This window comes from Carassius carassius, chromosome 10, assembly GCF_963082965.1.
Source record: "Carassius carassius chromosome 10, fCarCar2.1, whole genome shotgun sequence".
Lineage (NCBI taxonomy): Eukaryota > Metazoa > Chordata > Actinopteri > Cypriniformes > Cyprinidae > Carassius > Carassius carassius.
Genome location: NC_081764.1, coordinates 12,493,593 through 12,565,681, shown reverse-complemented (window position 1 = coordinate 12,565,681; position 72,089 = coordinate 12,493,593). Strand labels below are relative to the sequence as shown.

The following is a 72,089-nucleotide window of genomic DNA, read 5'->3' as shown; positions in this document are numbered from 1 at the left end:
CTATTTGTGAGTAAAACATGGTGAACAGCTATCAGCTAACAACTATAAAAAAGACCAAATATATAGCAGGGACTATAGTAATACACCCTGAAGAAGGCTGGACATGTTGAAATGTGCTTGGCAAACAACATTAAGATGCTCTATGGCCTGTGGAACATATGCCTTTTTGTGAAACAAAGCATCTGAGGATGACTGTATAAAAACATCAAACAATCTGTCTGATTTCCTCCTTTAAACTTCATAGTGGATGATTTCCACCTGAAAACACCCCCAAACCCCCTGAAATGATTTGCACGCTTAAACATCATGGTTATTGACTTCCCCCATTTTAAGTGGATGATTTCCACCTGAAAACATACAACAATCATCCAGAAATTTCCACCTTTAAGTGCAAACACAATATTTCAAAAGGTCATTTCAGCTTTATTCATTTATTATTTTAAATAACAGTGTTTAAACCAGTAGTGACTTATGTTTAAAGGGACTCCATGTATACACAGACCTTTTGGTCTTAAATGAGTATGTGAGGCATGTGAGGAGACTGAAGAGCTGAAGTCTCCATCAGCAAGGAAAAGAAAAAGAGAGAGGAAGATAAAACATTAGAGGGAAAGTGAACAGAGCCAACAGGAACTCACTTCTGAAGCTTCTCTGGTTTCTTCTCAGGCTTTTCTTGGTAGGGGATAATAAGGTCGATGGAATTCTCTGGCTTCTGAAGCAGAATTCCCAATTTAGTCTTGATCTCCTTAGCCCTGAAGACAGCACAAACACAAATCCATACAGATCTCCATTAGTGCGTTTATCATACACTAATAAATGATTTGTGTGATGTTAAGGACATTTCCATACCTGTCAACAGATTATAAAATATTCTACATCTATTGTAGCATCTAAGATATTCATCTATTTTTTTTTTCTCAAAGTACACATATTGTTTTTCAGAGAATGAATGTTCCATGTAGTTTTTGTCCTCTTGCACGTCAGCTATAGAAACCTTTATTGACCTGTACAGCTGTCATCAGTACAGTAATTACTACAGTATGACAGATGACACAATAAAACAACACGTGTTGAAGGTGTTCCATTCACACCTATTCAGGTCTTTTTCACACTCTCTGTAGATTTAAAAACAGATTCAATATACTAATTTTTTTTTTTTTTTTTACATATTCCTCCTCCCAGATGTCTGTGGATGAAGTGACGTCAACAAACTTGGTGATTTGTTGAGGTTTCATGATCATCTTGCTGCCACAGATCTAAAATACTGACATCAGTGCAAACATTTCACAGCTTAAAAAGCACATTTATTAAAATGATGGCTCAGTTATCTAATGCAACATTATAAACCGCTTCATGTTGCCATCTTAAAACTGTCTTTCTGATAGACTTTTCAGAATTACTCCAGGCCCCGGGCCAGGCATTAAGAGTAAAGCCAAGAACAGTGATAAACGTATGTTTACACAATAAATGAGCCAAAAGCACAAATTGTTTGATCAGAGTTTGGGCCAGTAGTCACAATAAATATCCTCATTGTTATACTTCTATGCTAGTCTGTTCTCAGGAATTCTGATCCAAATCTTGTTATGAACAGAGAACTAAACAAAGTTGAGGGTGTCTTGGTTTTTGGTAACATTGGGGAACTTTGATGTTTTCAGTAACAAAACTAGGAAGAAGAAGAAAAAAAAAGTATATGTGGAAAATATGATTTACTTAAAATGTACAATACAATACATATGCACAATACCACATGTACAATACTTCAGACTCTATACAATTTATATTGAATCATTGAAATTATTTAACCAAAAGACTCTGAGGCCAAATAATGAATAACATTTTCATATATACAGTGATCAATACTAACTACCTAAACCTCATACAAAACACCATACAGACAGACTTTTTGTTTTATTTAGAGAATTCCCAGCTGCTCCAGAATACACAGATATTGCGAAATACACAAGCACTGTTTCCCAAAGGAGCCTGCCAACCGTCTTACGTAGTTAATGTAGCATGGAGTGAATTTTAAGTTAATCCATGGTGCTAAAATGTTTTAAAGATCTTACCTTTCCAGGCATGTCTGGGGAAGGGCAGCTAATCCTTTACACATTTTCTGATCTGTTCACTTTAGGTATTCAGAGTTATTCCACCACCATATGAGTTGTTGTCTGCTCTCCTTTTAGAAGCTGTCGTCCTGCTTCCCGCTATTATATGGAGAAAGTCTGCTGGCCCAAAGCCAACAACTCAAGAGCCAATCAAGTCTTGGCTTGCAATTACAATCTGAGTTTAGAGAGCTCTGGAGATAATCAACACAAGAGAGGAAATTTTAAACTTGCCAAAACACTGAAACATGAGTACATATTACATTAGATAAATATCTATGCTTATCAACAGACAATTGAACCATTATTACTAGAAACACAAAAAGCTGTTTTAATATTTAAATACATACATTAATAAAAATACATTAGCCAACTATATTTTAAAAACTGTATCATAATTTGCTGTCCACTGGATTTTTTGAAGGTCTTTTCTGAAATGCAGTATTTACATTATTATATACTGTATATATATATATATATATATATATATATATATATATATATATATATATATATATATATATATATTTAAATGTTCTTTCTGAGGAATGATAATGGAAAATTTGGACACAGTAAATTTAACTGAAAATTTAGACAACTAAACAAACTCTCAATTACCGTACATGGATCTGCTAGAATATTGCACCGTAAAAAAATAAAAAAAATCAAATAAAATTACGGTGGCTGAAAAAAGAAAATCAATCCCAATCAAAGGTAAATAAATAAATCAACTGCGTCCAACTATAATTTAAGTCAGTGTTTTACTAAAATTTCATAATTGCATTTCACCAGAATGGCACTGCATTTGTCTTAACATACAATGTAAATGTCTTTTTATTTTATTTTTTATGATTGACCAAACCACCTGATTTACGCATTTAATGTAAACTTGTTTACATTTAATGTAAAATGTTGTTTTTAGCAGAATTAAACCATACAGCAATTTTTCATGCTACAATAAATGGGTCATCAATAAAACAGAGGCAAATTTGTTTTTTGTTTTTTTCTTTCTGGCTAGCATATGGCCTGCATGTACTTTCATAACATCCCCACACAATCTATTCTCATGAAATATAAACAAAGTGTGAGAATAGGAGTGTCACGCTACAGCAATGTTTAAATGTTTTCTCTTTGTTTCCAGATATATTTAGTGTGGAATAAATGTTATTATTCATTTATGCTTTGCTAAATAATGTAAACATGGCTGATGGTAATGTTCATGGATTGGACAAACACAGAGCAGCTGGTAGGCGAAGGGTTTGTATGCTTAAGTTAAGCTACTTTCATTGCAGAACTTGTGATATTATTATCCACCTTATTCTTGACAAGTCTACTGCGTCTTGAATTATGGGTGCCACTTCCGGTTTAGGGAACTTCCATAAAAAAAGACTGAAATAATAATATTGGCTCCATCCATTAGGCACATATTACATTCACCCCTCCTCGCTGGAAATCTTGCGAGGGGGAGCTACACATCGTCTCCCCACATTTGCTCTGCAGTGAGCAGCTTACTTGCTTGTCACAGAGAAGAAAGTTAAAACAGTATTTCCATGTTATCATTTACATGTTTATTTGCACATATATACTGTATTTTATTTAATTTTTATCTGTACTAAAACATATCAGTCTAGAAAAGAGATTATTGGGGCCCAAGCACCGAAAGTGCGATGGCACCTGTCATATCCATTGGCGTTGTTTTTCTTCTTTTTCCTCCGTTTCTTCTTCTGCTATAGAGTCTATGGCAGTCCATAGAAACTCTTCCGGCAAAGTTGTGAAATTTGGCACACTGATAGAGGACAGTCTCAACATTAACCACAGCAAATTTAGAGTCTCTAACTCAAACTCTCTAGCGCCACCACTTTTCACTCATGTTTATGCTCATAACTTTTGAACTCTAAAGCACAGAAGGAAAATTCTCTCATCTGAATCTTTGGCTCATGCCGAGTCAGATGAACTCCAAAATGTAAAAATTGTAAGGTAAATTTTGTTTTGCTATTTTTAGTAGTTTGAAAAACTTACTTTTTCAAGCTCATCCTAGACAGATTGTCTGATTTTCATCAAAATTAGCTCAGATCATCTTCAGACTATGCTGGAAAAAATGTATGGAATTCAATGGAATTCAAGTTGATTTGTCCAACCGTTCTCGAATAACATGCAAACGGATTCTACGAAAAGCACGCAAAAATGGATGTGAGGCTATATCTCTGCAACGATTTGACATATTGAGACCAGACTTGGTGTGTGATATAACAAGCATTACTTGAGACTTCCTGCAGTGTTTCAACGCAGTGCCACCTAGTGGTCAGGAGATATGAAAAATGCATATTTTTCCTTATAACTTCTGAATGGTTTGGGCAAAAATCACAAAACTCTTAAGCCCCATTCACACTGCCTGCAACCCATTCAAACTTTGTGCATACCGTTGCCAACTCACACAGAACACACCACATAGATTTGATAACAGCGCCACCCATTGGTCAAACATGATAAGCCAATAAAACAAAAACAACTAGAGGTTGTATTAAAGATTTTTCCGCCGTTTTGACTAAAATCACCCTAAAATGGCTTAAATTACTAATTTCTGCAGTTGGTCTGATGCTTGCTTTTTTAGTGCTTGGCCCAGTAATTGCTGCTTGCCACTGTATTTAATATTGTTGTTGTTGTTTTCAATATTAATTACTGTTGTCTGCTGTTATGTCCCCACCAATATTAAAATCAAACCTATGCCCTTAAACACAAAGTAAATAAAAATGTCAGTTTGGAGCACAAAATAAATGCTCAAAATAAACCATCAGACGCGGGGCTGAGGAAAAAGTAATATGGAAAAACTCCATAAACTAAAATGTATTTTTTTATGTGAAAAATAAAATCAGAATTCTGAGTTTAGGCTTTTCAAAAGAAAAAATCCAGATAGTGAGATAAAAGTTACAATGTCCTTTTTTTTTATTACTTGGCAGAAACATGCTTCTATATTATAAAGTATAAGTGCATTAAGTATAGAGTGACTCAATTAGCTATTTTGGTTGTTCAGAGACATCTGACATATTTACTATAAAATAAATTGATCTTTTTTGGGGTAATCATTGTACTGATCAAAACTCCATATACGGGCTCGCTCCCTGCTCATATCAGAAACTCAACTGGCTGTGTATTAAGTTTGGATACCATTTATGTCCAATGATTGGGCATGTGTACAACAATTACTCTTAACTTCAGCAAAATTAAACAATTTTAACCTATAATAGACATGCTTGCCAGACAGGAAAGCAAGCAAAGCTTTTCTCTGGTGTGACGGCAGGTTTTTCAGCAAACACTATTATAACGTAATCGCAGATTTTTGTCTCAGTCCAAACTGTTTGTTTAGACTTGCAGCTAATGCTTTGGCAAGTAATTTCCTTCAAAATCACTCAACGGAAGGAACTGATAAATTCATATCATTGTTCTAGGGGCTGGCTTATTTTTTGCAAATAAGTTGCAGTCACAAAGGCACAGAATACGATAAGATAATATTCATACTGAACACTTATGTACTAGTGTTAAAATATGTGAAAGTTTTCTGAACCTTGTATTGTTCCTAGGTGTGTGTAGCACCTGCAGCTCTGTATATTTAATCAGATGGATCCCAGTTGCATTGTTTATTCAGCATTCACTGAAGAAATTGTGAAAATCAAATAATGACACAACCATGTCATTTATTACCAAAAAAATGGAAGTGGACAATAACCTATTTAAAAAAAATAAAATAAAAATAAAAGCATAAAACAAGTGTCTGACCTGCGCCATGTAAAAAAAAGAAAAGAAAAAAAAGTAAATCCATCAATTAACCATTTAATCAATTAATTGATTATCAGTTGCTATCAATTTATCAACCATAATAATAAAAACAAAAAGAAAATTGATAAAATAGTTAGACTGCTGATATGACTGCAGACTTCACCTAATGAGAGCATACATAAATTATTCAAAACTGCCATATGTACACTACTGTTGAAAATTTTGGTCCTTTTGAATTTTCAGATTATATCAGATTCCTGGAAAAATGCATCATGGTTTCCACAAAAATATTAAGCTACATAACTGTGTTAAGCATATGATAATACAACCGAATTCCGGAAAAGTTGGGACGTTTTTTAAATTTTAATAAAATGAAAACTAAAGGAATTTCAAATCACATGAGCCAATATTTTATTCACAATAGAACATAGATAACGTAGCAAATGTTTAAACTGAGAAATTTTACACTTTTATCCACTTAATTAGCTCATTTAAAATTTAATGCCTGCTACAGGTCTCAAAAAAGTTGCCACGGGGGCAACAAATGGCTAAAAAAGCAAGCAGTTTTGAGAAGACTCTGGGAGAACATCTAGTGATTAATTAAGTTAATTGATATCAGGTCTGTAACATGATTAGCTATAAAAGCTTTGTCTTAGAGAAGCAGAGTCTCTCAGAAGTAAAGATGGGCAGAGGCTCTCCAATCTGTGAAAGACTGCGTAAAAAAATTGTGGAAAACTTTAGAAACAATGTTCCTCAACGTCAAATTGCAAAGGCTTTGCAAATCTCATCATCTACAGTGCATAACATCATCAAAAGATTCAGAGAAACTGGAGAAATCTCTGTGCGTAAGGGACAAGGCCGGAGACCTTTATTGGATGCCCGTGGTCTTCGGGCTCTCAGACGACACTGCATCACTCATCGGCATGATTGTGTCAATGACATTACTAAATGGGCCCAGGAATACTTTCAGAAACCACTGTCGGTAAACACAATCCGCCGTGCCATCAGCAGATGCCAACTAAAGCTCTATCATGCAAAAAGGAAGCCATATGTGAACATGGTCCAGAAGCGCCTTCGTGTCCTGTGGGCCAAGGCTCATTTAAAATTGACTATTTCAAAGTGGAATAGTGTTTTATGGTCAGACGAGTCCAAATTTGACATTCTTGTTGGAAATCACGGACGCCGTGTCCTCCGGGCTAAAGAGGAGGGAGACCTTCCAACATGTTATCAGCGTTCAGTTCAAAAGCCAGCATCTCTGATGGTATGGGGGTGCATAAGTGCATACGGTATGGGCAGCTTGCATGTTTTGGAAGGCTCTGTGAATGCTGAAAGGTATATAAAGGTTTTAGAGCAACATATGCTTCCCTCCAAACAACGTCTATTTCAGGGAAGGCCTTGTTTATTTCAGCAGGACAATGCAAAACCACATACTGCAGCTATAACAACAGCATGGCTTCGTCGTAGAAGAGTCCGGGTGCTAACCTGGCCTGCCTGCAGTCCAGATCTTTCACCTATAGAGAACATTTGGCGCATCATTAAACGAAAAATACGTCAAAGACGACCACGAACTCTTCAGCAAATGGAAATCTATATAAGGCAAGAATGGGACCAAATTCCAACAGCAGAACTCCAGCAACTCATAGCCTCAATGCCCAGACGTCTTCAAACTGTTTTGAAAAGAAAAGGAGATGCTACACCATGGTAAACATGCCCCGTCCCAACTATTTTGAGACCTGTAGCAGAAATCAAAATTGAAATGAGCTCATTTTGTGCATAAAATTGTAAACTTTCTCAGTTTAAACATTTGCTATGTTATCTATGTTCTATTGTGAATAAAATATTGGCTCATGTGATTTGAAAGTCTTTTAGTTTTCATTTTATTAAAATTTAAAAAACGTCCCAACTTTTCCGGAATTCGGGTTGTAGTAACAATTGTGTCTTGATCACCAAATCAGCATGATTTTTGAAAGATCATGTGACATTGAAGACTGGAGTAATGGCTGCTGAATATTCAGCTTTGCCATCAAAGAAATAAATGTCTTTTTTATTCAAACATTATTTTCAATTGTAATAGTACCACACAATAATGTAATAGTACTTCACAATATTGTTATTTTCTGTATTTTTGATCTAATCAGTTCAGTCCTGGTGAGCATTAGAGACTGTTTCAAAAACATTTAAAAGCTAACTGACCTCTTTTTGAACTGTAGAGCTTTTTTTTAATGCAATTTTTAATGAAAATGATGCCAAGATCTTCTGATATTGACGTTGAAGCTAATCCATCATGTCTGGTTTAGAGTTTCTTCGATCAAGTGATAGCCAGCAAATGTTTGCCCAATAACCTCACTGTGGCAGATATATGGCGGTTATAATGCTCTTTTACCATTTGATTATCATTTGATGAGTTATAGCTGGCATAATCATTCAAAAATGCACACAGTCATCTCTAGACACAGTACTGTGAATAGAAGGTGCAATCTCTCAGTCTAATTTTCATATATACTGAAAAGTTATGAAAGCATAAATAATGCTCAGAGGCTTGGTGCATATGTTTAGTGAATTTACCCCTATTAAGCTTATACCCTTTGATACAAATGTTCACTGACAGGATGCTGCAAAACAAAGCCAAGTAATGAAGCCACATCTGTCATGCTGTGCAGGAGTACTGAGTGCACTCTCAGCCGAGATCATCGGTGCTGATTGTACCTGGAAAACATCAGGGTCAAAAACACAGGCAGGTGTCAGATATATGGCTGATATGACCAGATCTTTCAGGCTCTGTACTAGTGAGCCACATAAGAGCTGGAGAAGGACTGGAAATCAGTGGGAAATCTTATGAAAAGTGTCAAACTAGTCCTTTTGAAAAACATGTTCTGGTTTGCATTTAGGATGGAAAACAGAACATGCTTCGACAGACAGCTTAAAGGGTCATCACATGCAAACCATCCAAACAGCTTTGCTGTGATCTTTATGGCAGCTTCCATCATTATAAACTTCTGACAGGCTGAGAGTTTTTCTTCACCCAGCACACCAGCACTTGAGAGGAAATTAAAACAATGTTCCCACAGCAGCATAAATTGATTACATTAAATCGTTTATTTGCAAAGGCTTTTCCGGAGGACCCTGGCTTAATAAGGGATGAGTCCTGTGCATAATATATTTGCTTTGAATTAATATGAGCCATTACATAACGGCATATTGAGTGGAAAAAGGATGAATAATGTGGCCTTAAACTCATTCCCCTCCTTAGAGAAACAAATTACAGTACTTACAACTGAGAAAAGCTGTATAAATTACAAAGTCAGACTGAAACTCAATGTTCATACAAATGTTGGCAGTCCTTTACCGAGAAAGACAAAAACAATCTGCATGAAATTGTCACGGTTGGCTTGTCTAGCATCTTGTGTTTGTGAGAGCGTTGTTTCATGTAGGCTACTTGACTTATGTTTGCTTTCTTGTGTGTTTCTGCGTTGGATGTCCATGTCTCCCCGGAACCCCATCCACTCTCCGCACATCACCAACAAGCAACATCTCTTACCTTCGGCTCGCTTCCCTGCAGTTCCTGTGTCACACTCTCCTGCTGCCAACTCATCTCCGCCATCCGGATCCTTCCCTCACCTGCACCATCCTGGACTGTGTATTCCTTTCAGCGTCATCTTTGTGTCTTATTGTTGTCTTGTATCATTGTCCTCATTAAACCGTGTTAACTCGCACTTGCTTCCTGCCACTCCTTTCACCCCAGTCGTTACAGAAATACATTACCTAATTTATTTAGTGTAGTGCTTATTATGAAATTTCTCACTGAGTGGTGATATTGCTATTATATATTTTAAAATATGTTTTAAACATTTCAAAACTATAATTTATTTATGCATGTACAGTATGAGAATATAAAGATAAAAAACTACTCAGTGCATGTTTAAATGTAAGACTTCTGCACTTTTGACAATGCAGTTGTCAGCAAATCCTTCTGATAATGTGACTATGCAAGCCAAAGTCTTAAATTTGCATGATAAAGAGATGCCAATCCAAACTTGATGCTGAAGCTTATCCATCATGGAAAATCTGTGCTGTCTGTTTTAGCACTTCTTAGATCCTCAAGTGATAGCCAGCAAAGGGAAGGCTTATATTTGCGTAATAACCTCACTGTGGGAACCATAAATATATCCCACCCTATGGACCTTTCCAATCTATGATCTTTGGCTGAAATTGGAAGGAAATGGGGAATAGAATACTTTTAGCCAGTCATTTTTATTTGTATAATTGCATTTTGGTGATCACATGTGACCTATGAATAACACCAAACAGCTGATAAAAACATCCCAATAATCCACAAGTAACAACAGTCTACAGTCTATGCATTAACACCTTGTTAAGTGAAAAGTTGTTTGTAAAAAAAAAAAATCTTTGTCCTCTCATATCCAAATCCATTGACATGTTTGTTTAGAACAGTTTTGGGCTGTTCTAGCTTGTAAACAGTGCTTGATCTGTACATATTTCTGAGGAGTTTTCTTCAAATCTGTTTCGAGGAAGAAAGAAACTCATCTAGGGTGGCCTGAGAGTAAACTTCCATCAGTTTAATTTTGGGTGAACTAGCTTTAAATGAAAATGGCAAAACTACAGCTGGCAATGCTAGAGAAATACTATGCTTTGTTGACTTTTGTTTTCAATTCTAATCATGAAATCTAAAGCATAAATATCTAGTCTAAGTCTAAGATGTGATTTCTCCCACATACGTGAGATTACACCTTCTGCTTATACAGTTCTGCTTGAAAAAACTCAAGTATTTCATGCTACCATTATAATGATGAAGCGTGTCTTTAAAGCCGTTGTTTTTCAAACAGCATGTGTTATCAATCATGCTGCCTGAGGCCAAAACAGGTTGAACATTCCTTGTCGTCAAAAGTTTTTTGAAGTTTTTTCAGGTAAGAACAAAGGTGAGGTAATAAATACTACGTGCTATACTAAATATATATAAATATTTATTAAATTTATTCAAAATAAAATAAAAATTCTAATAATATATATTCTAATAATATATTTTCTTTACTATCACTTTTTATCAATTTAACACATCCTTGCTGAATAAAAGTATTGATTTTATTTAAAAAGAAGAAAGAAAAAAAATTACTGACCCCAAATTACTGACCAGTAGTGTATATTGTTATTACAAAATATTTATATTTTAAAAACATAGCTTTTTTTTTTTTTTTTACTTTTTATTCAAAGTATCCTAAAAAAGTTTCACATGTTCTGAAAAAATATTAAGCAGCAGAACTGTTTCCAACTTTGATAATGAATCATCAAATTAAAATGATTTCTAAAGGATCATGTGATAATTCAGCTTTGCATCACAGAAATAAATGATCATTTAAAGTATAATAAATTAAAAAAAATCATTATTTTAAATTGTAATAATATATCATAATATTACATTTTTTTCTGTATTTTTGATCAAATAAATGCAGGCTTGATGAGCAGAAGAAACTTCTTTCAAAAACATTAAAAATAGTAATGTTTCCAAACTTTTGGTCTGTACTGTATGTATATATATATATATATATATATATATATATTTCATTCCCATGAAAACAGTAAGGACCCAAAGATGACATAACAGAAATGAGAAGTGGCAGCTGATGCACAGGGCTGACTGTAAAATCTCTAATTCACAGGAGACAGAAGCTCCAAAGCTCTGAGGAACAAGGTCAGTGGACAGAACAGTTTTTTCTTTTCACAGGGGAACAGCAGTGAGCTTTTTCCCACGCTTGGAGTGCAAATCAACAGAGGGCTGACCCTTACATATTAGTTTGATTATAATATAAATTAACTAAATTAATTAAAAAAGTGATCTTTGCGAGTGCCAGGTCATAAATATAGAGTTTATTAAACATCAAATACTCACTAATATTTTTGATGATGTTGACTAGACAGAATAGCCAGAACAAATGACCCAGATCCAGTGGCTGAGCATCTTTGTCATAAACACAAGCATCATAATGGGACGAACATTGCCTGACATGTAACATCTTCCTGGAATAGCTTCTCATTTTTAACAGCACCAAGGGAATGTGTTTCTCAGCGTGTGTTCACAGTGTCCCTCTATATTCTGCTCACAAAGGGTCATCTGAGGATGTATCAAAATAGTGATTGCATTCCTTTGACGAGGTTCATAGTGAGTGTCAAAGGCATGTTCAATACATTTTTTACACTGTCAGTTTATATTTCGGGTGTGATTATGGAACAGAAAGTAAAGGTATAAAAAATTAATTTATTAATTAATACAAATATTTTCTGACCAAATATTAAGGGTTGCATATCTTCAGCAGCTTTTGTTGTGTTCAAGGCATGTTGGCTCACATAGTGCCCCCTAATTATTATTATTGTGGTGATATGGTACTGTTTTCTTTCTTTGGAAGATGCTGCCCTCTGCTGACATACATAAAAAAAAATAATAATAATAATAACTTTAGGAGATTTAAACGTATTCCCTTAATTGTATTTATATTTCCATTAATTGCAAAACACTGTGAATTGCAAAATTCAAAATACAGCTTGGGGAAAAAAAAAAAAATTTGGAATGATATATATATATATTTATTTAATTGACTTTACAATATTATTTTTCTCCCTTTGGTACTATTTTCACATGAAAAGATTTACATTTTCAAAATCCTTATTTCAAAAATCCAGACTTTACACTTGCAACTTTAATGTGAAGGCACATTATAGGCACACACACACACACACACACACACACACACACACACACACACACACACACACACACACACACACACACACACACACACACACACACACACATTTAGTCTACATAATCATTGTTTAAAAACACAAGATCTTTCTAATATATGGTGAGAACATTTGGTTTAATTCTGAATTAACAGAACAGTTTATGGTTTTCTTTCAGTTTAGAACTTCAGTTCTTTCAGTAGCAAACAATGCAAGATACATGTTTCAAATCTGACTTGTTGGTGAATTAAAGATGTTACAATAATACAAGTTAGCTGTCACATTAGAAAATACAACAAAAGTGGTATCACACATTTTCTTATGAAACAGTAGGGGAAACAATTTAACTGTTCATGAGGTCGATTCCCTGGGGGAAGAAACCTTTCTGTGCCTGCAGTCCTGGTGTTTGGTGCTCTGTTTGGAGTTCAGAAAGCAGATGGCTTGGATGTGAGGGATCCAGAGTGATTTTCTGAGCCCTTTGAAGGGAGCACCCTTCAAGAACTGTATATATCCAGACAGAGTGAGGAAAAGGGCTCAGAAAAGTATTCTGGATCTGGGTTTATGCAGTGGAGTTGACGGAACAATTCTGTTGGTGTGTTGCTTATCGCCCACTAGGAGGCAATGTTTCATAAATAATTACAATCAGGAAAGCAAGTGGATTCAAATTCCTCTTCTTCTTGTAAGTACAAATAAATGTAAAATGTATTTTAAGCCAAATTCTGACTTTAGAGTTTGTCATGTTGACATTCAAGGCATATATTGATAAATATGTGAGAAAAGCTTCATCAGGGTGAAGTATATTGTCCCTCGCTGCGTCAGGCTGTGGGGGATGCATGCACTGACCTTGATGCTGCTGTCTGACTCACCACGCGCGTTGTTTTATTGAAGATTTCTGAAGACGTGGGCTAACAAACATGATAAAATTTGCTTTGAGGTCGGATGCACTTTAAGTCTGTGAATGGGCTAGCTAACGCTGGCTCTCACTTCTGACGAACAAGGTGCTATGTTTACGGACTGAATTAAATACATACAGTCGTGGCCAAACGTTTTGAGAATTACATAAATATAAGTTTTCAAAAAGTTTCCTGCTAAACTGCTTTTAGATCTTTGTTTCAGTTGTTTCTGTGATGTACTGAAATATAATTACAAGCACTTCATACGTTTCAAAGGCTTTTATCGACAATTACATTACATTTATGCAAAGAGTCAGTATTTGCAGTGTTGGCCCTTCTTTTTCAGGACCTCTGCAATTCGACTGGTCATGCTCTCAATCAACTTCTGGGCCAAATCCTGACTGATAGCAACCCATTCTTTCATAATCACTTCTTGGAGTTTGTCAGAATTAGTGGGTTTTTGTTTGTCCACCCGCCTCTTGAGGATTGACCACAAGTTCTCAATGGGATTAAGATCTGGGGAGTTTCCAGGCCATGGACCCAAAATTTCAACATTCTGGTCCCCGAGCCACTTAGTTATCACTTTTGCCTTATGGCACGGTGCTCCATCGTGCAGGAAAATGCATTGTTCTTCACCAAACTGTTGTTGGATTGTTGGAAGAAGTTGCTGTTGGAGGGTGTTTTGGTACCATTCTTTATTCATGGCTGTGTTTTTGGGCAGAATTGTGAGTGAGCCCACTCCCTTGGATGAGAAGCAACCCCAAACATGAATGGTGTCAGGATGCTTTACTGTGGGCATGACACAGGACTGATGGTAGCGCTCACCTTTTCTTCTCCAGACAAGCCTTTTTCCAGATGCCCCAAACAATTGGAAAGGGGCTTCATCGGAGAATATGACTTTGCCCCAGTCCTCAGCAGTCCATTCACTATACTTTCTGCAGAAGATCAATCTGTCCCTGATGTTTTTTTTGGAGAGAAGTGGCTTCTTTGCTGCCCTTCTTGACACCAGGCCATCTTCCAAAAGTCTTGGCCTCACTGTGCGTGCAGATGCGCTCACACCTGCCTGCTGCCATTCCTGAGCAAGCTCTGCACTGGTGGCACTCCGATCCCGCAGCTGAATCCTCTTTAGGAGACGTTCTTGATGTTCTTGATGATCCTATAAATTGTTGATTTAGGTGCAATCTTAGTAGCCACAATATCCTTGCCTGTGAAGCCATTTTTATGCAACGCAATGATTGCTGCACGTGTTTCTTTGCAGGTCACCATGGTTAACAATGGAAGAACAATGATTTCAAGAATCACCCTCCTTTTAACAAGTCAAGTCTGCCATTCTAACCCAATCAGCCTGACATAATGATCTCCAGCCTTGTGCTCTTCAGCATTCTCACCTGAGTTAACAAGATATTTTTTTTATAATTACTGAAATGATCTCAGCAGGTCCTTTAATGACAGCAATGAAATGCAGTGGAAAGGTTTTTTTTGGGAATTAAGTTAATTTTCATGGCAAAGAAGGACTATGCAATTTATCTGATCACTCTTCATAACATTCTGGAGTATATGCAAATTGCTATTATAAAAACTTAAGGAGCAACTTTTTCAATTTCCAATATTTATTTAATTCTCAAAACTTTTGGCCACGACTGTAGACATGCAGTCATTCAGAATGAGTTCTCGGCTCTTACATTTGTAGATCAGACTATCACACGTTGAGCAATGCTTGCAAAGGACAGAAATGATGAAGTGCAGCTGTCAAAGTCAATGGAGGAAATCGCTATATGAATGCATTAACCTTATGTGTGCAATTACACATTTAGTTTTATTTATTTATATATGTGTAGGTATATATACATAGCTATATAAGTGTGTGTGTGTGTGTGTGTGTGTGTGTGTGTGTTTGTTAATATTTTAAATTATATTAGATTTGATTAAGTTAAATTAGTTCATTTACTTTTCATTTTTATTTTTTACCTAAAGTTGTAGTAATTTTAGTAAAACTAAATAATTTTTAGTTATTAAAAAAATAATAATTGTTTATTTATAAAATATGTCTATATAGATTTTATTAAGTTTTAGCTATTTTAAATTAAACAAAAATGAGAAATTATAAAAAATTACCTGAAAAAAAACATATATACATATATATAAAATATACATTTATTTTAGTTAACATTTATTTTATTTCGAGTAATGAAAGTGTTTGTTCATTGTTTTGTTTTAGTTAACGAAAATAACCCTGATAGTAAATAAATTAAAATATAAAATAATTATTAAAATAAATAATAAAAGTAATAAAGCATAAAATAATTAACACAATTAAACTTAAATGAGGTGATTTTTTTATTATTATGGTTACTATGCTGAAATTGAACAAACATTTATTTATTTATTTAGTAATTTTTTTTTATGTTTGTGTTGGAATGTATACCCCACTAGCCCACTGTTGCTACACTCTTGCATAACATTTTAGCGCATTAATCTTTTTATAATCAAAGTCTGAGATCAAATTACTGCTAGAGCGCAAACACTCAGGTACACGTCTCCCCTCTTTAATCAACAGGACCATCCATCTGAAGGATCAGCTGCTCAGTTCTAATGTTGTGTTGACTATTTTCTTTATCTCTACTGGACTATCTTGTAGCCCCCATTTGGCTGATGAAATTAAAATATTCAGAAAAATCATATTCTGTGGACAAATTGTGATTGCTTTTGTGCATTAATGATAATATATATGCGTTTATTGTCTAGGCGATGCAGTATAGTTTAATGCATAGTCTAGTGTGAAAGCAACAACAACATGATTTAGAAATCAATCAATGGCTCTCACAAAACCTTCCTTTACATGTGTAAACAAATACAAAAGCTAACAATTTTTTTATAGCTGCTTGTGCAAAGACGTTAACACGTGTATTTCCTCTTTCTGACCTGCAGTATTTGATTTTCTAACTCGGTGATGAACTTTCTCATTACTGTCATCAGGAATGATGTGTCTTAATCTTGAGCTGAGAGAATCATGTGGACAGCTTTCGCAACCGGGTCCAAACGGTTGCCTTGGCAACAGTGTAAACCTACACTTGAGGCTGTTTGTGGCTGGTGGGCATTGATGGTTAAATATGAAACACAAGCTCAGTCTGGCCAGTCATGTGCATAACAAGCCTGTTTACCTCATAGTGAAGCGCCTGTGATAAATCTGGGCTCTGGGGCCTTATATTTTCATTCTGTTCGCATTAAATAAAACAGCTACATACTAAATAACAAATCAGTAAGTAACTTAAGCTAAAATTAAAAAAATATATATTTTGTTACTTAAAATAAACGTTAACTGAAACAAAATTTAAATGCATATATATATATATATATCTCAGGTGGTTGCTGAGGCAAAATTTCTCATATTAATTAAGTTTAATTTGATGTGCTTAACGAAAACTAAAACTGAAATAAAAATGAATAAAAGCTATGTAGATAAATATAAAAAGCAAAAATAACATTAATTAATTAAAATGAGAAAATGACAACAGTATCTCATCTAATACGTATCTATAACCATAACAGCTTTTTTCAGTTTGTCCTGTAAGTCTAAAAAAACACACAGAAGACGTGAAAGCACATTATTACTTTAATGCAAAATTGTAATAACTTTAATTTAAAATTGAGATAACAAAAAGATTTATAAAACAACAACAACAACAATGATTATAATAATAATAATAATAATAAAAACATTAAAATAAATGCTAGCACACAACTTTTAACATTCTTAAAGCAGTCAAGGCAGATTGTCTTTTTTTTGTTTTGTTCCATTTTAAAACCATTCCTTTTTTCATGATGATTTTACTAATATTGTTTTATTAATTATTTTTTATTAATTAATTAATTTATTTTAATAAGATACCACCATTTTTCCATGGTACCGGTCACAATACAATTTTTTGTAAGGGGTTATATATATATATATATATATATATATATATATATATATATATATGTGTATATATATATATATGTGTGTATATACGTATATATATGTGTATATACGTGTATATATGTGTATACACGTGTATACATGTATATATACGTGTATACATATATATAAAGCATAATGCATTAAATATTCAAACACTTGTCCATTTTTATAAACTTATAAACAAAATACATAATTTGCTCTCTAAAAATTATGTTATGTGCTTTTTAGCCCATGCATACTTCAGAAAAGTCTGCATCTCCTTTGTGTTGAGTACAGGTGTTTGTACAGATGCATCGCTCTCCACCAGTAGATCTGCTGTTCCCTCTCACGGACAATATTAACGGGGTCTGGGAATGCAGTGTTTCTGATTCTTTTATGCAGTTTTCTTCATCTCATGGCACTCCGACCACTTCAAGCAGCCTTTTTAGGATCTGTACCGGTCCTTTCCACTTCTTGTCTGAGCTTCCATCTCTCACAGAACCGAAATGCACCAACGTTGTTCATTTTGGTTCGTCTTCTTCACATGGTGGTCTGGCTGGAATTGCCTTTTTGCTCCTTGCCTTAGCGCTCTTCACTGTAAGCTGGTTGACTAGATTTCGGTAGGCAGTGGAGCGCAGGAATCGTGGGTAACAGTCCTTTTCCATGAGAATATAGATGCGGTACTGGGCCATGTCGAAGCAGGATGCAGTAGGGCTTTTCAAGTTGGCTTGAGTGATGTCTCGAGTCTCATAGTCAATGTTAACCTGAAAGCAAACGGGAAGTGAGTTCAAACATCCACAGTTTAGGAACAGAGCCACGGCATATGGTGATTCATTTGTATATTTACCTCTCTAGTAGCTTCACTTCCGATAAACTCCTCGTAGACCCTCTTGGCTTTGGATGGCATCTTAGTTGCAGACTTTGTGCTTTTGTAGTCCTCACATGCCAGGTAGAAGGCAATGTTTTCTTCACTAAACTCAGATACCAGGAAAGCTTTGAAGGCATATAGTCCATCTGATAGAGAGAGAAAAATGGGATTAGAGAAGTGATTAGTTGTGCAACGTGTCTCACCGGATTAAAGCCCCCCACACAGATCAGACAGCAGGACAGACACATCTGTGCACTGCAATCCTATTTCTAGCATCTGGATTGAATCCATAGTCTCGTGGAAATTTGTTTCATGCTATATTGTGATTCACTGGAAAAAAATTATATTTTTCGAAATTGTACATGTAAATGGAACTTTTATTGGAGTTTGTTTTAAAAGTAAAATACTATTTCAGTCTTTCTACCTCAAAATGTCACATTTACTTCAATGTGGGAAATTTACTTCCAATGGAAGGGAATTGTTTCTCCCAATTTTTCATTAATGAGGCAGATTTGCTATACAAAATATATTTTTCAAATTTGTAAATAACAAAGATTATTGGAGTACATTTCCATTTCAGTCTTTTGCTTCAGAATTTCACATTTACAATGCATCAATTGTCGACTCTTTGTAATTATTTGTGGAATTTACTAGCAAATTCTGAATGAAAATTGTTTCTACACCAATTTTCAGTGTAAACTTACGTTTGCTGGACAGAAGCTTCTCAAAAGACTCTTTCCACATCAGACATTCCTCCAAGGTCAACCTGCAAAGATGTCAACCAGTCAGAGGAGAAACCATAGAAAACTAAAAATGCTTTATCATGCAAAAAAGTCACAGTGCATTCAGTAACTGTATATTTACCTTGGTTTTCTATATTTACATAGGCTGCTCAAGTCTTGTCTCTGCAGAAATCCACCAACGCATGCCTTTAATCTTTTGGCCCTGATATTAGAAAAGCATTTATTTAATACACAGCATATGTACACTTTTGTAATATACACAGTTCTTTGTAACAAGATTTAAAAAGCTCTTACTGGTATTATATAAAAGAGTAGAGATTCAAATGATTTGACATGCATAAATTATTAGTACAAAAAGCACATGAAACCCTTTAAAATGTCAATATGAGGATCATACCTTTCCAGGCAATTGTTTGACAGCCTTGTTATTCCTCTACACATTGGAAAGCCAGAAGGGAAGTAAATATCCATTGTGCAGTGTGATCTCTAGGTGAAATTTATCAGCAGTGTGTCTGCAGTCAGGGAACAGGGAGTTTATATAGAGCAGGAAGCGGAGCGTCATCTTTCCTCTCAGCCAATCAGGATCCAGTTCTATCTCAGCTAATGTACTGTGTACTGTGCATTTATGTGTATGTGAAAAGTCAGGAAAGTCCACAGCGATGGTAATGTTCACAAGCGTGGTTATTGTAAGTGCCCAAATTCAGGTCATTTTAGTGGCCTTTTACACTGCTCACACAGTGTTCCAGAAATACAATTAATTGAAAACCATAATTAACAACAACTCTGAATCTTGCAGGGATGTTGGTCAAATGATGAGTAGCACAGTTTGTGATTTGCCAGAAATGTATTTTCCTGCAGATGATCTTGGTGGTCACCTACAGTATCACAGTTATTTTAGCAACCTTTAACCTGCATTGAAGGTTTTCATATTGTAAATAAATAATAATAAATAAATAAATACAAGCAATACTCAACAATTTATGCCAAGTTGGATTTAACCAAAAACAAAGGAAATGTTTTTGTTTGTTTACTTAAAACTTTTTTTTTCTTTATCATGCAGTTTTAAATCACCGTTTTGACTAAATACTATAGCAAAATGATTATTTTTAATGTAATATGTGTGTTATATATATATATATATATATATATATATATATATATATATTAGTGGTGGGCCGTTATCGGCTTAAACGTGCTGCATTAACGGGAGACTCTTATTGGGCGATAAAATAAATATCGCCGTTAATCTATTCTCAAAGTTGGGTTGGGAGCTGGGTCTATACTAAGCAAGCTATGATGACTTTCACCTTGATATTTTATATAACCGACTGGCTGAGGCCAGCCTAAAAAGATGCTCAGGACAGTTGACAGGCCACTGCTGCGCATCGTCATGAAAGCGTATTTTTTTCCATGTGTTTTTAAGCCTTACCGCTTGTCGATTTAAACATTAAAGCATCCCAACACAAGATGCGGAAAAGCTGAACAGAGTAGCTGTTACTCGCGCGCTGTGTTCGGTGCGCACGAGAGAGAGAGAGCCGCGTATCACGGACAACGACACTGAACCAAGCTCTCTTCTGCGAAGTTCTCCTCGAAGTCCCTCCTGCACCTGAACGAACAAATACAAATCGCAGTTTGAACAAACAAAAAGATGTGAAAGAGCCCAATTCAGTACTCGCGGTGTTCTGGTGTTCAGGGCTCACGCAGAAAACACTTGAACATCGAATTTGCTTCTTTTTGCTCTTTTGCCGACAAATACATACAAAATATGTCAAAATATCCACCTTGGAAATTATGCTTGAAAAAACTGTCAGTTATTTCTTAAGTGAAAATAAACAGTTGAGGAAAAAAATGGGATGTGTATTATATTGGATGCGTTCATTGTCTCTTAAAGTGACCGCGCCTAATTTAGCTACTGGCTGCTGTAATGTTAATCCAAGAAAATGAAAGAAAGAAAATCACTCACTGCTCTTGACTGAATTACTTTGTAGTTTTAACAGTCAAACCAAAAATTATTCAGACACCAGATATAATTTTTGTTATATATAGCAAAACTGTAATAATGTGAGAAATGTTGATGGTGTCTGAATAAATGTAGGTTTGATTGTATATTTCATTTTTACATTGAAGACTATCCAGTGCTATTTTAAATTTAATTATTTGGTTTCTGTACCTTGACACCTACAAACTTGAATAAAACTTAAACATTGTGTAAATAGCACAAATAAAGAAAAATAAACGAACATACAAATTAAACAATTTTAAACAGGGCCCACTGGTACAACCTTCACTGGGTCCCTGTTGACCCCAGCTACGGCCCTGCTAACGCCTGTTTCACACATACTCCGTCTGCAGTGCGTATGCAGTCTGTGTGCGTTACGTACTGTATGTGGTGCAGCACGGACTCGATGTGCTTTCACACAGGACGCGTTTGCAGTCCGCTACTCGGTACGTAAACGATCGCTGCACTGCTGCAGACGCAACGCTCCTGGAACGCAACTGGAATCCATTAACATTGGTGCATAAAAAAATATGCAACGCATACGCACTGCAGACAGAGTATGTGTGAAACAGGCATAAGGTTGTTTGCACTTTGCAATTTGGAATTAGTTTACAGCTTTTTCAAGCACTGTGTGATGCATTTTGGGAACAGGAGATGAGCCCCTTTTCTAATGCACCACCTAGCTTGATAAACCCCTTCTCAAAGACTTACTGTTTGTCAATTTTATTTGGGTAGCACACATATTCTGAATGCCTTCGGCAGAAATCGAATGAGCCATTTTAATCTAGATTAATCAAGATCACAGTGAGATTAATCTAGATTAAAAAAAATTAATCTATGCCCACCACTAATATATATACAGTATGAACTCTGAACAAGGAACTTACAAAACAAACAACTAAAAATAATTTAATTTACATGAGTATTACCTGTGAATCAAAATAAAAACAATATATAAAAAACAAACAAATAAATAAATAAATAAAAACTGACCTCTGTCTCCAGCTTGAACTTCACTAAACATGGGAATGACAGTCATGTTACTTTTATTACTCTACAGATTATGATTACAGAACTTACTGATTAAACTAACAGTCATAAGCCACAATACCTTACTGCATGATATTGATGATATAATTAATTAATTAATTAATTAATTCATTCATATATTTATATATACTGTATATAAATTTTTTATTAAAAATATATACATGTATGTTTGTGTATATTATACACGGTAAATATACACAGTACACACACATATATTATGTAAACAAAAGCTTTTATTTTGGATGCGATTAATCACGATTAATCATTTGACAGCACTAGTTCAAATAAAAATAATAAAACAAAATATATGGTAATTATTTTGTTGTAAATATTATGTTTTTAGATTAATCATTTGACAGCACTAATTATAACATTATTATTATTATTACTACTATTACTATAGGCACAATTTGTATTTAGTTTGCACAATAGACATGTTGTGATGTGACACAGTTACATAACAGAGAACATTTCCTTTCCTTCCTTTTCATCATAAGTCCAGTGAAGTCAAACGTCTCGCTTCATTGATCCACAAGTCGAATCAGGACAGCTGTACCTAACTTGTTCAAGCTGTGCACAGAATGAGGAACATTTGAATAGGTTTAACATCCCAGAAAGATGTAGTAAATCCCACCTCGGATCAATAACTTATGATGTCAGTAGACACAAAGATCTTTCTCTCACCCAACATGACACTCGGGATATGAAAAGCAAAAAATCAGGTTGTATGAGGACAAGGGAACTTCCACCACCAGTTGGCCTTGAGATCTCTGTGTCTGCTCTGATAGATGTCATTCACGTTCACCCCAATACCTTGAAGCAATTTTTCAGAGATGTGGAAGACATGCAGAGGGGAAAATAAGCTGGTTGTCACAGCTTCTTTTTTTCTTTTTTTATAGAAAATATGCCTCGCATGAGGGTGATTACACCACCACAGAGATGCTGGGTCTCTTCATAGAGATGACAGTGAGTATCCCACTGCTGCACCATGCGAACAGGAAATAAGAGAAGGGGCAATCCAGAGGAAACATAGTCAATCAGCCTTACCTTTAGGACACCGCTAACCTTTTAATGTTAATGAAGATAATTCTTCACACCACACAACGACCAAATACATTCATCACATGATGAATATTTCTTTTTGATTTCTGAAACTGTCTCAGGATGGAAAGAACCATTCTATTTATTTTAACATGATGATAAGAGTTATATAAAACACAATGGGAAAGTAGGCTATAATGGCATCTGCAAAAAATTTTTTCCACATTTGTAAGACTTCTTTTTCAGACCATAAATTCTGTGTCCTCCAAATGACAGAACTATCATGATAAGAATGATTCATCCTTGAACAAAGGATTCTTGTTTGCTGGGATGTTGCATATTTTTAGTCTGTATTTTTCCATCATGCATTATCATATTATATAGCATTTTACTTCACATTTCTTAAAGTAGTATTATTTATTAAAGTAAACACCCCCCCCCCGTAAATGCTAAATATGAATGGGCTTTTACAGGCAAAACAAAGATACTATAGCTTCAATGGGTCAATCTATGAAACACAAGTTATGTAAATCCTTCATAAATTTGTCCTCATGTCAATTGTTGCACTAGATTTTCTGTGATAACTACAGATCGATTTTTACAAACAATTTACACAAAAGTTAGTCCTGGTTGTGTTTCACAAATAATGGCTATGTTTATATACAGGACAGTGTTAATCTTCTAAAGACATTCTAAAATATTCTAAATATTCTAGAGGCATTGATGGCAAAACATTGCTCATCATTTAAACCTGAGATATGCAATGTGTTGCTATAATATCTAAAAATGAGATATTATTATAGCTTCTTTGAATCAGATTTTATATGTTCTGTATTCAATTTAGTTAAATTGTGTTTTTGTCTATTGTTTGATTTTGAAAGTTGTTTTTTAAATATTCCAAAACCTCAACATGTAGATCACAATGCATAAATATAGCCACGATCGAGTTCAATTCCCAGGCAATAAGTGAACTGACAAAATGCACTTTTTGAGTGCAATGTAAGTTGCTTTGAATATTCTGATACTGTTTCAAATCTAAAAATAATAATAATGTGAATTCATTTATAAGGATATATCAATCATGTATTATTAATGTAATCATTAAACTGTGACATTAGAGCATTATTTTGGAAAAATGTCAAAGGGATCTTCATTCTTCAATCTTCAGCTCAAATCAAACACAATATGCATTGAGCTCCTTGAAAACAAAACAATTAAAAAATTCCAGTAATTACCTTACAGTATGTTTAACCCTCTCGTCATTTATTATACATTTTTATGACAATATAGGAATATGTTTTTGAATGTTTTAAATGTTATGCAATGTTGAAAATGTATTTGCCATTAATGGATATTATGATTACCCAGAAGAACATTAAATAAAAGCCCACTAATATTTCTAGCTTGCTTGTTATGCTATGATTAGTTTTCAGGGAGTACGAGGGAAAAACATCACTCTCTCACAGCACTGTGCAAATCTCTCGCTTGAGGTTGCTGTCATCTCTAATGCTCCCGAAGAGCTATGAATTAGCCCTGAGACTCAGTGAGTGGGGATTTTGTCCGGGAATCCACCTACATCAGCTTTTTATTGGTAAAGGCCAGGCCGGTAATGATTCCTGGCATTACTGTTTTGAAAACCTTGAGTATTGGCTAAGATTCACAAAATGCTTAAAGTATATTTAGTATTTGAACAGTTTAGTAATGAAACTGTAATACTCAGTATATGATGTTAGCAGAAAATGTCAGCTGTTGGTCTTGATTTAAACATCACATTGGAGAATAATTTATTGTACAAAGTCCACATCATTCACTCCGCTTTGACTTCTGTTCTCCAGTTCTAATTTTACATGTGAGTTAAATTTAATTCTTTGTTTACTATAAAATTGCAAATGATCTTAGTCAGAATTCTGTAATGATACTAAGCATGGAAATTTACATTAATTTAATTAACAACTCAAAAATGAATAACTGTTTGCTCATAGTGAAAACAACCATTGACACATTTTATTCACAAACATCATATATATATATATATATATATATATATATATATATATATATATATATATATATATTACAGGTTTCTTGTGATTAATCATGTTTAACCCTAAAATTAACATTTGTAATCAAACATTTGTTTACACATCGAATCCTAAAATTAATATTTACAATTTTTTGTATTGTTGATTAAATAATTTGTAGTAATATGTAAATCATATTTGTTAGGCATTTATTTGGCAAACTGAAAGTTATCAGATTACTGTTTTTGTTTAGGGCTATCATTAACTACAGAACAATATATCAGTCTTAAAGCAACTTTTAGTTTAATAAACTTCAGCTTGGAGAATTGATGGATGGATGAACATAAAAATAAATAACTCTTTTAATAAATACAAAATAATAACAGTAACTATAACAAATACAATATGTAACTATAATATGTGACTATAAATATACAATAACAAACAACTGCCTTTGCATATGAGAAGTAACTCCAGATGTTTTCTTTTGTCATGCATCCTAATATATTTTCAAATAAAAAATAAAAAGTGGCATTCATCTGAAAAGAATATCCAGTTATTATTGTTTTTATATTTTTACAGTAAAACAAGCATAAAATTCCTATTAACACCAGGGAGAAAACGCACTGATATTTGAGTTTGTTTCAAATATTGCCATACTTGGCTGTACCAATATCCCAGGTTATCATTTACACATTAGCACCACTGAATGCATTCAGCTGTAAGGGTGATGTTTAGAAAGTTCATTTTGGAACGTTGAACTCTGGATTTTTTTTTTCAAAGAGAAGAGACTGTAATTAACCTGAGGTCCCACCTGAATGGTCCCCTCATCCTCTCATGATAACATAGATTTGATAGGGAAGCATCTGTCTGTGACTCGCGAATCTATTTGCGATGCCTCCAGGGAGGACTTTGCCCCAGGCTGGCAGATGTTCTCTGTCTTAAACTGTGCTCAGGGACCACTGATCTGAAGAGGTGGAAGATCTAATTATTCCAACTGGGCTATAGTCCTGGGAAGAAAACAAATGAGCCAAGGGCATCACATCTGTGTGCTGAAGAGATTTTATAACATTTGCAGTCTGTCTGTGGTCATTTGTACATAATTATTCTGGAGTCATGGCTGGCCCTAGCATTTTGGGGTCCTAAGCAGATTTTCAAAGGACAATGTTTAAGTGGAAACACATGTTTAAATGAAGATATGGCATATTTAGCTATTTGTTGTTATATGTTTGTGTTCCTGTAGCTCAATTGGTAGAGCATTGCTTATCAAGCGCAAGGTTGGGGGTTCGATTCCCCGGGAACACATGATTGATAGCCTGAATGCACTGTAAGTCGCTTTGAATAAAAGCGTCTGCTAAATACATAAAAGTTACATTTAAATATGATAAACACCAAAACGAACAAAAAAAGAATCTCAACAGCTGTTTGAAAACTTGTAAATATGCTACAGGTGCATCTCAATAAATTAGAATGTTATGGAAAAGTTAATTTATTTCAGTAATTCAACTCAAATTGTGAAACTCGTATATTATATAAATTCAATGCACAAGTAGTTTAATTCTTTTAATTGTGATGATTTAGACTCACATTTAACTAAAATCCACCAATCTCAACAAATTAGAATATGGTGACATGCCAATCAGCTAATCAAATCTAAACACCTGCAAAGGTTTCCTGAGCCTTCAAAATGGTCTCTCAAGTTTGGTTCACTAGGCTACACAATCATGGGGAAGACTGCTGATCTGACAGTTGTCCAGAAGACAATCAATAGCCACTTTTCCACTTTTGGGTCAGTGCGAGCCAGGGCTTAAAACGGGCCTGGCGGGGCTAATAGTCTCGGGCCAGTAGCACCGAGGCCAGAATAGCGCAGCGTTTCCACCGTCGAGCCTGAAGCTCCCCTGTTTCACTTAATCGCGCCCTTTACACGCCTCTCAGGAACAACGTCACGCAACCTCAAAATTTCACCAATAAAGAGAAGTTATCAGAAAACTAATAAGAAATAAGTCACTGGAACATGCGCGATCACAAAACGAACACGATAACAGTGGGCTTTTGTTTGTGGCTTTGTTAAATATTTAAATTCAAAAACATGTGTTACATTGAACATAATGAATTAATTAATCCGGCTTGAAAATTTGTCAGAAATAAATGTATTTCTATTTTATTTATTTAATTTTAATGCTGAAGCATTATGAAAATAGCCTGCTTATTCAGTCAAGTCTGTTTCTGAACAAAAACCATTATTATCTTTTTATGACATAGGCTATGCGGAGCTAAACTCTCGAGATGAGACTTATGACAGATAAAATATGTTACTAAATGAATACACGATTGTGACAGAGAATAAGAAGCTGACGTCTGATTTCTTCAAGCGGTCACATTTATCATGTTTACTACTGTAACGTTAATACCTAGCATGCATAGTCTTTGGCATCGCTTATAAATATTTCTGCCTTTTATGGTGATTATAATCCACATCAGATTGGATTGCGTTATTTTAAACACTCGCTGCTGACTGAAAGTGAGTTTTGAGCTCAAGTTATTTAAAAAAGTTTTTAATGCTGGTGTTATTGCTTTTGCTTTTTGCCCCGATGAGGCAAGCATTCGAATAATGTATCTCTTAAATTGTGAATGCAGTTGCATCTGATCAAATGCGCATTCTTATTCTTTAGCTTGGGTTAAACTAATTAATTTTACTTTGTTGGAACAGCAGCTATGCTAATGATGTCCCTTATTTGTTTCTATGTTTTGTCACGGGGTAAATAGGATTTACACAAGCTCCAGTCTGGATCCAGAACACCGGAGAAGAGATGATGCTGACCCCTAAGAGGACCTCAGATGATGCTAACCCTGAATCAACAAACAGAACTAACAAATATTTACTATGTCAGAAAAGCCATACATATGAAGCTGGTTATGTGATGCAAATGTCAAAATATATTAGTTATGCATCATGCACTACTGCAAAATATTTTTGTGTTAGAGGACAACAGTAGGTAGATGTTTTCACCAGATTAAGTGTTATTATGGACTTTGGACTCGTATTTTGTCCAGAAGCAATGGTTTACAGGTCAAATGTCTTTATGATGAATTTGTTTCTTTTTTAATACAGTTTTTCACTTCACAAGACATTAGTTGGTGTACTGGAGTCGTGTGGATTACTTGTGGATTATTGTGATGTTTGGACTCTTATTCTAACTGCACACATTCACTGCAGAGGATCTTGGATGACCTGAAGGTGAGGTTTTTGGGGTACATTTTTTACATTAAACTATTTACAGCACTGATAGAAAATAAATGTAAAAAATAAATAACACTTATTTTGCTCTACTTTATCTCCTTCAAAGCAAGTACAGCACTTTTTCCTTTGTTCCATTGTGAATTTGAAAAATGAAACTTTGAACATTTGAACCTACTGTACGATTTAGTGATTTAAAATCAGTTTGTACATTTCATTTGTATTATTACATTTTCCAGACAACTTGTGGAATGAAGCTTGACAAATATTCAAACAGACAACACATATTAGCCTATATTTTCAGCCAAAAAACACAAACCAACACTGTTCAAAGTGACATGCTTTACTTGATCTAGTATCATCACAAGAACATGTCATTGTAAACCATCAGAGCATCAACATGTGAAAGAATAAGCTTAAATAAATTAATAAACAACAAAATAAACATGAACATTACAATAAAAATATCACTTCAGAGAAAAAAATCTATTTTCAGTGTGCGTTTGTGTGTGGGATTGAAGTATTTTTAGATTTAAGATTTTAAGGGAAAAGAACCAATGAGAAATGTGCGAAGTCAGAGGCTGCATGCAGTAACAGCAGGCATGCCTTTAGTTCTTTTATCGAATCATATCAGTGCTAATGTGTACACAAGTTACATTGAAGATAAAAATAAATTATCATAATCTACTCTTACATATTTCCCATGTAGAGACTGATTTACATGCTTGCCAGCATTCAGAAGAAACATCAACTATTCTATCACAATTGAAGGGAAAGAATATAGCCACATGTTACAAATAGAACTGGGCAAAGAAGCACAGTACAGGGTCATGTTAAAGTTTAGATGCAAGGAACTAGTTTGTCTTTTGACCTTTTTTATTTAATTATTCTCATCTATTTATTTTGTAAGCACACAGACTGTGCTATTACAATTAAAGTCTGCTTATTACCTCAGTATCCTCTAACCAGGCATGCAAATAGACATAAACTTTTAAACAGATTTCCTCTGACAGTATATCTGTGTCCTGTTCAGTAAGTCCTGATAGATCTTTGATCTTATAAACCGATGATAGGAGTCTTTCTCCATGAGGCTGTACACTTTAGCTTGGACTTCATTAAGACTGTTGGGAGTTGGATCCAGAAGCCTCTGTTTGGTTTCCTCTCTGGTCCTGTGGTCTATGTTAACCTTCAGAGATATAAGAGTTAATTAATATTAAATTCTGTACAATTGCTCTTTATCACTTTTTAGATCAAACAACTGTATGGCAAATTTTGTATTTTCTGAATCACAAAGTATCTGAAGGTCATGATACAGAAAAAAGAAGATGATCTTCAGGTTTGAAGTCAGGGAAGAACTGAAATGAGTGTGGGCGGTGCTAAAGTACAAACTCTGAAGATGGAAAAGTCTTTATAGCACAGGTCTCAAACTTGGAAGTGCATTATATAAGCAATTATAAAAAATAAAATAAAAACAGTACAATTACAAAAAGTTCAGTTTATATCATAAAACTGTATTAATTAATTTAGATTTTTTATAGTAAATACTGTACAGTATATGCCCTGCCATAAGTAAAAAAATGAATATTGTGAAATGTTATTACAATTTAAAATAACAGTTAATTTACAATGTAATTTATTCTTGCAGTGACAAAGCTACATTTTCATTAGACTCCAGTCTTCAGTGTCACATAATCCTTTAGAAATCATTGTATTTATTATCAATGTTGAAAACAGTTGTGCTATATTTGTGTGGAATCTCTGTCAACAGTTTTAAAGCATTCTTTGTTAAACAGAAAGTAAAAAATAAAAAATAAATATATAGATAAAATAAAAAATAAAGGATTTATTATATTTTCTATAAATGTCATTATCTGTTTACTTTTCATCAATTTGATATGTTCTTGTTGAATCAAACTATTTATATCTTGACCCTAAACTATGCTACTAATGCTACCATTCAAAAGTTTAGGGTCAGTGATGTATCACAATGATTATTTGTAAAATGATTAGCTACAACCTTATTTATCCATGATTTTATTATTATTATTATTATTATTATTATTTATTATTAATGCTGGGAAACACAGCACAATCTTTCAAGTTAAGATTTTCTGTAATGTCTGGAAACATCAAATTAATCTGAAAACACACCAAATCCTCTGGTGACAAACTAAAAAAATAAAATCCTCTCAAGCAAGCAGAAATGAACACACAGTACCTACAAGAGTACTATATGTTCTATATGTAGTTGCTATGGTTTTACAGAAGCAGTCAACATACCTCTCTGGGAGCATGAACTTCAATAAATTCCTTGTAGATCTTATTGGCCTTAGACATCATCTTAGCAGGGGATTTGATCTTTTTATATTCCTCACAAGCCAACCAGAACTCAATGTTTTCATCACTGAACTCTGATTTGAGGAAGGTTCTAAACGCTGCCAAACCATCTGTGAAATAAAGATGAATAAGATTATGGATAAACATCTTACTATATTAAAACCAATATGTCTTTGTCATGTCTAATATGCCAGATCTAAGCCATACTGGATACAGGAAATGCTTCCTAAGGACACCAAGCTATTTTTTTCATTCATCAAAAACACTTCCTTTCTTTTTCACATTTGTGACGTGTTTCAAATGAGAGATTACAGAAACACAGGAAAATTGTGCCTCTACAGTACTGTACATTGTGACAAAACTACAAAACAGTACCTATAAATGCAAATCACTGCAGGTTGCAGTTGAAATGAACACTGGTGGCAGCAACAACTTTAAAAAATGTTCACACAAATAATGATTAAAGGGCAGATTATTGACTTTTTTTTGTGTGTGTGGTTCCGTGAACATACAATATTATGACCTCAAAATATTTTGCAGTAGTGCATGATGTATAACTAATATATTTTGACATTTGCATCACATAACCAGCTTCATATGGCTTTTCTGACATAGTAAACTTGCTCTGTAGCTCACCTGGTACAGCATAAATTAAAATGTCATGGTTGCTTAAAGGTTTAGTTCACTCCCCCCGAGGCATCCTAGGTCTATATAACTTTCTTCTTTCAATCAAATCTAGTCTGAGATATATTAAAATTGTCTTTGTTGCATTACTTCAGTCCAAAAGACATGAAATAAAAAGTGCCCATAAAAAAGTGTCTCACATAGCTCTGGGGGTTAACAAATGCCTCCTGTAGCAAATTAATAGAAAAATATCCAAATTCAAAATGTAATAATCACTTAAATCTAGCTTGCGCTCACTGTTGTAAATAAAAGTAGTTCCAGGGGAATGACGTATGAGGTCAGCTTTGCGCAAGCGCCGCTCAGAAGTGATGCACGCGGGACCGCAGCAAAGAGATCAAAACAAAAAATGGTCACTAATTAGACGTACAAACCGAAGACTTGTAAAGAAGAATTTCGGAGGATTTCGATATAAGCCAAGATGAGACTGGTTTTCTTTTGCCAAAGTAAGGAATATTAGCTTCTTTTGATCCTGTAAGCAAACATTGGTTTTCATGAACTCACCCGCGCATGTGCAACGCTGACCTCATACTGTACATGCTTCTGTGTACAGTTGTTGGCGCAAGCTAGATTAAAGTAATTATAACGTTTTGAATACGGATATTTTTCTTACAAAAACGCATCAAGTCGCTACAGGAGGCCACTTTGTTTTTATGGAAGGATGCTTTTTATTTCACTTCTTTTGGACTGAAGCAATGCAACACCCGTTGACTGCAATGATAGAGCCTGAAAGATGAAAGACATTTTTTTATATAACTCAGACTGGATTCATCTGAAAGAAGAATGTCATATACACCTAGGAAGCCTCAGAGGTGAGTAAAATGCAGCCTAATTTTCATTTTTGGGTGGAATAACACTTTAAGCAAATGCATTTTTATCTCATGCCTTTGTTAACACTAGAGTAGATGGTAAATTATTTTCAAATACAATGAAGAGTTAGCCTTTTAGCACGACTCATTTTATTTCTGAACTGGCATGATAGTACAACGACCAGTGTAATGAAACATGGACAGATTCACTTTAATCTGTTCCAGATAAAACTGAACAAGCTTTTAGCACCACTCACAGCAAGATGCAGCATATAAGCATTTTGCAGAAATGTTGCCACAGGCATGTATTTCCAATGGGGCTCAGTTATATTAATTAAACATCATCATATGGTCTTTTCTGCAACAAGTTTTTTTTTTTTTTTGTATCTTTTTATGTAAGGTAGACTTCTCTTGGATACAGTTAAAGTCCATATAAACAGCAGGGTAGCTTAATGAGACAATAGTGTTTCTCAGGAAATTCAATGAAAGGACAATCAAGAGGCAGTAGAGAGGCAAAATGTTCTCCTGCTGGTAAGGGAATAAAATGTTCTCCTTTAGCGTGGACATTGTTTTATTTATTTATTTATCTTTTCTTAAAAAAAAAAACATGTATCCTGCTTTATTGGACACAGGAAGACTTTTTTTGTTGTGTGTTTGTTTTTCATCTTTAGGACCTTTGTGTAGCCTCTTGTAACGATAAAACCCTGCTAATCATCGGGAAGAAGGAGGCGGGAACCGGCGGACAATCAAATGAAACTTTAATAATTCAAATAAACACAAAACAGTGCACCAGCCCCTCACGGACGACTGGTGCGCGCAAATAAAAACCAAAACACAACTAAAAGCCCAGGCCTGGTCCTCTCTCGTCCTTCACTGTCGTCGCTCCAGTTTTATATCCTTCCATCTCCTCCATGGGCCTTGAGACCGGTGGGTCGAACAGGTGTAGCTCATCTCCAATCACTCCACCGGCCTCGCTCCCATGTCCCTCGGCCCCGCCCCACTCGTCACATACCCCCATCACCCCTCGCAGGCCGGGGGGTACTCCCGAGACTGCGCTCTACTCCCCCCCCCCTCCCTCCGGGGGGGACCGCTCACGGGGACCTGCGGGAACCTGGGGGTAGGACAGGCGAGGCGAGAGAAAAGGAGATGGAAGGAGGAGCGACAGAGACGAGAGAGGGGAGAGAGGAGAAAAAATAAAAAATAAAATCCGGTTCCCAGACGCACCGCTGCTCGGCCCTCCACCAGCTGGGCGATCTCCTCCGCGGTGCCTGGTGGTGGCACTGGACGGCCCTCGGCGGACGGCACGACACTCCTCCGCCGCCCGGTGGACGGCGACGGCTCCTCCGGTTTTGGGCAGCCGGCAGGAGTCCCCCGTTCCCTGCTCCTCCCCGTTCCGTCGGATGGCAGCAGGCTCCGGCCACCTGGCGAACGGCGCAGACTCCTCCGCTCCCTCACGGACGGCAGCCGCCCCTCCCTATCGTGGGCGGCCGGTAGCGAGCTCGTCCGTCCCCGGCAACTCGCTCCAGCCCACCGCCTCGAGCGTCCATGGCGGCACACTCCTCGCCTGCTCGTTGGCACCGCGGATTCACCACAGCGGCGAGGAATCTTCAGAAGCGCGTCCCTCCTTCTCCCGGGCTTCGGCACCACTGTAACGATAAAACCCTGCTAATCATCGGGAAGAAGGAGGCGGGAACAGGCGGACAATCAAATGAAACTTTAATAATTCAAATAAGCGCGCAAATAAAAACCAAAACACAGCTAAAAGCCCAGGCCTGGTCCTCTCTCGTCCTTCACTGTCGTCGCTCCAGTTTTATATCCTTCCATCTCCTCCGTGGGCCTCGAGACCAGTGGGTTGAACAGGTGTAGCTCATCTCCAATCACTCCACCGGCCTCGCTCCCATGTCCCTCGGCCCCGCCCCACTCGTCACACCTCTCTTTTATGATCGTAAATCAAAATAGCACCCTTCACCACAGATAAAAAAACAACAGTATTTAAAGAAAGCAGATACATTAGGATTAAATCCTTATTTACTGTCAAGTGAACTGCTGACTCCACTAAAGTCTAGTGACTTGTCAAATTTGACATTTGCTGATATTTATATTTACCTCATTCACCTTCCCTCTCCATACATCACAGTAACATTCACATCTTCAGTGTTGAAATCCCAGTGTTAAGGACTTTCAGAGTAAAGAGTTAAAGATGTGGTGTTGAATTTTAAACGATTAACACTAGCTGGTGTAAATGGCAACCTTCTACTGGTGTAAAAAGGAGAGTAAAACGTACTCGGTTATGTTAACCGAGTACGGTTTTTAGTGGGAAGTCGTGGCCTAATGGTTAGAGAGTCGGACTCCCAATTGAAAGGTTGTGAGTTCGAGTCCCGGGCTGGCAGGAATTGTGGGTGGGGGGAGTGCATGTACAGTTCTCTCTCCACCTTCAATACCATGACTTAGGTGCCCTTGAGCAAGGCATCGAACCCCCAACTGCTCCCCGGGCGCCGCAGCATAAATGGCTGCCCACTGCTCTGGGTGTGTGTTCACAGTGTGTGTGTGTGTGTGTGTGTGTGTGTTCACTGCTCTGTGTGTGTGCACTTCGGATGGGTTAAATGCAGAGCACAAATTCTGAGTATGGGTCACCATACTTGGCTGAATGTCACTTCACTTTCACTAACCTCGGTTCTCTCTAGAAGAGGGAACTAGTACTGCGTCTTAGCTAAGACGCTACGGGAAAAGTCTCTTTTCACGAAATACTGAAGCAAAAAATTATCCTTAATTTTGAAGACGGCTCGCTCGCTCATTGGCTGCTCTGTGGCAACTGCACAAGCCTTTTTCGCGCCCTTCTTGCCACTTCCCGCCGAAACGGGTGTGGCCCAACCCTATAAAAGGAGCTCGAAAAGGCTCACTCACCTGATTTATTTCAACCTGGAACCTGGTATAAACCTGGAAGCAACGCCCAGGATTTACAGTGCACAGTCACCCGAGGGACTCACAGAGAGCCCAGGACAGGAGGGGGGGGGGGAGACCCTCCGTCCCATATCTAGCAGCGCCCGTAGACGCGGCAATATGACATCACACAGTCGAGGCAAGGCCTGACCAATGTGGCAATGCGGGTCTTGCGCAATACTGCCCATATAACAGTCGGCAGCGCATAACGCTCGCGATCTCAGAGTTCCAATCAGAGCCCCGATTCGACTATACCGACAGCAACCTTGCTTGCAAGGTGGGAACCTCCAGGTTATAGAACCTGATAAATGTATACGGCGAGGCCAAACCTGCCGCCATACATATATCCTGCAAGGAGATCCCAGTAGACCACGCCCACGACGAGGCGACGCCTCGTGTGGAGTTTGCTCTGTTGCCCAGAGGGCACTGAAGGCCCCTGGAAGCGTAAGCTAACGCTATGGCGTTAACTATCCATCTGGATAGGCTCTGTCTCGAAACAGCCATTCCTTTGGAACGTCCACTGAACGAGACAAACAGCTGCTCAGTCCGTCTAAAGACAGCGGAGCGAGACACATAAGCTCTTAAAGCCCTAACAGGGCAAAGAAGACTCGAGTCTCCATCCTCCCCTGACACCAACAGGGCAGACAGGGCAATAACCTGAGCCCGAAACGGCGTGTTGAGGGATTTCGGCACATAACCATGCAAGAAGACTCGAGTCTCCATCCTCCCCTGACACCGACAGGGCAGACAGGGCAACCGTGCACATAACCGTGCCTAGGTTTGAGTATGACCCTTGAGTCATTAGGCCCAAACTTCAAGCACGACGGGCTCACCGAGAGCGCGTGCAGGTCACCCACACGCTTCACTGAAGCGAGAGCCAACAAGAACACTGTCTTGAACGGCAGATGCTTGAGGCTAATCGTTAGGATAGGCGGAGGTCTGGGGGGATTCAGCCTCCTAGCTCCTCTAAGGAAGCAGATGACCAAATCGTTCCTTCCTATTGACTGACCGAGCGCTGTCTCAGAAAACGCTGCGATAGCCGCCACGTATACTTTGAGCGTGGAGGGGGCTCTGCCCTTATCCAACAGCTCCTGTAGGAAGGAGAGAACCTCCGTCACCTCACAACTAAGGGGTGAACATCCCCGAGCTGTGCACCAGCTGGAGAACACGACCACTTCGAGGCATACAGCCGCTGTGTCGACGGAGCTCTAGCCTGAGTGATGGTATTTAGCACTCCCACTGAGAGATCAGCGGGTAACCATTGAGCGCCCACACATGGAGGGACCACAACTCCGGTTGAGGGTGCCAAATCGAGCCCCCGGCCTGCGAGAGGAGATCCCTCCTCAACGGCACTGGCCACGGGGCAGTGTCTGCTAACTGCATCAAATCTGGAAACCATGGTTGGTTCTTCCAAAGCGGTGCTACAAGCAGTATTGAGCATCTCGTTTCCCTCAGCCGTTCTATCGCCTGCGGAAGGAGGGAGACGGGGGGAAAAGCATAAAGTGGGCAGCACGGCCATCTCCGTGACAGCGCGCTTACGTTCTTGGAAAAGAACGCGGGGAAGTGAGCGTTTTCGTGGGACACGAAGAGGTCCACTTCCGCCCTGCCAAATCTCTCCTACAACAGCTGGACTGTTTGCGGGTGTAGAGACCATTCTCCCGTGGGAATGTTGTTTCTGGACAGCCTGTCTGGACCCAGATTCTGTAGCCCAGGCACATGAACTGCCCTCAGCGAGCGCAAGTTGCGCTGAGCCCAAACCAGGATGCGTTCCACCAACCTGTACAGGTTTCGGGACCCGAGACCGCCCTGGCGATTTATGTAGGACACCACAGACATGTTGTCCGAACGGATTAAGACGTGGTGGCCCTTGATTCGTGGACAAAAACGCGTCAGCGCGTTCTCCACTGCCAGCATTTCCAGACAGTTGATATGTTGGAGCTTTTCCCGTTCTGACCACAGGCCAAAGGACGGTCTGCCCTCGAGCAGCGCTCCCCATCCCGAAGTGGAGGCGTCCGTCGACACCATCTTCACTTTCGAGGAAGTCCCCAGGCTTACACCTGATTGGAACCAGTCGTTCGCTGTCCAGGGTTTCAGGGCTGTAACGCAGCTCTGATTGACCCTGAGACGCAGCCGACCAGATATCCACGCTCCGCGCGGCACCCGCACTCTCAGCAAGAATTGCAGGGGGCGCATGCGGAGCAGGCCCAACTGAAGAACTGGTGATGCTGAGGCCATGAGACCTAGCATCTTCTGAAATTCTCTGAGCGAGACGGTCGCGCCGCAGCGGAGAGAACTCGCTGCGCGCTGAATGCCCAACGCGCGCTGTGGTGACAGCTGCGCCGTCATGGAACGTGAGTCCAGAGCTATACCCAAGAACAGTATCGTCTGACTGGGGTTCAGTGAACTCTTCGTCCAGTTGACACTGAGACCGAGTTTCTCGAGGTGATCGAGTAAAATGGCCCCGTGTTCCATGAGCTCTGATCGTGATTGAGCCAGAATCAGCCAGTCGTCCAAATAGTTCAGCACTCGCATGCCTCTGAGTCTGAGAAGAGTGAGCGCTGCGTCCATGCACCTCGTAAACGTACGAGGAGCCACGGACAAGCCGAACGGCAGGACTGAAAACTGGTATGTCTGGCCCTCGAAGGCGAATCTCAAGTATCGCCTGTGACGTGACGCTATCTGTATTTGAAAATACGCGTCCTTCAGATCTATCGACATGAACCATTTTGCGAATATGCGCGAGGAGTTTCCTGGTCGTAAGCATTCTGAAACTGTGTTTCACCAATGCCTTGTTCAGCTGTCTTAGATCCAGTATGGGCCTGAGACCCCCGTCTTTCTTGGGCACTAGAAAGTATCTGCTGTACAGCCCCCCTTCGCTTTGAGCTTGAGATACAGGCTCCGCAGCCCCTTTGCTCAACAGTTTTGATATTTCGGCCCGAAGTAGGTGTGCTACTTCTGTTTTGACCGTAGTTTCGACGCGCGCTGAAAAGCGCGGAGGGCGTCGAAAAAACTGTAGCGAGTAGCCTCTCTTTATAATGCCTAGCACCCAATCCGAAACCCCTGGAAGCGCTGACCATGCATCTGCATGAATGGCTAAGGGCTGGATGCGAAGCGCGCTCTGTTGACTGGGCAATGGCGGCGCTTCGATGTGCTGCACCATGGGCGTTATGCCCGTGGCATTTGAGGCGGGGAGCGCGCAGATCACAGCGGGCAGATCGCTCTTCCTCGACCCCGCCACGGTGCTTAACCGAATGAGGTAGGGCTGAGCGGGTCCCGTGGGACTCGTGATGTCTGCGAGTAACTGTGGGCTGTAAGCGTGCACATTTACTGCTTTCGACTCGCTGTCTGCCTGGGCAGAGCGTACGTGCACGGGTTTCGTTTTTACAGAAACCGCGCACCGTGTGTGACATAGTGTTTGTGGGCACTGAGGAGTGGGCACGTTTACTATGTAGTGCGCGCGACCGACCTGAGTCGATCTTATGGGCGCGAACCCTGTGTGTAGGGCCATGTTTATATGTGGAGATGGGCACTGAGGAGTGGGCATCGTCACTACATTTATAGCACCATCGGCCGTGGCCGGAACACCAGAAATAACACTCTTTTCGGGAAATATCTGGGTAGCCGTGATAACGGCTTTTGTGTGCAGGCAAGCGGGCAACTTTGCAGGCTTGCGCGTTGCAGAAAACGCTGAGACAGTCACAATTCCTGAAACTGCAACAGCGGCGCGCTTGGGTGAGAGCTCGGCCACAGCGGAACTCGTACACCGGCGCTTTCCTAGAAGTGCTAGGATGACTTCGGGGCTTCCGGCTTCACCGTAATCCTCTGCCGTGACTCCCGCGGTGCGGGGCGACGGCTGGTAGAGCGAGAACGGGGTCCCGAGCTGCGTTGCTGACGCTGTCGCGATGAAGCAGCTGGAGTCGGGGGGAGTGACTGAGAGCTTTGCGGGGCCGGTCTAGCGCGACTCGCTGCAGAACCGGAGCGCTTCGGTAAGAAGTGCTTAAAGGCTTGTGATGCTTTCTGTTCCTCGACGAATCTCTTGACAAACTCCTTGACAGACGATTCGAAGAGGCCAGCAGGAGTCAGAGGGGCGTCGAGGAACGCAGCGCGCTCAGACTCTGCCATGTCCGAAAGCGTTAGCCACAGATGTCTCTCAGCCACCGTAGCGGAAGCCATAGCCCGTCCAATGGCCTGTGCAGCGGACTTAGTAGCGCGGAGGGAGAGATCCGAAGCACTCCTCAGATCCGCGAGGCAGATAGCTTCAGGCCCCATCTCATCCAGCTTGCGGAGGAGATCGCCCTGGAAAATCTGCAGCATGGCCATGGTGTGTAACGCAGACGCAGCCTGCCCAGCAGCAGAAAAGATCCGCGCGAGCAGAGATGACGTCATGCGGCAGGCTTTCGATGGCAACGCCGCTTTCGTCCGCCGTCCAGCAGAGGGCGGGCAAAGGTGCGCTGCTATAGCCTGTTCCACTGGCGGAAGTGACTGGTAGCCTCTGTTTTTAGCATCGTCCAGTGTGTAGAATGCTGACGAAACAGACAAACGAGTTCACGCCGAGAGTGGAGCGTTCCAAGCTTTCGCCACTTCTTCATGAAGCTCAGGAAGAAACGGGGCAGGCTTCGAGCTGGGAGAAATACGCTCATCCGGCAGAAAGCTACCATCCAGCCGGGAATGAGAGGGGGGCGCTGGTGCAGACCACTCGAGGCCGAGGCTCGCCGCGGCCAGCGTGAGCACTCGCATCAGCTCCTTCTCGATATCAGCCCGTCTGCCGGGCCTCTGAGCAGAAGGCGCGAGATCCCCGGAGCTCGCCCAACCCTCACTGCCCGAGGCTAGCAGAGAGCACGTGTCCTCTTCCTCCGACGCGGCCCTGAGATCCACCTCCTCGGATGACGCAGCAGCAGACAGCGGGCGCTGACCATCGGGAAGCGATGCAGGGGAGGCCGGTGAAGCAGGAAGAACCGGCGAGCTCGGTAGAGCTGGAGGAGGTTCCGGTAATCGCTGGGAGCGGCGCTTTTTACGGCGCTGCGGCGCAGCGGAGGATGCAGGCTCGGAGAAGAATGCCAGGCGAGTCCTCAGAGTCACCATCTGCATTAGCTCGCAGTGAGGGCAGCCGCCGTCAGCGAGCGCGAGCGCTGCATGATCCTCACCCAGGCAGGAGACACAGATGACGTGACGGTCTCCTTCGCTGAGCGGGGCTCTGCACGAGCTGCACGAGGGCATCTTTAAAAAGACGCGTGAGCTTCGCTGAAGAGATGAAAAATCAGGTGAGTCAGCCTTTTCGAGCTCCTTTTATAGGGTTGGGCCACACCCGTTTCGGCGGGAAGTGGCAAGAAGGGCGTTAAGCATCAGGCTGTTGCATCAGCCTGCGCTCGATACGCTTGTGCAGTTGCCACAGAGCAGCCAATGAGCGAGCGAGCCGTCTCGTCTATGGATGTGTGCTGCTGCAAATGCGCTTTACAACAATTCAAAATTAAGGATAATTTTTTGCTTCAGTATTTCGTGAAAAGAGACTTTTCCCGTAGCGTCTTAGCTAAAACGCAGTACGAGAGAACTCTTGTAAGAGAACCCTTATTAATACTCTTGAGTGTTTATTAGTCACATCCGGGACATTTGCTCATGTGTGAGCCGATCCCATCTGAAATATTTTTTACAGACACCATTTTCTTTGCTCGCAAAACATATAAAGTATTTAGTCTTACTTACAAAATGTATTTATTTGCTGTATGCACCTAAACCTTTCTCGAAGACATTTCTTTTCACTCTCAATGCAGAACAGAAAAGTACTTTTTATTTTCGAAATGAGAAAATCCGAAAGTACGTTAAGTGTTTTTATCTAATTTAAAATATGTATTTTATAACATCATATTGATTTAAAGTGATATTTATGTGCTGTACTCTCCTACAACTTTTCTCAGAGCGATATTTCCTTTCATCTGCGATGTGAAGCATAGAGGGAAGTTGGTTTTAACAAGGAAAACACAGAAAGTAAGTGTTTTAACTCATGTCCGATATGTATTTTATAAGATAATATTACTATATGACGATATTTATTTGCTGCGCACGCCTAAACAAGCCTAATGTTAACCGTTTCTCACAGATTTTAATAGCTATGCAGTGCAGATGAGGAGGTCACTTTTAACAGGGTAACACTAGAAGTGTTTTAATCATTACCTAATTTAAAATATATATTTTATATCAAAATTATTATTTATAGTGATATTCATCTGTTGTACACTCCTAAACTTTTTCTCAGAGATATTATATTTCACTTGCAATGTTTCGGAGGAGATGGAGAAGTTGGTTTTAACAAGGAGTCCAAGAAACAGACCAAGGTCATTCCAAAACCAGTCCCGGGGTCTGTTCCAGAGCCTACGTCATTTCTGAAGCCAGTCTCTGAGTTTGTCCCAGAGCCAATCCTAGAACCAAAATCTGTTCCAGTATCCCCGGAGGGCAGTCCAGAATCAATTCCCGAGTCCATTTCAGTAGCCCCAGAGGGCAGTCCAGAACCAATTCCCGAGTCCATTCCAGTGGCCCCGGAGGGCAGTTCTGCAGCTCCTGTGGAAAATCAAGAATCTGCCCCTGAACCCGCTCTATTGTCGGCTCAAGCTCCCGAGTCTGCTTCATTCCAGAGTCTGTCAAAGTTTGCTACAGATTCAATCCAAGAGCCCTCAGAGCCATTCCTAGCACCCATTCCTGATCCAGTCCAATTTCAGGAGGGGGTACCTTGCCATACTCCAACCTCTAAATCTCCAGAACTATCCACTTCCCCTACCACTTTCAAGCCATCACTTGTCAAGCCAGTCAGTACTTCTACTTATGCCACCACCCGTATGCCTATGGTCCGTATCCGTCTTCTCTGCGGCGAGGCTTTAACCATAATCAAACCATGCCTGCTGCCTTCAGCTCTACCCTGTCAGGCTACACCCCTGGACTTACTCCCACCCTTCCCACCCCCTCTCATGTGCTGCCAGGTTGCTTTGGTCCTGCTATGTCTGCACCCCCCTGGACTCGTTTGCCTGGTTTGGACACCAGGAGGGGTCTTTTGGGAGAGGGGTACTGTCAGGGTTCTGCCCTGGCAGCTGTGTCTATTTTGTCTTTGTTTAGTGTTTCTCTGTTTGTTCTGTGTATGACCACATGACTTTGTCTTTGTTTATGTTGGCCATGTGCTCCTTTCGTCCTGCCCCCTTGTTTCACATTACCACGCCCCCTCGTTTAGTCCTTGTTTGGTGCTCATTAATTGATTGTTCTCACCTTGTGTTTGTGTTTGTATGTGTGTGTTTTCCTTCCTATTTATTGTGCTCATCTCCCTCATGTGTTTGCTGGTTTTGTCTGTAAGTTAGGGTGTGCTTTGCTCTCTAGCTGATCTTGTGTTTCCCTTGTCTGTAAAGGTCAAGTATTCATTAGTTAAAGTTTATTTTGTTACTGTTTTAATAAAAGTGGATATCTTGCTTGGCTGAGAAATGCTTCTCATGCTGTGCAGGGTCTCCCGATAATGATTGATCTTAGTGATTAAGAATGTTTTCTACAAGTAATTTTACGATTGTTCGTTATTGTTTCACGTGTGTTTCCCAACAATGCATGTAAAGCAATCGCACGTAGCTGTGATTTAAGTGCTGCTTAGGAGTCCCTATCCATTTGAGGTGGTGATGGCGCAGTGGTTAAGACACATGCCTTTAGTGTGCGAGACCTGGGTTTGAATCCACTGTGACACACCTATGTGTGCCAAACCAGAGGTGTGCAACCTCTGACAAATATAGCAATTGTAAGTTGCTTTTGATATAAGCGTCAGATAAATGAATAATCTAATGTTTGTCAAGTGCTGAAATGTCACCTTATAGAATGGCTCTTAATTGTAGTACACTATTGTTTATTGACGTTAACCTAATGCTGCGTTCCAGACAGACAACTTGGATATAACAACAATAAAATATTATATTATAGTGTTCAATACTATACTTTACATAATAATAATATACTTATATGTTATGTTCGGTAAAAAAAGTCATTTTGGATAAAAGCGTCTGACAAATGCATACATTTATTTAAATGTATTTATTTATATACAGTATAGAGAGAGAGTGAGACATTATTTCCGGGTCCAATACATAGCTGGTTTTTGTGCACTTCAGCAAGTCATTGACATACCCCCCCCCCCCTCCTCAGTCTTTGAAGTAATTCCTACATTACTTCTTTTATCCTTTTTTTATTCTTTTTTATTCACTCATTTAATTTTAATGTGTATTAAAAAAAATTCCTGCCCTTTTTAATTAATTCATTTATAAATTAATAAAAAAAAGCAAGAAAACGAGATATAAAGTGTACAATAAAGCACAATCAAATCCTTATATTATAATCACATTGCACTTGAATCAAGATAAAGGTGTAATCTGCTGATTGTCCTGCAGGTGACTGCATAATTCAGTCTTCTTACAATGCACTTAGGGCTTAACGATTACTCCAGAGCACCCGTAGATCTACAATGATTTTCAAGTGCTACTTTAGTTACGATGCTTTTGGGAAACAAACCGTAATATTAAGATCAGTCATACAATCGTTTTTATGAACTTCTTAGGCTTACGAAGATTTTGGGAAACTCAGCCCTGATTAGTGAGCATTAACATGCATTCTGCATTTATGGTAATAATTGGAATGCTGTTTGTTTAACCTGATAAATGTCAGCATTATGAGCCTTATGATGTTAAGAGTACATATGGACCAAATAAGAATGTTTTTTTGTCTTTGACAATTATGAATGTATTTGCTTTGACATTATGATGTTTAATTGTTGTATAAGAACATGTTCTTTACATGTACATTTTGAATTTCTTTTTTTATTTTAAATTTTGAGATTTGAATTGAAACATTGAAAGTGAAGACATTTTGGTGCAGGGATTTTTTTATTTATTTATTTTTTTTACAGCATTTCAATAAAATAAATAAATGTAAACATTCTTTTTTAATATTTTCACCTGAACACTGGTGCAGTTAATCCATGGGTGTTAACTTTGAACACCAACTTTGTTGTTCTCATCATCCATTCAGGTGTTAATATTTTACACTTTAAGAGTTTGTTGCTTAACACGTCAGACTCTTTCAAAAGTGTTAAATTAACACTTTACCAGTGATTCCCATATGTACTCTGGGCAAGCGTTAATTTTAACTCTGAGGGAGTAAAATTCACTCTTTAAAATTAGCTTTGACCGGTGACCCAAAATACACTCGGGCCAGTTTCATTTAAATTCTCACCTGCCAGAGACTTACCCTCGGCTCGGCCTTGCTCCATCTGCCACACCTGGCTGCATGTGCACATCAATATTGCGTACATTTTCTCATGCTGAACAACACGTAATTACTGTATTTGCATTAGGTTTACAGTTAGGGTAGGTGTAGGTGTTAATAAAGCATAATCTACTGGGTAGCATTTTTGTTGTCGCATTGTGCCACCTGTTTCAATGGGAAATCTGACAGGGTAGCACAAATTGTCAGTACACCCCATCCAAGCCGGAATCGGCATGTTGCTAATGTGCACAGCGTGCAAGACATGGCCCAGTTTAATTTCTATATCTACTGTAAAAAATTTTTTAAAACTGATACCTAGCCAAAATGTTTACTTTTATTTTATTTATAATGCATAAATAAGATGAATTAACAAATCTGTAAACATCTCATTATTATTAATGCAATTTTCAAGTCCATTAAAGAACTCGCTTGATCAAGCTTGGCATGAGAAAAATTTTATTTACACAGCAATTTATTTTCAAAATCATGCAATTAAACAAAACAAAACAAAACAGTAGTTGTACAGTATGTGTAGATAAAATATTTAACACATTTTGCAAAATTACCAATGCCTTAACTTTTAATTGGATTGATAAATAGCAAAGTTTTGGAATTAAACACATTTTGTACTTGCTAAATAATGTAAATCATTACCTATGGATAATTTTTGAGTGAATCAGTGACTATTCCTTGGTTGTTGCTCATTTTCCACATCTTTTATCAGGAGTTGTGGTCATTGTGTCTTTCCACATCTTAATCAGGTGGGTTCTTTACGTGGGAGCTTTCATTTCTGCAAATGGAAAGAGCAAAAAATATACAAGTGTCAATTAACTTAATGAACCAAACTAAATGAAATTATATATATTGGAGTAATGTATGTTTTGTTTGACAGACTATTTTCAATGATAGCACATTCATTAGCTGTGGCCCGCATTATTAATATTTAAAGTGTGTATCATCAACTAAAGATTTACCAGAACATGAAAATCATTTACTTTCCCGCATGTTGTCCACACATGGCAATAATGTAAATGATGACAGAATTCTGGATTAACTATACTTTTAAGTAAATTAGTAGAAACACTTTTCATTAGCCATCACTGTGCAGAAAAATAACAGTGAATGCTGCAATAAAATGCTTGAAAAATACAACAAATTGATAGTTTCTTGTTGGTCAGTTAGTCTTTCCAGTTAAGATTCCTTCAGTTGTTGTTTAATATAACATAATGGACAATGACATTTACTTGAACTTACTTTCTCTGTGGCTCTACTCCAGTCAGAGAAGTATAATAAGGATGATGTCCACTGTCTTGAATATTACAACACACAAAAATATTAAAATCAATTTGTGGCATGTTAAGAGAAGCAACTAAAGTAGCAACAGAAATTATAAACTGTGATTCTTTGTTTTGTTTTGTGTTGTAGTCAGTTACATGTGTTTTGGCAGAGGTAAGCACCTGTACAAGTCTGCTTACATTTAGCAACTTTAAAAGCAGGACAGAGATATTGCAGATAGTCTCTGACATACGGATGCATATATGATTGCAGTACATTCTCAAACTAGCTTATGTATTTAGTTAACTGAAGTTATTTGAAAACTTTGATCTTCTATAAAATCATAATGCTAATAGTACAAACAAATCCTCTTCATTCTAACATCCTTGAAGAAATATGAAACAAAGAAGTTTTTCTTATTAGAGATGCATTCCTAAAAATAAGAATGTGAAACTAAAAATACAAACCTTTCTCCTTGTATACGCTGGACTGTCATCCTCTTCTTCTTCGTCATCTGTTTGTCTGTGGATTGGGGTGTTCCTCATCAAAGTTTAGTGCAGCGTCAACACTCTAGCTCACATAACTGTACTTTACTTACTGTACTTTCCATATTTAAGTTTTCGGGCAAAGCAAGAAAGCCGCATTTGCTGCAGTCTCACACATAAATGTAGCTTTTTGCTAGTTCTTTTATGAGCTGATGAGCACCTGCTAAGTAAAACTAAAATGTAAATGCTCATTGATGCTTACTAGAAATATTTTACCGAAATGATCCCATATATCCACATATCTTGTTAAATAATCCATTGTGATTTGCTGTTATCACAGCAGAGCAGATAGACCGCTGCACCACTCTGTGATGTCACATGATATCTATGAATATCGGAAATGCTTTTTACAGATCTTGCTACCTGAAGGGAAGATTTTACCCAGAATACACTGGTAATTAATTGACAGTCAGTGAAATACATAAAATCCATTATTATCATTATATCATAATCATGAAGGGGAGATTTTACCCAGCATACACTGGTAATTAATGAACAGTCAGTGAAAGACATAAAATCCATTATAACCATTATATCACAATCATTATATCAACATAATTTTGTGATTCAGTAGGACAAAGAGTTTTTATGATTTGTTAGCTATAATATGTGATAAGATGTATCTGATAGGTTGTGTTGCATTCAATGTTATACGCTGTGAATATATTGTTTTTGGTTCTCTTTTGTAGCATGCTTTTAAAAGACTTTTAAGAAAAAGTCATGAAAGTGTACTCTCTCAGAGTACACTTAAGTGGCCTTTAATGTCATTAATATTATCTGCAAGTAAATTTTTTTTATATACTCTTAAGACTTACTCTTAAGATATACTCTTCAAGTGCACATTTAATACTATTAAATTAAATTGTAAGTGTGTTGCTTCAGTATTTTATCATCCATCAGGAGAAAATAGATACTGTATGATTACTTAAAGGTCCCGTTTTTCGCGCTTTTTTGAAGCTTTGATTGTGTTTACAGTGTGCAATATAACATGTGTTCATGTTTCGCGTGTAAAAAAACACAGTATTTTTCACACAATTCATCTATCTGTATACCGCTGTTTTCACTGTCATAAAAACGGGCTGATGACTTCCTTGTTCTATGAAGTCCCTCCTTCAGAAATACGTAACGAGCTCTGATTGTGCCAGCGGTTCCTGTGTTGTGATTCGACAGCAGCTGAGCACAGGCTGCCCTCCTGGAAACGCGATTGGGCTAGTTTTGAGAAGCAAGTGGGCAGGAGCATGTGCTGGAGATGTACTTATAATCACAGGAGCGTTTTTACTGATGAGATGCGCATGAAAATCGCATTCGATTTTTTTGCACAGCCCTAACATCTAGTTAACAAAGCTAAACAGCGTTGCCCTTTGTTTAATAAGTTACAGAAACTGTTAAACGCACCAACTTAAATAATAAAATACCCTTACCGGTTGTGGTCCATAAACAATGCCTTCTCCAGACAAAGAGGGAACTGCTCCATCTTTCAGGAATAATCTTTGTGCGAATCCGACATTAAACTGATTGAGATTGAGAAGGCTGTCCTCAGCAAGCTGTCCTCAGCAAAATGTGCTGCACATAGTTTTACATGTGGATTATAATTTTCGGGAACCGAGTTAAACATAAATTGTAACCATTAATCTCCAAGTACAGCGTCTCTGGGAAGGCCAAACAAAGATGATTGGTCTCCGAGATGAAAATAACAGCGTTTCGACGACATGGCGACAAACACAAACGCAACTCTTTCTCTTCTCCATCGGAGTGCAACAAGACCACGCCCCCCTTTTTGCATATTCATGTGGGCGTTAAAACTGTTTTAGTGACGTCATTACTGCAGGAACTAGAGGGATGTAGTCCAAACGGGTCGTTCGTTGTAGGCGAATTCTGTTAAATAAAACATCGCGCTTGGCATTGAACTTTGAGCTTTAGAATTTTACAGATAATATTTATACTCCAACAACAAAATTACACACTAACTAAAGTTTAAAACATTGGATCATGAAGAACGGGACCTTTAATAGAACAATTCTTCTCAAGTCGCATGATTTGTGGTATCAGTCATGTTCATGGTGGGATGAGTTCCTAGCATTAGGGGTTTCTCTCAGCTTTACCAAGCTAATGCTAATAAATAAGTACCTGCTAATAAATTACATCTGAATGGTTTGTTGTCTAGAACTACTATTGACTGATTTCATAATTTTTTAGCATGAACAAATGTTCTGTTAACAGCACCAAGAGAGGCTATTTGTGGCACGTGTCAGTGCTGTGAGATTGAGGAAAAGACACACACACACACACACACACACACACACACACACACACACACACACACACACACACACACACACACACACACACACACACACACACACACACACACACACACACATTGGTGTCCTTCACATTAATATGGAAAACTTCTTACATAAGTTGCTGGTGAACCATATCATGGCAGAACTACAGTACATCTCTGCAGAAATGCAAATGACAGACTTGCCAAGAACAAAAGTTTTAAGCAAGTCTATTAGTACTGGGCCAACATGTAGCATAATAACGCATTTCATAATATTTCAGTACAAACACCTGCTGTAAGAATATACTGGAGTGTGGCTGGTGAACAGTGTTAAAATCTATATAATATGTGTACAGTACATCTGTGATTTCTGAATTAGGGAAAATTTCAAATTTTTACCTTAGGGTGAATTAAAGGGGAAACATATTAATTAAAAGCCACAAGTATACTCAAGGAATACATACTTGTTGTAGTCACACATCAACGCCCTCTGTGTAATTTGTAAAATTGCAAATTACTTGCTTCTTGCGTCAGGCCAAGGCTCCATCTCATTGCTAGTTTTAGTTGATCTTAGTGTTGTGTTATTAAAAGGGTATTCAAAGGCAGGCTTTAAGATGGTTTAGATCCTACCTGTCCGATCGCTACCATTTTGTTTATTTAAATGGGGAGTCATCTCATTCATCACCAGTAAAATATGGTGTGCCACAAGGATCTGTCCTAGGTCCTCTTCTATTTTCAATATACATGTTGCCCCTTGGTAATATTCTTAGAAAATAAGAGATTAGTTTCCACTAATGATACTCAACTATATATCTCAATGAGACCAGATGAAACTTCTAAATTATGTAAGTCAACAGAGCGTGTTAGAAATGTAAAAGATTGGATAACCAATAATTTTCTCCTATTAAATTCAGATAAAACAGAGATATTACTTATTGGACCAAAAAAGTCATAGAATCAAATAGATTACAATTTGCAACTAGACGGATGTACTGCTACTTCCCCTACAGTCAAATATCTAGGTGTTATATAAGACAGCAACTTGTCTTTTGAAAGCCATATTTCCAATGTTACAAAAACAGCATTTTTCCATCTTAGAAACATTGTCAAGCTATGAAATATGTTACCTGTTTCTAAAGCAGAAAAGCTACTTCATGCATTCATGACCTCTAGACTGGACTATTGCAATGTACTTCGAGGTGGTTGTCCAGCATCTTCAATAAACAAGCTACAGGTAGTCCAAAATGCAGCTGCTAGAGTCCTTTCCAGGTCAAGAAAATATTATCATATTACCCCAATCTTACAGTCTTTGCACTGGCTACCTATTAAGTTCCGTATCAGTTACAAAATATTATTACTTACCTACAAGGCCCTTAATGGTTTAGCTCCCATGTACCTAACTAGCCTTATACCATGCTACAACCCATCACAAAACTCTGCAGCTACGCTAATTATATTTCTATTTGTTTCTCGTCCTGTTGCCGATAGGGGTGCAATTGTAGTATATGCTCTGATGGGTCGTATTTCAGGGATTTGGACAAACTACCTATACGTGCATATTGGTTGGAGGACAGGTTGAAATTTTGCTATAAGTTTGATTGCATCATATAATAATTGCTGTTAACAGTGTTCATCGTCTGTTTGATTACATCTTTAATTGATTTTTCCATATGTTTCTGCCATATGTACATAAACTGACTGTCACCACTGATAAGATACAACTAAATATTGTAGAAACTTAATTTTCTGTAAAGTTGCTTTGCAGTGATCTGTATCATAAAAAGTGCTAAACAAATAAACTTGAATTGAATTGAAAACCCTAACAACAATTGTGAAAAAGAAGTGTGCTTACTTGTGTTGAATGTGGACTTGACATGTAATTCAAGTATATTTAACTGTACTTGCATATAGTCAGTGTTGGGAGTAACGGCGTTTAAGTATAATGGCGTTACTAACGGAGTTTAATTTTCAGAAACGGAGTAATCTAATGAATTACTTTTCCCATCGTTGCAATGCCGTTATCTTTACTGAGAATGTAAAGTGTCACGTTACTACAATTTGGTTGAATAAAATGCGAGGTGTCATGCTTTGGCTAGTGGCTACACATCAGCTGTCTGACACCGTTGAAAATCCGATGATGATTGGCTGGGTGTGCGGTGCCCTGCTCACGCTGTCTCACTGCACGCTCTGACAACCACTAAACTATGGCAAGCCAAAGTAGTCACAAACGCCTGCTCGGGCGTCTGATTTCACATTGACCCATCAAAAGCAATTAATTGACAGCAAAATGCGCGTCCCTGATGCGTGATTTACCATAAAACACACGTTCTTATCGTGCGCTTTGAGATTGCGGAAAACGTGATTTTTGTGAATCAACGTGATTTTTGTGCATCAAAACGCGCGTCCTCGACGTGTGATTTGCTGTAAAAACGTAAGTTTTTAGCGTGCGCTTTGGAGTCACCAAAAATGCATGTTTTGGACGTGCGTTTATCATAATAGAAATGGGCATCCAAGACTCAAAACGCACGTTTTGAAAGTGTAAACAGGTCAACCAAACTGGTGGTGCAAACGTCTTTTGAAGTATCCAAATAGGCGAAAGAAACATGCGCTCTCGTAGTGTTTTCAAAATGGCATGTCGAAAGCGTGTGCTCACTTTATAGGGCAGAAGTCTGTAATGCTTTGTCCGCTATATATGGGCTATTACGGTAAGGCATTGCTATAGCGTACACATTCTTTTTTTCCCACTTGTTCATAACGAGGGATGTTATGTCATTTAAATGACACATTTTAATTTAATGTGGTTAAGCTGCATTAAAGAAATGGGTCTGGTACACTATTATAGATCAGTGGTGTGCTACAGTTTACATGAATGTTGTTCATTTTAGCTGCTATCTAAAGTTACCTCCGTAGCACCATGTAGCACCAGCACAGATGACCACCACAACATAAGTGAAGTGACATTCGGCCAAGTATGGTGACCCATACTCAGAATTTGTGCTCTGCATTTAACCCATCCGAAGTGCACACACACAGAGCAGTGAACACACACACACACACACCCGGAGCAGTGGGCAGCCATTTATGCTGCGGCGCCCAGGGAGCAGTTGGGGGTTCGGTGCCTTGCTCAAGGGCACCTCAGTCGTGGTATTGAGGGTGGTGAGAGAACTGTACATGCACTCCCCCCACCCACAATTCCTGCCGGCCCGGGACTCAAACCCACAACCCTTCGATTGGGAGTCCGATTCTCTAACCACCAGGCCACGACTTCCACATTAAATAATAACTCTTGGGAACGTGATATATTGTCTTGGCCACGAGTTTCATGCGTAAACAAACCTGCGAGACCATACCAACACGGGATTGTCAGAGTTGGATTCATTAATGTTTATTTTGAATTAAGAGATTATTATATTATTTATTATAGAAATTATTTCATTATTAAATTATTATATTAACCATAGGCCTTGGCTACCGGGTTGTAGCGATTGTCAGCATTCAAATGAAGTTTATCATGAATAAATGTTACATAAAGTGCATAATATAAAATAGGCCTACAAGAAAAATATTTGATCATTGTCTTGTGAGTCCGTTATTTTAGCATCTTTTCCCCGTAATATTTGTATATTATTACTATCCTATTATTATTGGTTATATTTTTATACTTATAAAATCGCACGCTTTTGACGTGTCAATGTGAAATCAGACACCCGAGCAGGTGTTTGTCACTACAATGGCTTGCCTTACTAAACACAAGACGGCGTCAGCGATAATGGCGTTCTCAAACTGGAAGTACCAGAAATTATCCCCTGGGGGGGATCTTCTGCCAGTTGAGTTCACGCAGCATTTTCAACCACCATTTTTATTCTGATAATTTTCTAAATATTACTGTTATCATGTAATGTAGTTTTAAAAGTATTTAATGCGAGAATGTAGTTGTTTTAAACTCAAATTTGCGGTTTATTTAAAAATGTGTTTTGCCGATTTTCGGACTTAACATTGAAATCACTAGCGCTAGATGCTCTATTCGTGTCTGGTGTGAACGCACCATGAGTTGGATAGTGTTCTGTTAATTGTGCAGTAACTTTAGGCCTAATATACAGTTACAGAGATTTGCACTAATGGCCAGGCTTCCCTTTGTTTCTTTTTACCCAAGTTTAAATTAGTTTGTCTTAATTTTGTACTTGAATTTTATTTTCAATATTTATTGTTTATATGTTTTTATTTCTATGCATATCATATGGCAGGCTGCAATCTATTGAGTTCAAATAAATACAACATTTTCTAAAATACTTATAATGTTTTTATTCTTCAATCAGTAAATATAAACATCTTATATGTTAAAGATGTTATAGGATGTAATAACGTTATAGAACATAAAAAATAACGTCACAGTTACTTTGCTAAGTAACTAATTACTTTTACAATGTGGTAATTGAGGTACTAACTCAATTACATTTTGGGAGAAGTAATTTTAAACTGTAACTAATTACTTTTTTAAAGTAAGATGACCAACACTGCATATAGTATAACATTTATCAAATAAAAGACCACTTAAGTGTACTCAAAGAGAGTAAACTTTCAGGAGTTTATTAACACACTTAATGCACTTTATGATTTTAAAAAGTGCACTTTGTAATACATAAAATAAAAAGCTTTACTTTAGTACATTTCAAATAATTATATTTTAATAATTTAATAATAATAACAATCATTTGTATCTCTCTTTATTATGATTTTTAAGTGTTGAAATTTTACATTTTTCAGTATGTCACTATTTTAAGCTTATACCAGACTATTAAGTGCATTTATAACAAGTCACGGAGAATAAACACACAAAGCAATATTTCATATATATAAATATTGCTTTGTACTTGTTTCCAAAATGTCTTAATAAAACAAAAGTATAATTAGTTTTTAAGATTTTTACGTACAATTTGATAATAATATGTGATAATTGCTTTAACAGAGATTTAAGATTTTGTTTTACTTTATACTATTTTAAATGTTATTATTGATGAGTTACATGTGATAAATATTTCAACATAATAGATGAAATGTGTCTAAGTGAAATTTTATTTAAAGTACGGTAGTCAAAAGTGTCCCTAGCTTAACAATAAATCAAATGTGCTCAATAATTCATACACAAACACATAATCGTGCGTAAAGTGACTTACACTTATTGGACAGCAGAGTGTCAAATGAATCAGCCCATCTGGTCACTTCATCTGTAGATAACCTGAAACAGCCAAACATGATCAGCTACAGTTATAAGACAGCCAATGAACGTTTTTCCTTTCTTTTTATTAAAACAACAAATTGCTTACTTCAAGTATCTTGTGGATCTCTCCTGAGCAGGAGGCAGGAATTCTGAAAAATCGCTGCATGAGTCTGATTTGTTAGACAGGCAACCTAGTCTAGTTTTCATGGCCCTGACAAAAAGGAAAGAAAAACAAAGACAAAAGCTATCTTATACGACAAAAGATTAGCAGCTGTCAATGACATTAGAGTATTCATGAGAGACCAGTGATGAGTTATTTTTAGAACGTAGCAACTTACTGATAATAATAACAGCTCAGGTGTGCATAATAGCCTGTTTGATTAGATTGTAGTGATGCACACAGATGTTACCTTGAGCCTGCATTATACAACACACTATTGCAATGTTCAGTAATTATCTGGAGATGTGGGTTCACCATATTGTAAACATGAATATTCCTTCAAAATGTGAATCATTGAAATGCAGCAGTGCACCTGGCCCTCAAATAAAGCATTATCATGGATTCTGATTATATTTACATCATAGAAGAATCAATCAGGACTGAGAGACAGGGAGTGACAGACAGCGAGAGAAAGACAGATACATTAATGACAAGATAAATGGATACTCACTGAATGTCCTTGCAATGCCGTTTTGTCAAGTCAGCTGTACTGTAGGAACAAGCGAAGAGCTGATATGCCTGTGAAAACGAAGAAGATTTACACGTATATATACCACTCTTCAGCGAGCATATTTTGTTAATCACTATTCCCATGGTTCACAATTACTAGCATGCCAGATGTCACCTTTTCCCTTGGTGCAAAATAAAAAATTTGAACCAACATAAGACTCACGTTATTTAGCTTGTTATTGCACCTGCAGTTCCACTCTCTTACCATTCCAACCTATGAGGCTGATGCAACCTATTGCTTTCACATTTAGTTATTATTATTATTTAATTTTTTTTTACTTATTTTTTAACAAATGGATAATTTCTTCTTTTTCTGAAGGATCATAAATTGCTCCACAGACACTAACAGGCGTGAGTAATGTATGAGCAATGTATACAAAAAAAAAAAAAAACAGAACTGTGTTATTCCTTCGATTGGAATCAGAAAAGCCTTAAGAGGTATGTATACAATGGATTTTAAAGAGAATGAAAATTTAATCTTTGCAGTTGCTTATTAAAGTCAGCTCTGATAATGAAGTTCTTGTCCTAAAAGGTGGTTTGATAATATGACTAAAGCTCTCAAAATAGTTAAAAAGGGGTCAGTTAAAACTGACTAATTAAACTTACTAATTAAAACAGGGTTACACTTTATTTTCAAGGTGTCCTTGTTCCAGTGTAATTATACATTTATGTACTGAGTAATATTAATTAACTTACTTGGTTAGGATTAGTGTTTGGTTTAGGGTTACTTGCATTTAATTATGCATAATTAATTGTTATAATAATAGTAAGTACAGTATATGTAATGTGTAAGGACACCTTAAAATAAAGTGTTACCAATAGTTTTAAAATCTGAGGTTAAACAAGTATTTTATGTTATTTTGAAGCTGCATGTTGCTAATATGATGTACTAAAATAGAGTAAATTTATTTTAAGCCTATCATGCCATTTCTAGTGAGACCTAGCAGAAATTATGAAACATAATTGCAGTCTGTCTAAAAAATCAAGATGGGAATATTTTAGCGATGCACTGGATGCTTAAAACTTTTTCTTCATTTCCTTGCACTGGATGAGAACACGTGCAATGCTATTTATAAAAATGCACTGACAAATCTATCTAGGCAGGGAGAAGCCAGTTCATGTTCTATGCAGCCATGCAGCACAAATGGAGCTACAGGGATTTTGCTATCTAAAAGATACTCTGATGATGTCTCATCCATATAAAATCCTTATTAGATGCAGAGTTACTTTTTCCTTCCCTTTTTTGTGAGGGTTTGCCAATTTAATATTCTCAATTTGTCTTTGATGTTGGGATCTGAGTTGCTGTGCTCAGAGCAATTTCATGGTTGTGGGTCCTGTCTCAGATTTAAATAGGATGCTAATGGCCTGGAAGGAATCTCCCAAGCTGCATTTTGGCTGCATTTTATTTTGTTTAGTTAAGTATACTTTGCTGGAAAATACAGCAGGAGAGCATAATCACAATGTTAGACGAAAAACTTTTTTTTAATAAAAAGATTATGTAAATAGTCATACATATTTTAATTCTAATAATAATAATAATAATAATAATAATTGGTATTATTTAAAATATTTAGTGGTAATCAATGATAAATCAATCATATGAAATCGGACACATTGATTTTGAGGGTTCCCTCATAGATAACTCATCTCACACAAAGTGCACCACACCCTCATGCTCAGTATGTGAAGGTCCCTGTAGTGTTACTGTCGGATGGAGCTCAGTGAGATGTCAGGTTTCCCGCTGAGACTCCTCTACCCACTATCACTGTGCTATGCCATCTGATCTTCTACCCTCACTCTTGCTATTTTTGAATTCCAGGCTCTTTGGCTTGTCCATGTAAAAGATTAATGCAGTTGCTTTTACCAATCTTAAGTTAGTTGTTAGTCTTGCTTTCTATGTTCTGGAATAGACAAGGGAAATATTTAACCTAAAATATTTAACCATCAAAGTTCTCCAGCAACACTTACAGACAATATGTTGACTCATGTATAATAAATTGCTTGTGATGTACCTCATTTGTCAAGTCCCTTTGGATGAAAACATCTACTGAATGAATGAATGTAGATGTTGGTCTGAAATCCCCCCAGCTTATACCAGTCTGAATTGGTTTGCTGATCTTAGCTGGTTTAAACTGGTCTCCAAACCTGGCTAAGCTGATTTCTAAGACAGAAAAGTGCTCAAAACTCTAATTAATTTGTGCAAAAGGTTCTTTATATTGGAAAATCATTCTTTGGATTATTAAAATGTTCAAACGAAATGAAAAAAAGGTTATTTTAATTAAAGGTTCAATTAAAGGTTAAATGGGGAACTCTCGATGGTTCTTCTAATGAATCACTGCAAACCCCCCTTTTGGAACCTTTATTTTAAAGAGTATATTAGTGGAAAAAGATTCTTCAGGTTATTAAAATGTCCCTCTTCAATGAAAATTTTGTAAGTTTGGTATTAATGGTTTTTCTATGTCATCAATGTAAAAAACACCTTTTGGAAGTGTATATATATATTTTTTTTCAGAGTGTGGGTTGAATTAAGCTAAAGAGCTCAAAGAGCAAGTTTCCTAGGGGTTTGTGAGAGTAAGGGGCTTAGCTCCTGTTTTAGCAAGGTGTTAGAGCCCCAGAGACACTGCCTTCATTTACACCCTGTTTTTACACCCACGCTTTGCCATGACAGTTGCAGGGTAACGCCAGGCTAAAGCCCTCCTACAGTTTTTTCTCTACTATTTTTATTAATGTCCTTTCCTCTTTGAGGTCCTCACCCACGTAACGTGACGGCTACTGTCTAGTCAAATCACATCCGGTCCAACAGAACTCTGAGGTTAAGGTCACTGTTGTTTTATTTAAAAATCTTCAAAACAGCAAGCCCTGATCCACTTTTTTTAGGATAAACTATTAAATGTGGTTTGATGTTGGCTGTACATTATGCTAGAAAATGGGAATAAGTGCTCCTTATTTGTGTGAGGTCTCATTAAATCTGGGACAGAGAGACATCTGTTTGAAACAGGTTAGCACATAGTGGCTGTTCTGCCAAATGGGCCATAATTCAGACAAATTGGATAGAACTGAAATTGTGTGAATGTGAACAGTAGCTTTAGCATGGTTATACGAGGAACACTTATTCTTAAATACCACTGTCTAGTTTAAATATATTCACACTCTCAGTGCTAACAGGCCTAATTCAATGATGCCAAATATAGTTCAGGGGAAAGAAAAGGTTCAACATGCGTGGGTAACACTATACACTTTAAAAAGTGATGGGTTATTTTTTTTTTCTACCAAACTGCTGGGTTGAACCTGTTGTGATGTTTTTTCAAGTGCTGGGTAAACAGAATGCATTTACATAGTGCTTTCAACAGACCACATGGCCATCCAAAGCGCTTTACAATTTGCCTCACATTCACCCATTCACACACCGACTGCGGTGTCAGCCATTCAAGGCACCATCCAGCTCATCGGGAGCAGCTGGGGTTAGGTGTCTTGCTCAAGGACACCTTGACACTTGGTCAGGGGGAGCCGGGGATTGAACCACCAACTTTCCGGTTTGTAGACAACCTACATGAACCACTGAGCCACTGCCGCCCCATAGTAGTTGTGGGTTAGTGGCTGTGTCAATCTCACTGACAGCTATACAACCCTCCCCCTTCCTCCGACGAAACAACCTAGCACACGGTTACTTCAACCCAACGCTGGGTTGCAATCAGATCGTGGGAATTTTCCGTCCTCTTCAGGAGAGAGCTATTCTCAGTGCCACCGAAATGGTGTGCTTCTTCTGTGAAATAAAGATTTGTATACATTTTATTCCATCTATAAAATCTTTACTGTGCAGTAAATTATATTATTTTACGCAAAGCAAAATACAGGGATGAGATGTGTCGGCAGTGGTTGTTTCACATGACTTAAATGCATAACTTCACAACCGTTAAAATAGTATGTCCTATATAGTATGAATGAGGGTAGTATGAAATAAATCTGGACGTATTACATCCCCCATGTTACTGTCACATGACCTAGCAGCATCAGTTTCATTGTTTTACTGCCATTTATAAATCCTCTACCATGTCTTCATGGGATAGTAAAGTGTCCATCAAATGTGCACTTCAGAATCCGGCCGGAAGAAGTAGGTCATCCGGGTACTTTTTGCGTACTGTTTTTCGAATACTAAGAATTCGGACATATATTTGCCTCACATACGTTTTTTGGCTTATTAAGTAGAAGGGAAGTATGCGATTTCGGACGCAGCGTATGTGCCTGCGCACACACCTAATACACATGACCATGACATTGTTGTTTTCATGTTTTTGTAGTTTATATGGAGAAAACGGTATCATTTTCAAAAACTTTGAAATCCATTTTCGAAAGTTTGCATTTCCAGGCCCCCAAAAAGCTGTTGTCATGTAAATGAATGGCCAAAATGCATACATATTTTTTTTATTTTTAGTTGTAAATGGTGTAGTATAAATGCCCCCTAGTTAACAATTAAAATAATAATAATAATGCCAAAGTGTCAGTCATGCATATTATTACTGTGTAATTGTTATTGTTATCCTTAAGTGTTTCTGATAAGAAAACTCCCATTGGAAATACTAAATTGCACATCACGCATAAAACTGAGTCTCTTACATATTTTTATGCATTTATTGTGCTTCCAGTTTCATTTTCACAAATGTTAAGATGCTGTGCAATATTCACCATCTCAAAGTTATAAACATACTATCCATGCGAAAGTGCCTTTAAAAAAGGTTTCTGTACAGCAGAATGAAACATATCTCCAGTGTGTCTCAAAAAGAGCAGTGGGTGGTATGTGTGGGTGTTTCAAAGTCTCCCCTCATCTCTGTCACTTCCCCTTGCTGACATTTACAAACCTACAAAGCTACCTCATAATTACTGCTGGAGAGATGGATTAGATTCCCAATCCCTTCAACAAACACACAGTTTTCATTGTGCATGTCAGAAAAAAATTTAAATAAATACAAAATAAAACAAAATGTATTTTACAGTTATAAAGTAACTGATATTAAGTACATGAAATGTTTTGTTTAGTTTTTTCTGCACTTTTTAGTTATAAGTAATCTAGAATTTATACAAACAGAGGAGGAACATTCCCAAAACAACACCAGCAACAAAATTAAACAACAAAATATAATAAATGTAACAATGTGAAAGCCAAACGGATGATCTGTTTTGCTTTGTTATTCTCAATTCTCTACACATGAGAAGAAATGACACGAGGACAGATGGTGAGAGCTGTACACTATGACAAATATCCTAGACACACAAAGCCAGTGTGTGCAACTTATGCAACAATCGATCAGGGTTATGAGTGTGAAGCCTTTACCTTTACAGTTCACTGGCGTTGTAGACGACAGCTCTTTGATTCAGGCTGGAGAAGCTGCTTTATCCAATGGATTTAGCGTGGCTCTGTTCTTGTGTAGAGATATCTACTGTTGCCCACATGTAGCAATCATCACTCAGCGTGTTCATCGGTGTGAAAGCGTGAGGGAGCGAGGAACGGGAGAGAGAGAGGAAAGAGACAGAGAGAGAGAGAGGGAGATGAGACGAGAGGGGAGAAAAATAGACAGAGGGAGAGGCTTTGTCAACACACTGGTCTCTCCGTGGATTCAAAGGGCATTACTATGCCATTTTGTTTTGCTCCATTGAGTATTTCCATTGTCATGTTTGTGTTGTGAGGTCTCACACTGTCAAGCTGTTATTCTGTATGGATGTATGTCATAGACCAGAGGGAAATTTCAGGTCTAGTACGCAGGTTTTGGCCGAGATAATGGGTTCCTCTCCTCAGAGGAAACTAAATCAAGCCTGCATAGACATCAAAGCCACCTTTTCATCCCGTGCACACCGTGGCAAATCCTTGCTGGGTTTAAAATGGGGACATGCTGGCCTCATTTGATAGCTTTTATCTGAGTTTGGGCTGTAGACTGATTGCTTGAGTGCTCAGCCTTCTCAGCTCTCCACTGGAGGCATATTATGTCCTCAAAATAGTGTCGTATCATCTTACTGTAGATGCTCATATGAACACATATACTGTAGGCACACATGAATAATGCTCAGCAGCCATGCTGCATGATCTCTGGGGCTGAGACTCACTTGATGACTAATTGTCGAGGAAATGTCCATGTCAATGGACAATGGACAGTTAGTAATTGATTGTTTTCTCTTTTTTCTCTTTCCCTTCTTCATTCAGTCTTACTGCCATTAGCATGCTGGGGTGAGATTTCTTTGTATTCTGTGTGTGTCGAAGATATGCTCGATACCTGTACAATGAAAGAAATACTAATATTATTGGCTCTGTCCCAGATGGCGCTCTAAACTCCTGCGTTCTTCCTTTGAGTCTACATTTCCGTGACATAATGCTGCTGTCTGCAGTGGAACTCAGTCTGGGCTTGGCAGAAGTGTGTATCGAGGAGGTCACATGGGGAGAGCTTGCGAGCACCCTTCTGAAAGCTAAAATGATGGATGGAACCCACTACGGTCTCTTAACAGAATTGTGCACACTGCAAGTTCATAAGTCTGTAAGCTATGACCCACATCTACTGACCAGAAAAATGCAACATGAAATTCCATTTGTAATGTCTCATTACAACTATTAAATTATAATTATTATTTTGATCTATTACAGTTTTTACCATTAACAATTACCAGGCTTTTACTGTTTTAGTACTTTTCAGTCTTTTACTTTTACAATTATGATCTATTTAAGAGTGTATCATCAATTTTTGTTGCTGAACACAGTATCAGGATTAAGCCCACACACAGCTCAGACATTACACAATATGCTCTGCATTACCTATTTAGTCTTCCTTTTTTTCCGGTCAGTGCAAGCTTACTTAGAGTGCAACACTTCCATCACCATTATAAAGAATTACATTTCTACTTTTACATACACTAGATCACATTACATTATCATCATTACACAAAAAGCAAACACACTTCTGTGGAAGTCGTGGCCTAATGGTTAGAGAGTCAGACTCGTAACCCAAAGGTCTCGTGCTGGCAGGGATTGTAGGTGGGGGGAGTGAATGAACAGAGGTGCCCTTGAGCAAGGCACCGAACCCCAACTGCTCTCCAGTGGTGCCCACTGCTCCGGGTGTGTGTTCATGGTGGGTTCTTTAGTGTCTAATGATGAGTTATGAGCTCTGCAGACCCCGCCCCTTTCTTCCAGCTGCTCTCTGAGGGACTGTTTACTTTAGCCACATTCATTGTGAAACTTGCTAATTAATAATTAATACACACTGCAGTTCAGGTTAAAAACAAAACTTGTACATAAAATCCAGTTGCCTTTTAAAAACAGAGATGCTAATACTTTTATTCAGCAAGAATATGCAGCACAACATTGATAAAAATAATAAATGTTTCTTGAGCAGCAAATCAACATATAAGAATTATTTCTGATAATTTCACTTAACACAGAAGACTGGAGTAATTGCATAATTCATCTTTGCTCAATGTGTCCTTTAGAATGGTAGTTTATCGCATATTCCACAAAAATATGAAGCAGAACACCAAATCAGCATATTTGAATGATCTCTGAAGGATCACGTGACACTGGCGACAACTTTGTTATCACAAATATAAATTCTATTTTAAATATATATTCAAATAGAAAACATTCATTTTGAATTGTATAAATATTCCAGAACATTCCTCAAGTAAATTACACTGGATATAAATATATATATAACTTTTCCTCAAAAGATATATACATGTATTATTTAAATCTCTTAAAGTAGCACTGACATAAATCTATAAAATACCTTGCATAGTGGGTCACTGGACAGACAGTAATTTTAGTCTGAGCTAGTAAGTAGGGTAGCTCTCAGCCACATAAATGCTGTTATCTGGTCAAAGGGAACATCCAAGATTAATCAGCTTCAGTGATGGATTTACTAAGCTTTTAAATCATTGGAAAAGCCTGATGTGATGAAGGCTGATGCTCTTTTGAAATGAAAAGATGACATCATACAGTATAATACAAACATGTAAACAGTAACTGTCTAATTTGATGCCTTTTAATATAAAGTAACTAGAAGCTGCAGATTGATGCTACTTATTGTATTTTATAGATACCAAAATCACCAGGGTCGTTCTCTTCCAGTTATATTTCTTTACAAAAACGGTCTGTTATACTGCTTTATATTGCGAATTGGTATTTGTTATAATATTATTTACATTTTTTGATAAAAATCATAAAGATACTGGTTTGCAATTTAAATAGATTTACTGTTTACTGCACTTTGTTATTCTTATAATTATTTACATATAGATTGCATTAGTGCCTGCATACCTACTTTTTCAATGGTGTTGTTTCTGGAAGTATTACTTTTTTTCTATTCATTTTCACATAGGGATAAAACAATTAATAAATGTTAAATGCCATGAACCAAGCCAACAAACTTTTATTTGAAGCAAAAAAAAATAAATGTGTATGAAAATCAGACAAAAAGACAATGGTACAAGACTGTGTATGTAATTGCTCTAGTTAGGTAATAAATAAATGAAATACATAAATTAAAAAAGTATTTTTTTTCACCAATAATTCCACAATGAAACATGATAATTAAAAAAAAAGGTTAATTTGAACAAATGACTTCAACAAAAGCAATTAATCATCAATTAACAATAATAATCAGTAACAATAATAAATAATTTTCCCTATGGAAATTTTTGCTCTCTATAGTGGCTAATGAACTGAAGGTCTTACACCTTTAAAGAAAATAGCTTGCATCTGTGTTCCAAAATAAGGTGGTCAAATATATATATACAGTATTTTTAAATTCTGTATTAAAGTTCCGTGTTGTCTGGTTATCTAGCTGCTGAAATTACATCTTACCTGAGCATCTTTCTTTATTGACAGCTATTTAAAATAGCCATGTTTTATGATGAAATATATTTTTTGCCACATACAGTAAAGACCAAAAGTTTGGACACACCTTCTCATTCAAAGAGTTTTCTTTATTTTCATGACTAAGAAAATTGTAGAGTCACACTGAAGGCATCAAGGGCTATTTGACCAAGAAGGAGAGTGATGGGGTGCTGTGCCAGATGACCTGGCCTCCACAGTCACCGGACCTGAACCCAATCGAGATGGTTTAGGGGTGAGCTGGACCGCAGACAGAAGGCAAAAGGGCCAACAAGTGCTAAGCATCTCTCGGGGAACTCCTTCAAGACTGTTGGAAGACCATTTCAGGTGACTACCTCTTGAAGCTCATCAAGAGAATGCCAAGAGTGTGCAAAGCAGTAATCATAGCAAAAGGTGGCTACTTTGAAGAACCTAGAATATGACATATTTTCAGTTGTTTCTCACTTTTTCATGTATATAATTCCATATATAATTCCATATGTGTTAATTAATCCAATGTTTTGATGCCTTCAGTGTGAATCTACAATTTTCATAGTCATGAAAATAAAGAACACTCTTTGAATGAGAAGGTGTGTCCAAACTTTTGGTCTGTACTGTATAAACAGGATGACTGAGAATGCTAATATTACCATATGTTCGGGAATAGTATTAATGGAGACTTGTTGAGCATTGAGACCTGAGCACACTTAACCTGCTAATAATAATTCAGGCGTGATACATCCAAAACTATTTAAATCTAAAACTATCCAAAACATTATTAATTTTAAGTGCGAGTACAATAATGGCACTCATGTTGTTGGAGGTGTGATATAAAAGGTATATCTACTCAAAGGACTGCTTAACCCAGCTACCCTCAAAATAATAAAAGATCAGCAGTTGTGTTATTATACAGTATGCTCCCCTGTTCTCTTTGCTTCGCAGTTCTCTTCCAGATATCAATGGTGGTACAATGGTGTTTTGTGTATTCAGAGATGTTCACAGTGTTAAAGAGATGGATTCTCATGCTAAACATGGCCAAAGTTTAAAAAAAAAAAATAATAATTTAGAAGAATGACAGAGAATTTCTGTTCCGAATATCTTACTTCCGGGTTGGTACAAGTTTCGGCTGTTTTTTTTTTTTTGATCGTGGATCTAATGACGTAGACGAGAATGGAAGTCCTTATATGATCATTTCTCTCGGAAAAGCACACATCGTTTGCACACGTTGGCCAGATCAACACATCAACGCGATTCAAAATCGTCGGCAGTGTTGCATAGGATTTGTTCGAGAATCTTTCCAAATAAGTGCATTTTTGGATGTGAGGGAAAGTTTACCGTGTTCAGCTTCCCCAAGAACCCAGCGTTACATGAACAGTGGATGCAGTTTGTTTTTCCGGGGCAGCAACGGAGTGTATCAAGTGTGTTTGTGTGCTCTGGTCATTTAAGTAATGAATGTTTTATAAACAAGGCCCAGGTTGATGCTGGATTTGCACATCGTTTGCTATTAAAACATGGAGCCGTCCCTGTGATAAAAGATCCCATTCATGTAAGTACAAGCGCATCAGATTTCTGTATTTTGTTGTAAATCAGCACATAAGTGAATATATGTTAATGGAAACAACACAAAACATCAGTATTATAGCTCCGCTCACGGTACGCCTCCAGGAGCTCTGCTTTTTCTGGAAAGAATCGGAAAGCTGTTTTTTCTTTTATAAATATGATAAAACGTACTCGGTTACTAAACGTAACCTCGGTTCTCTCTAGAAGAGCGAACGAGTACTGCGTCTTAGCTAAGACGCTACGGGAAAAGTCTCTTTTCACGAAATACTGAAGCAAAAAATTATCCTTAATTTTGTATTTTTATAAAGCACATTTGCAGCAGTACACAGCCATAGGCGAGATGGCTCGTTCGCTCATTGGCATGTTCTGCGGCAACTGCACAGCCTATCGAGCGCAGGCTGATGCAACATAAGACCAATAAGACTTCCCGCCGAAACGGGTGTGGCCCAACCTATAAAAGGAGCTCGAAAAGGCTGACTCACCTGATTTATTTCATCGCCGAAGCGAACCAGAGTGAATCGTACGCACGGCAGAGAATGCAGTACTCGTTCGCTCTTCTAGAGAGAACCGAGGTTACGTTTAGTAACCGAGTACGTTCTCTTACGAGAGGTCTCTCGTACTGCGTCTTAGCTAAGACGCTACGGGAACCCAATGTAAAACGCCGTGCGCGCAGGGATCACACACCAATAAACCTGAAGCAACGCCCAGGATTTACAGTGCACAGTCACCTGAGGGACTCACAGAGAGTCCAGGACAGAAAGGGGAAAAACCCTCCGTCCCATATCTAGCAGCATCCGTAGATGCGGCAATATGACATCACACAGCCGAGGCAAGGTCTGACCAATGTGGCAATTCAGGTCTTACGCAATACTGCCCATATAACAGTCGGCAGCGCATAGCGCTCGTGAACTCAGAATTCCCTTCAGGGCCCTGATTCGACTATACCGACAGCAGCCTTGCTTGCAAGGCGGGAACCTCCAGGTTATAAAACCTGATAAATGTAGACGGCGAGGCCCAACCTGCCGCCATACATATATCCCGTAAGCTAACGCTACGGCGTCAACTATCCATCTGGATAGAGTCTGTCTCGAAACAGCCGTTCCCTTGGAACGTCCACCGAACGAGACAAACAGCTGCTCCGTCTGGCGAAAGGCAGCAGAGCGAGACACATAAGTTCTTAAAACCCTGACAGGGCAAAGAAGACTCGAGTCTCTATCCTCTCCTGACACCGGCAGGGCAGACAGGGCAATAACCTGAGCCCGAAACGGCGTGTTGAGGGATTTCGGCACATACCCGTGCCTTGGTTTGAGTATGACCCTTGAGTCATTAGGCCCAAACTCCAAGCACGACTGGCTCACTGAGAGTGCATGCAAATCACCCACATGCTTCACCGAAGCGAGAGCCAACAAGAATACTGTCTTGACCGACAGATGCTGAAGGCTAACCGATTGGATAGGCTCAAAAGGGGGACCCTTCATGGCCTCCAAAACCGCCGCGAGGTCCCACATAGGGACTGACGGAGGTCTGGGAGGATTCAGGCTCCTAGCTCCTCTGAGGAACCGGATGACCAAATCATTCCTTCCTATTGACTGACCGAGCGCTGCTTCAGAAAACGCTGCGATGGCCGCCACATAAACTTTGAGCGTGGATGGGGCTCTGCCCTTATCCAACAGCTCCTGTAGGAAGGAGAGAACCTCCGTCACCTCACAACCAAGGGGTGAATAACCTCGAGCTGTGCACCAGCTGGAGAACACCGACCACTTCGAGGCATACAGACGCCGTGTCGACGGAGCTCTAGCCTGAGTGATGGTATTTAGCACTCCCACCGCGAGATCAGCGGGTAACCGTTGAGCGCCCACACATGGAGGGACCACAACTCCGGTTGAGGGTGCCAAATTGAGCCCCTGGCCTGCGAGAGGAGGTCTCTCCTCAACGGTACTGGCCACAGGGCGACATCTGCCAACTGCATCAAATCTGGGAACCATGGTTGGTTCTTCCAAAGAGGTGCTACAAGCAGTATTGAACATCTCGTTTCTCTCACCCGTTCTATCACCTGCGGAAGGAGGGAGACGGGAGGGAAAGCATAAAGCGGGCAGCACGGCCATTCCCGTGACAGCGCGCTTTCGTTCTTGGAAAAAAACGCGGGGCAGTGAGCGTTTTCGTGGGACGCGAAGAGGTCCATCTCCGCTCTGCCAAATCTCTCCCACAACAGCCGGACTGTTTGCGGGTGTAGAGACCATTCGCCCGTAGGAACATTGCCTCTGGACAGCCTGTCTGGACCCAGATTCTGTAGCCCAGGCACATGCACTGCCCTCAGCGAACGCACGTTGCGCTGAGCCCAAACCAGGAGGCGTTCCGCCAGCCTGTACAGGTTTCGGGACCCGAGACCGCCCTGGCGATTTATGTAGGACACCACAGACATGTTGTCCGAACGGACTAAGACGTGGTGATCCTTGATTTGGGGATAAAAAGCGCATCAGCGTGTTCTCCACTGCCAGCATTTCCAGACAGTTGATATGATGGAGCTTTTCCCCTTCTGACCACAGGCCAAAGGACGGTCTGCCCTCGATCAGTTCTCCCCATCCCGAAGTGGAGGCGTCCGTCGACACCATCTTCACATTCGGGGAAGTCCCCAGGCTTACACCTGATCTGTACCAGCCGTTCGCTGTCCAAGGTGCCAGAGCTGCGACACAGCTCTGATTGACCTTGAGATGCAGCCGGCCAGACGCCCACGCTCTGCGCGGCACCCGCGCCTTCAGCCAGAACTTCAGGTGGCGCATGTGGAGCAGGCCCAGCTGCAGAGCCGGAGATGCTGAGGCCATGAGGCCCAGCATCTTCTGACAGTGTTTGAGCGACACGGTCGCGCCGCAGCGGAAAGAACTCGCTGCGCGCTGAATGCCCATCACGCGCTGTGGTGACAGCTGCGCCGTCATGGAACATGAGTTCAGAACTATACCCAGAAACAGAATCGTCTGACTGGGGGTCAGCGAACTCTTTGCCCAATTGACACTGAGGCCAAGTTTCTCGAGGTGATCGAGCAAAACGGCCCTGTGGTCCACGAGCTCCGCTCGTGATCGGGCTAGAACCAGCCAGTCGTCCAAATAATTCAGCACTCGCATGCCTCTGAGTCTGAGAGGAGCGAGCGCTGCGTCCATGCACCTCGTAAATGTACGAGGAGCCACGGACAAGCCGAACAACAGGACTGTAAACTGGTATGCTTGGCCCTCGAAGGCGAATCTCTAATATCGCCTGTGGTTTGACACTATCTGTATTTGAAAATACGCATCCTTCAGATCTATTGACATGAACCAGTCCCCTCTAAGAATCTGCGCGAGTAGCTTCCTAGTCATAAGCATTTTGAAACTGCGTTTCATCAATGCCTTGTTCAGCTGTCTTAGATCCAGTATGGGCCAGAAAGTATCTGCTGTACAGCCCCCCCTCGCTTTGAGCTTGGGACACAGGCTCTACAGCCCCTTTGCGCAACAGTTTTGATATTTCGTCCCGAAGTATGTGTGCTACTTCTGTTTTGACCGTAGTTTCGATGCGCGCTGAAAAGCGTGGAGGGCGTCGAAAAAACTGTAGCGAGTAGCCTCTCTTTATAATGCCTAGCACCCAATCCGAAACCCCTGGAAGCGCAGACCATGCATCTGCATGAATGGCTGGATGCGAAGCGCGCTCTGTTGACCGGGCAACGGCGGCGCTCGGGTGTGCTGCGCATTTGAGGCGGGGAGCGCGCTGATCACAGCGGGCAGATCGCTCCTCCTCGACCCCGTCTCGGTGCTTAACCGACTGGGGGAAGGCTGAGCAGGTCCCGTGGGACTCGATATGTTTGCGAGTAACTGTGGGCTGCATATGTGCACATTTACCACCTTCAACTCGAGCGCACCTGCATGGCCCTCGTTTTTACAGAGGCCGCGCGCCGTATGTGACATAGTGTATGTGGGCACTGGGAAGTGGGCACGTTTACTATGCGGCGTGCTCGACCGATCTGTGTCGATCTTATGTGCGCGAGCCCTGTGTGCAGGGCTGTGCTTACATGTGGAGATGGGCACTGAGGAGTGGGCATCGTCCTTACATTTATAGCACCATCGGCCGTGGCCGGAACACCAGAAAACACACTCTTTTCGTGAAACATCTGGGTAGCCGTGATAACGGCTTTTGTGTGCAGGCAAGCGGGCACTCGTGCAGGCTTGCGCATTGCAGAAGACACTGAGGCAGTCACAACTCTTGGAACTGCAACAGCGGCGCTTTGGGTGAGAGCTCGGCCGCAGCGGAACTCGCACACACCGGCGCTTTCCCAGCAGTGCTAGGATGCTTTCGGGGCTTCTGGCTTCACCGCAATCCTCTGCCGCGGCTCCCGCGGCGCGGGGCGACGGCTTGAAGAGCGAGAACGGGGTCCCGAGCTGCGTTGCTGATGCTGTCGCGATGACGCAGTTGGAGGCGGTGGGCGTGGCTGAGAGCTCTGTGGGGCCGGCCTAGAGCGGCTAGCTGCAGAACCGGAGCGCTTCGGCAAGAAGTGCTTGAACGCCAGCGAAGCTTTCTGGGCCTCGGCGAATCTCTCCACAAACTCGTTGACAGATGATCCGAAGAGGCCAGCAGGAGTCAGCGGCGCGTCGAGGAACGCAGCGCGCTCAGATTCCTTGATGTCAAAAAGCATCAGCCACAAATGCCTCTCAGCCACCGTAGCGGAAGCCATAACCCGTCCCATGGCCTGTGCAGCGGACTTAGTAGCGCGGAGGGAGAGATCCGAAGCACTCCTCAGATCCGCGAGACAGATCGCTTCAGGTCCCATCTCATCCAGCTTGCGGAGGAGATCGCCCTGGAAAATCTGCAGCGTGGCCATGGTGTGTAGCGCAGACGCAGCCTGCCCAGCAGCAGAGAAGATCCGTGCGAGCAGCGATGATGTCATGCGGCAGGCTTTGGATGGCAACGCCGCCTTAGTCCGCCGTCCAGCAGAGGGCGGGCAAAGGTGCGCTGCTATAGCCTGTTCCACCGGCGGAAGTGACAGGTAGCCTCTGTTTTTAGCACCGTCCAGTGCGGAGAATGCTGGCGAAACAGATGAACGGATTCTCGCCGAAAATGGAGCGTTCCAAGCTTTCGCCACTTCTTCGTGAAGCTCAGGAAGAAAGGGGGCGTGCTTTAAGCTTGAAGAAGAACGCTTATCCGGGAGATAGCTACCATCCAGCCGTGGATCTAGGCGCTGCGAGCGGCGCTTCTTACGGTGCTGCGCCGCAGAGGATGATGCAGGCTTCGAGAAGGATGCCAGGCGAGTCCTCAGAGTCACCATAGGCATTAGCTCGCAATGAGGGCAGCCACCGTCAGCGAGCGCGAGCGCTGCATGGTCCTCACCCAGACAGGAGACGCAGATGACGTGACGGTCTCCTTCGCTGAGCGGGGCTCTGCACGAGCCGCACGAGGGCATCTTTAAAAAGACGCAGCTCTTTTTGTGAGTGTGCGTCGCAGGGCGAACACACACAGGACATATAAGGATACAACGATATAAAGGATATAAGCGCCGGACAGCGCAGCAGGAACGGCAGTGGAAGGCGGCGAGGCCAGCAGCTTCAGAATGGCTCGTCCCGCTGATATGCTTCTGAGACGGCGCTTGCTTCCTCCGTGATCCAGCGATGCGTGAGCTTCGCTGAAGAGATGAAAAATCAGGTGAGTAAGCCTTTTCGAGCTCCTTTTATAGGTTGGGCCACACCCGTTTCGGCGGGAAGTGGCAAGAAGGGCGCGAAGCGCCCTTATTGGTCTGATGTTGCATCAGCCTGCACTCGATAGGCTGTGCAGTTGCCGCAGAACAAGCCAATGAGCGAACGAGCCGTCTCGCCTATGGCTGTGTACTGCTGCAAATGCGCTTTACAAAAATACAAAATTAAGGATAATTTTTTGCTTCAGTATTTCGTGAAAAGAGACTTTTCCCGTAGCGTCTTAGCTAAGACGCAGTACGAGAGAGCTCTCGTAAGAGAACTAAAGACCTTTTGGATATATGAAGGATGCAATACTACTCAATAGGTACTCAAGATTAACATGAGATTAGGTGAAACTGTGTATGTTATGTACCCTTTAAATGCATACTACTTTCTCTTTTCACTCTGGGTTTCCCCCTGCGACAATAATGTACTCCCCCTGTAATTAGCCCACTCTTCCAGCCATTAGATTCCCCTCTTTTGTCACTTTCCATGCAGTCACTGATTACACATTGGCAGGAATCCTACAAGCACAGTGTTAAATGTTCATTGTAAAGTGATGGCAGGAGAAATGGGACAGTTGTACACCCACACACAGTAGGTAGAGAGAAGATGAAAGAAGGCCTTTCAGATGCCTCTGTAGTTGATCGCTTTGTATGACCTTATCTGTCAGACTATACATTGATTTTAGTCCTAATCGTAGACGTGGAAGTGTATCTACTACTGCAAATAGTCCTTATGTAATGGTTATTGAAATTAGTACAAACAAAAAGACTATAACCGTTCAGCAGTAAGTAAACACAATATATTATTATTATATTTTATATTTGCATGTAGATGACATAAGAGGAAGTCTTTGTCATGGTGGAAACTGGAAATATAGATGACAGCATGATGAAGCATAAAATGAGGTAGTGTGCCAACTCCATACTTATTTGACTCATCTGATAACAGGCTTCTAAGCTACTTGTTTAATGTTGTTCCGATAGATAGATGGACAGACGGACAGACAGAGACCGAGACAGAGACAGACAGACAGGCAGACAGACGGTTAAATAGATAAATAGTGGAATACCAATGTTAAATTATTAAACTTCCAAACTGATATATTTCATGCTAACATCAGATCTAAAAGAAGCTGATAATTAGGGAGTGTGCTGAAGCTAATGGGCAGATTGAGAGCAGGGAGTGAATGACGACCCAGAGCTTTTCACCTGATCCAAATGTCTCTAAGGACCTTTTGCTGTAATGAACTGAGCTACTTGCACACCCACAGACAACTTAACTAGCATAGACATTAATAAAGCATTATATGAAAGACATGACTTTTCATAAATCTCCCTCTACTTACCATTTCAAATTTACCATGCAATCATCTACAGAGAATTTTCCATTGAATGAAATTGTGGCAGTGTTGTCTTTGAAACTATTAGGCTTTATTAAGAAACAGGATGACTACAAAAGCACTAGTGTAATA

At 39.2% G+C, this 72,089-nt stretch overlaps 3 protein-coding genes across 3 annotated transcripts in view; all 3 read right to left on the bottom strand.

The window, feature by feature from the left end:
* LOC132151797 (regulator of G-protein signaling 5-like) overlaps positions 1 to 2,221 on the bottom strand; it is an 8,770-nt gene extending 6,549 nt beyond the window's left edge. Inside the window, exons 1-2 of the mRNA XM_059560165.1 lie at positions 2,064 to 2,221; positions 636 to 749 (exon numbers count right to left, since the gene is read on the bottom strand). Of these exons, the coding sequence (XP_059416148.1) occupies positions 636 to 749; positions 2,064 to 2,107 (158 nt within the window). The 5' untranslated portion in view covers positions 2,108 to 2,221. The remainder of the gene's footprint in view (positions 1 to 635; positions 750 to 2,063) is intronic.
* Positions 2,222 to 17,648: 15,427 nt separating this feature from the next.
* LOC132151291 (regulator of G-protein signaling 5-like) lies at positions 17,649 to 19,767 on the bottom strand. Its single transcript, XM_059559396.1, has 5 exons — positions 19,468 to 19,767; positions 19,192 to 19,272; positions 19,032 to 19,093; positions 18,307 to 18,473; positions 17,649 to 18,223 (listed from the first exon to the last, which is right to left on the bottom strand). Exons 1-5 carry the CDS (start codon positions 19,539 to 19,541, stop codon positions 17,981 to 17,983), a joined length of 627 nt encoding a protein of 208 aa, XP_059415379.1. The 5' UTR covers positions 19,542 to 19,767; the 3' UTR covers positions 17,649 to 17,980.
* An 8,979-nt stretch (positions 19,768 to 28,746) lies between these two features.
* Positions 28,747 to 60,020, bottom strand: LOC132151795 (regulator of G-protein signaling 8-like). The gene is made up of 6 exons (XM_059560164.1): positions 59,844 to 60,020; positions 54,456 to 54,523; positions 53,891 to 53,995; positions 53,741 to 53,802; positions 30,700 to 30,866; positions 28,747 to 29,605 (listed from the first exon to the last, which is right to left on the bottom strand). Exons 3-6 carry the CDS (start codon positions 53,989 to 53,991, stop codon positions 29,411 to 29,413), a joined length of 525 nt encoding a protein of 174 aa, XP_059416147.1. The 5' UTR covers positions 53,992 to 53,995; positions 54,456 to 54,523; positions 59,844 to 60,020; the 3' UTR covers positions 28,747 to 29,410.
* Positions 60,021 to 72,089: the final 12,069 nt, after the last annotated feature.

Bases quoted from the DNA above. Each gene is read 5' to 3' on its own strand.
- LOC132151291 (XM_059559396.1), bottom strand. From the start codon at position 19,541: ATGGATATTTACTTCCCTTCTGGCTTTCCAATGTGTAGAGGAATAACA. The intron at 19,094-19,191 runs GTAAATATACAG...ACATCTTTGCAG, and splicing joins TGTAAATATAGAAAACCAAG to GTTGACCTTGGAGGAATGTC. The intron at 18,474-19,031 runs GTAAGTTTACAC...TCTCTCTATCAG, and splicing joins GAAGCTTCTGTCCAGCAAAC to ATGGACTATATGCCTTCAAA.
- LOC132151795 (XM_059560164.1), bottom strand. From the start codon at position 53,991: ATGAAAACTAGACTAGGTTGCCTGTCTAACAAATCAGACTCATGCAGC. The intron at 30,867-53,740 runs GTAAGTCACTTT...TTTATTTCACAG, and splicing joins CACTCTGCTGTCCAATAAGT to ATGGTTTGGCAGCGTTTAGA. The intron at 29,606-30,699 runs GTATGTTGACTG...ATATCTCTGAAG, and splicing joins AAGTTCATGCTCCCAGAGAG to GTTAACATAGACCACAGGAC.